The 66,414-nt window shown below is 44.6% G+C and overlaps 3 protein-coding genes across 5 annotated transcripts; 1 reads left to right on the top strand and 2 right to left on the bottom strand.

Annotated features, from left to right (window-relative positions):
* The first annotated feature begins 17,985 nt into the window (after positions 1–17,985).
* LOC124020078 (protein eyes shut homolog) lies at positions 17,986–20,805 on the top strand. The gene is made up of 3 exons (XM_046335488.1): positions 17,986–18,145; positions 18,291–18,412; positions 18,960–20,805. The coding sequence occupies exons 1-3, from the start codon at positions 17,986–17,988 to the stop codon at positions 20,049–20,051; spliced, it is 1,374 nt and encodes a 457-aa protein (XP_046191444.1). The 3' UTR covers positions 20,052–20,805.
* A 2-nt stretch (positions 20,806–20,807) lies between these two features.
* phf3 (PHD finger protein 3) lies at positions 20,808–40,996 on the bottom strand. Of its 3 annotated transcripts, none has more exons than XM_046335485.1 (19): positions 40,795–40,996; positions 40,055–40,139; positions 39,320–39,582; positions 39,029–39,163; positions 37,056–38,433; positions 36,705–36,852; positions 36,365–36,508; positions 35,650–35,704; positions 35,299–35,422; positions 33,831–33,987; positions 33,447–33,563; positions 32,468–32,596; positions 31,814–31,970; positions 31,298–31,583; positions 29,200–29,347; positions 27,396–27,485; positions 26,780–26,975; positions 23,286–23,693; positions 20,808–23,146 (listed from the first exon to the last, which is right to left on the bottom strand). In XM_046335485.1, the coding sequence occupies exons 3-19, from the start codon at positions 39,555–39,557 to the stop codon at positions 21,705–21,707; spliced, it is 5,352 nt and encodes a 1,783-aa protein (XP_046191441.1). In that variant the 5' UTR covers positions 39,558–39,582; positions 40,055–40,139; positions 40,795–40,996; the 3' UTR covers positions 20,808–21,704. The 3 variants fall into 3 exon arrangements, with proteins under 3 accessions (XP_046191441.1, XP_046191443.1, XP_046191442.1); XM_046335487.1 differs by having other exon boundaries at positions 39,029–39,160; XM_046335486.1 differs by lacking the exon at positions 40,795–40,996 and adding an exon at positions 40,621–40,701.
* A 6,622-nt stretch (positions 40,997–47,618) lies between these two features.
* Positions 47,619–65,613, bottom strand: LOC124020082 (neutral amino acid transporter A-like; the record flags this gene model as incomplete). The annotated part of the gene is given in 6 exon segments (XM_046335492.1): positions 47,619–51,032; positions 52,009–52,143; positions 52,640–52,834; positions 64,860–64,964; positions 64,966–65,091; positions 65,447–65,613. Coding segments are annotated over 6 exon segments (975 nt in total), but the record flags the coding sequence as incomplete, so codon positions are not given.
* Positions 65,614–66,414: the final 801 nt, after the last annotated feature.

Raw genomic sequence — 66,414 nt, 5'->3', positions numbered from 1 at the left:
AGATGCAGTGGATGGTATAGAGTACAGTATATACATATGAGATAAGTAATGTAGGGTATGTAAACAAGATGCAGTAGATTGTATAGAGTACAGTATATACATATGATATGAGTAATGTAGGGTATGTAAACAAGATGCAGTGGATGGTATAGAGTACAGTATATACATATGAGATAAGTAATGTAGGGTATGTAAACAAGATGCAGTGGATGGTATAGAGTACAGTATATACATATGAGATAAGTAATGTAGGGTATGTAAACAAGATGCAGTAGATTGTATAGAGTACAGTATATACATATGAGATAAGTAATGTAGGGTATGTAAACAAGATGCAGTAGATGGTATAGAGTACAGTATATACATATGAGATAAGTAATGTAGGGTATGTAAACAAGATGCAGTAGATTGTATAGAGTACAGTATATACATATGAGATAAGTAATGTAGGGTATGTAAACAAGATGCAGTAGATTGTATAGAGTACAGTATATACATATGATATGAGTAATGTAGGGTATGTAAACAAGATGCAGTGGATGGTATAGAGTACAGTATATACATATGAGATGAGTAATGTAGGGTATGTAAACAAGATGCAGTAGATGGTATAGAGTACAGTATATACATATGAGGTGAGTAATGTAGGGTATGTAAACAAGATGCAGTAGATTGTATAGAGTACAGTATATACATATGAGATGAATAATGTAGGGTATGTAAACAAGATGCAGTAGATGGTATAGAGTACAGTATATACATATGAGGTGAGTAATGTAGGGTATGTAAACAAGATGCAGTAGATTGTATAGAGTACAGTATATACATATGAGATGAGTAATGTAGGGTATGTAAACATATAGAAGTGCGTTGTTTAAAGTGACTAGTGATACATTTATTATATAGATTTTTCCATTATTAATGTGGCTGGAGTTGAGTCAGTATGTTGGCAGCAGCCACTCAATGTTAGTGATGGCTGTTTAACAGTCTGATGGCCTTGAGATAGAAGCTGTTTTTCAGTCTCTCGGTCCCAGCTTTGATGCACCTGTACTGACGTACGCCTTCTGGATGATACGGGGTGAACAGGCAGTGGCTCGGGTGGTTGTTGTCCCTGATGATCTTTTTGGCCATCCTGTGACATTGGGTGGTGCAGATGTCCTGGAGGGCAGGTAGTTTGCCTCCGGTGATGCATTGTGCAGACCTCACTACCCTCTAGAGAGCCTTACGGTTATGGGCGGGGCAGTTGCCGTGGATGGTGGTGATACAGCCCGACAGGATGCTCTCGAATGTGCATCTGTAAAAGTTTGTGAGTGATTTTGGTGACAAGCCGAATTTCTTCAGCCTCCTGAGGTTGAAGAGGCGCTGTTATGCCTTCTTCACCACGCTGTCTGTGTGGTTGGACCATTTCAGTTTGTCCGTGATGTAATGCCGAGGAACTTAAACTTTCTACCCTCTCCATGTGTCGATGTGGATAGGGGGTGCTCCCTCTGCTGTTTCCTGAAGTCCACGATCATCTCCTTTGTTTTGTTGACATTGAGTGTGAGGTTATCTTCCTGACAGGGCCCTCACCTCCTCCCTGTAGGCCGTCTGTAGTTGTTGGTAATCAAGCCTACCACTGTAGTGTTGTCTGCAAACTTGATGATTGAGTTGGAGGCGTGTATGGTCAACAAGATCGTGGGTGAACCGGGAGTACAGGAGAGGGCTGAGAACACACCCTTGTGGGGCTCCAGTGTTGAGGATCAGCAGGGTGGAGATGTTGTTACCTTCCCTCACCACCTTAGAGCGGCCCGTCAGGAAGTCCAGTACCCAGTTGCACAGGGCGGAGTCGAGACCCATAGGTCTCGAGCTTGATGACGAGTTTGGAAGGTACTATGGTGTTAAATGCTGAGCTGTAGTCGATGAACAGCAATCTCACATAGGTATTCCTCTTGTCCAGATGGGTTAGGGCAGTGTGCAGTGGGATTGTGTAGAGTGTTTAAAGTGACGATTGCGCCATCTGTGGACCTATTGGGGCGGTAAGCAAATTGGAGTGGTTCTAGGGTGTCAGGTAGGGTGGAGGTGATATGGTCCTTGACTAGTCTCTCATAACCTCACATGGTCTCTCTTATCATTGCTATGCAGACGACACACAATTAATCTTCTCCTTTCCCCCTTCTGATGACCAGGTGGCGAATCGCATCTCTGCATGTCTGGCAGACATATCAGTGTGGATGACGGATCACCACCTCAAGCTGAACCTCGGCAAGACGGAGCTGCTCTTCCTCCCGGGGTGGACTGCCCGTTCCATGATCTCTGCCATCACGGATTGACAACTCCATTGTGTCCTCCTCCCAGAGCGCCAAGAACCTTGGCGTGATCCTGGACAACACCCTGTCGTTCTCAACTAACATCAAGGCGGTGGCCCGTTCCTGTAGGTTCATGCTCTACAACATCCGCAGAGTACGACCCTGCCTCACACAGGAAGCGGCGCAGGTCCTAATCCAACGCTGTCTGTGTGGTTGGACCATTTCACTTGTCATCTCCCGTCTGGATTACTGCAACTCGCTGTTGGCTGGGCTCCCTGCCTGTGCCATTAAACCCCTTCAACTCATCCAGAACGCCGCAGCCCGTCTGGTGTTCAACCTTCCCAAGTTCTCTCACGTCACCCCGCTCCTCCGTTCTCTCCACTGGCTTCCAGTTGAAGCGTCGCATCCGCTACAAGACCATGGTGCTTGCCTACGGAGCTGTGAGGGGAACGAGCACCAGTACCTCCAGGCTCCCAGGCCCTACACCCAAACAAGGGCACTGCGTTCATCCACCTCTGGCCTGCTCGCCTCCCTACCACTGAGGAAGTCAGGAGCTCCAGTCAGCCCAGTCAAAACTGTTCGCTGCCCTGGCCCCCAATGGTGGAACAAACTCCCTCACGACGCCAGGACAGCGGAGTCAATCACCACCTTCCGGAGACACCTGAAACCCCACCTCTTTAAGGAATACCTAGGATAGGTTAAGTAATCCCTCTCACCCCACCCCCCTAAGTTTTAGATGCACTATTGTTAAGTGACTGTCCCACTGGATGTCATAAGGTGAATGCACCAATTTGTAAGTCGCTCTGGATAAGAGCGTCTGCTAAATGACTTAAATGTAATGTAAATGTAAAGCACTTCATGATGACGGAAGTGAGTGCTATGGGGCGGTAGTCATATTACCTTAGCTTTCTTGGGAACAGGAACAATGGTGGCCCTCTTGAAGCATGTGGGAACAGCAGACTGGAATAAGGATTGATTGAATATGTCCTTAACCTTTACGCCCCCTCATCCCGGATCCGGGATCGTGACTACAGCCTCAAGCTCATTACCATAACGCAACGTTAGCGATTTCTAAAAATCGCAAATGAAATGAAATAAATATGCCTGCTCTCAAGCTTATCCTTTTCTTAACAATCCTGTCGTCTCAGATTTTCAAAATATGCTTTAGAACCAGAGAAAATCAATAATTTGTGTAAGAGTGGTGATAGCTAGCTTAGCATTTAGCGTTAGCATTTAGCACGCAACATATTCACAAAAACCAGCAAAGGGATCAAATAAAATAATTTACCTTTGAAGAACTTCAGATGTTTCAATGAGGAGACTCTCAGTTACATAGCAGATGTCCAGTTTTTCCTGAAAGATTCTTGTGTAGGACACAACGTTCCGTTTTGTTACTATGCATTTGGCTACCGAAACTAACCGAAAATTCAGTCACCTACACGTCAAACTTTTTTCTGAATTAACTCCATAATATCAACTGAAACATGGAAAACGTTGTTTGAATCAATCCTCAAGGTGTTTTGTCATATATCTCTTCATTGAAATGCCGTCCCTGGAAGCCTGCATTCTTCTCTGATTCGGATGGAAAAATACTGGTAGCTGACTTTTGTGCACCAATTTCCACACAGACACCGTGCGGGACCCCTGGTAAATGTAGTCTCTTATGGTCAATCTTCCAATGATATGCCTACAAATACGTCACAATGCTGCAGACACCTTGGGGAAACGCTAGAAAGTGTCCGTTCATTCCTGTCGCATTCACAGCCATATAAGGCGATCATGGAAAACGTACCTTCAGAAATCCTGTTCATTTCCTGGTCGCTCAAACATCTTGGTTTTGCCTGTAGCTTTTGTTCTAAGGCACTCACAGTGAAAATCTTTGCAGTTCTGGAAACGTCAGAGTGTCTTCTTTCCAAAACTATCAATTCCAAGCATAGTCGAGCATCTTTTCGTGACAAAATATTGCGCTTAAAAAGGGCACGTCTTTTTATCCAAAAATGAAATACTGCCCCTAGAGTCTTAAGAGGTTTTAACACACCAGCCAGCTGGTCTGCGCATGCTCTGAGAACGAGGCTGGTGATGCCATCTGGGCTGGCAGCCTTGCGAGGGTTGACACGTTTAAATGTTTTGCTCATGTCGGCTGCAGTGAAGGAGAGCCCGCAGGTTTTGGTAGCGGGCCGTGTCAGTGGCACTGTATTGCCCTCAAAGCGATGAAAGAAGTTGTTTAGTCTGTCTGGGAGTATGACATCCTGGTCCGCGACGGGGCTGGTTTTCCTTTTATCGTCCGTGATTGACTGTAGACCCTGCCACATACCTCTCATGTCTGAGCCGTTGAATTGCAACTCTACTTTGTCTCTATACTGACGCTTAATTTGTTTGATTGCCTTGCGGAGGGAATAGCTACACTGTTTGTATTCGGTCATGTTTCCGGTCACATTGCCCCGAATAAAAGCAGTGCTTTCAGTTTTGTGCGAATGCTGCCATCATTCCACGGTTTCTGGTTTGGGAACGTTTTAATAGACGCTGTGGGTACGACATTGCCGATGCACTTGATAATAAACCCGCTCGCCGAATTAGCGTATTCATCAATGTTGTTGTTTGATGCAATGTGGAACACATCCCAATCCACGTGATCGAAGCAATCTTGAAGCTTGGAATCAGATTGGTCGGACCGGCGTTGGACAGACCTGAGCATAGGAGCTTCCTGTTTTAGTTTCTGTCTATAGGCTGGGAGCAACAAAATGGAGTCGTGGTCAGCTTTTCCAAAAGGAGGGCGGGGGAGGGCCTTATATGCATCGTGTAAGTTAGAATTGCAATGATCTAGTGTTTTTCCAGCCCTGGTTGCGCAATCGATATGCTGATAGAATTTAGGGAGCCTTGTTTTCAGATTAGCCTTTTTAAAATCCCCAGCTACAATAAATGCATCCTCAGGATATGTGGTTTCCAGTTTACATAGAGTCAACTGAAGTTCGTTCAGGGCCATCGATGTGTCTGCTTGGGGGGATATATGCTGCTGTGATTATAATCAAAGAGAATTCTCTTGGTAGATAATGCTGTTGGCATTTGATTGTGAAGAATTCTAAGTCAGGTGAACAGAAGGACTTGAGTTCCTGTATGTTGTTATGAATGCACCACGTCTCGTTAATCATTAATAAGGCATACACCCCCGCCCTTCTTCTTACCAGAAAGATGCTTGTTTCTGTTGGCGCAATGCGTGAAGAAACCAGCTCGAGTGAGCCATGTTTCCGTGAAACAAAGAACGTTACAGTCTATGATGTCTCTCTGGAAGGCTTCCCTTGCACGGATTTAGTCTACCTTGTAGTCAAGAGACTGGACATTGGCGAGTAGTATGCTCGAGAGCGGTGTGCGATGTGCCTGTCTATGGAGCCTGACCAGAAGACCGCTCCGTCTGCCCCTTCTTCGGTGTCGTTGTTTTGGGTCGCCGGCTGGGATCCGATCCATTGTCCTGGGTGGTGGGCAAAACAGAGAATCAGCTTCGGGAAATCGTATTCCTGGTCGTAATGTTGGTGAGTTGACGTTGCTCTTATATCCCAAAATTCCTCGCAACTGTATGTAATAAAACCTAAGATTACCTTGGGTAACAATGTAAGAAATAACACATTAAAAAATCTAAATACTGCATAGTTTTCTAGGAACGCGAAGCCAGGCGGCCATCTCTGTCGGCGCCGGAAGTAGATGTGACCGTGCCAATGTTTGTGTTGCTTCACAGTCCCCTCTGTTGTATTTATATCTGTTTTTTATCTAATTTTACTGCTTGCTTCAGTTTCTTGATGTGGAATAGAGTTCCATGTAGTCATGGCTCTATGTAGTACTGTGTGCCTCCCATAGTCTGTTCTGAACTTGGGGACTGTGAAGAAACCTCTTGTGGCATGTCCTGTGGGGTATGCATGGGTGTCCGGGCTGTCTGCAGTCAGTGGCATGTCGTTAGTAAAACTTTTTAAAAGCAAGGGGCCTAAACAGCTACCCTGGGGAATTCCTGATTCTAGCTGGATTATATTTGAGAGACTTCCATTAAAGAACACCCTCTGTGTTCTGTTAGACAAGTAACTCTTTATCCACATTATAGCAGGGGGTGTAAAGCCATAACACATACGTTTTTCCAGCAGCAGACTATGATCGATAATGTCAAAGCTGCACTGAAGTCTAACAAGACAGCCCCCACAATCATTTTATCATCAATTTATCTCAGCCAATCATCAGTAATTTGTCTAAGTGCTGTGCTTGTTGAGTGTCATTCCATACAACCATGCTGAAATTCTGTTGTCAATGTGTTTCCTGTGAAATAGCATTGTATCTGGTCAAACACCATTTTTTCCTGAAGTTTACTAAGGGTTGGTAATAGGCTGATTGGTTGGCTATTTGAGCCAGTAAAGGGGGCTTGATAGTTAGTTGATAGTGCAGAGTGAGCTGCATAAAATGGTCTTCCAACCACCTCAGTGTAACTCTGGTTTATATGCTCATGACTACTGCTTACAATAGCTGTAGGATAAACAGATGTATTCGGTGCAATTAGGGGTACATAAATTAAATTACTTACATTGTGTTTGCCAATGCCCCTAAAATCATGTACATTTCATGCAGCATTATGACGACTCATTGTCACAATATCAAATCAAATCAAATCAAATTTATTTATATAGCCCTTCGTACATCAGCTGATATCTCAAAGTGCTGTACAGAAACCCAGCCTAAAACCCCACCCAATGCAGGTGTAAAAGCACAATAGCAGGGATTAACTGAGCTGGTCTTGGATCATTGACCAGTCATTGTTTCAACGCAGTCTTGAAATGCGTGGACAGAGGAGCCAAGAAGATTTGGATGGACTCCGTCATTCCTGTAGAGTATCTTCTGTTTCCAGAAGGTGTCAAAGTTATCTATAAAAGTGACTCCAGTAGAGCTACAGTAGTATTTTAGCCAGATGTGGGATGCCAGCAGTCTGCTGAATCTTTCACACCCACGGCCCAACGATGGTACTGGACCTGAAATTATTGGCCCTTTTTTGGAGTCTCTTAATGCTAAAATCACTTTTTTTAAATCAATTTTCAAATGTTCCGAGCTAGCCCTCCTGATGTCGTTTGACCCCACATGGACTACAACAGTGTCAGCTCCCGGCATCGGTGGTAGAACAGTCGAAGCACCCTTGTTATGTTCTTTTGCCTTTGGGACCGATATGTTTCTCACCATAGAGCTGCCTATGATGACAGCTGGTGATGTTGAATGGGCCAGTCTCTCAGGCAGCCTCACAGTTTGGTGAAGCCACCGGAGAGGGAGACAGATCCGAGGACGAAGATGCAAGTACCTCCGGATCCGATCTTGATTGGGAAGCCACGGAGGACGAAGGCTCCGGAACCTCTGGATCCAGGGCGGCAAAGCTGTTTTTGGTCTGTGTCAGTTCCGGGCTCAACATCTCCATGAAGACCCCTGTTGCCAGAGGACGCCTTCTTCGACTTCCATGGCAAGTGACGTACCTCCATGGCTGGTTGGTTGGGTCGAGAACAGCTCCGTACTCCAAGGAAGAAGAGACCACTTCGGGGATGGAACCCTGCCTAGCACCGGACAGTCGGCTGTGGAGAGCCGACACGGCGGCGAAACATCCACCAGACCAGAGCGGCGTCCGGCTACTAGAGTGGAAGAAAAATAAAAAGTAGGTGGGTGTGGGTTCCCCAGTAGCTTATGTAGGTTTGCTACTTGCTTGCTAAGAGTAGCTACTTCGCTCCTTTAGTCCTCCACAAGCAAGCAGTTGCTACATTGAAAGTCAGCGCGGTCCACATTGGCCCGGAACAAAGCAAACACAGCTCCTGCAACACTGGAAACGTTTAATAGCGGCCTCCGTTTGAGAACTTTTTTTGAGGCCGCAGAGTGTGGGGGTGCTTTGCTGCTGACGCTGTCTGTGGTTTATTTAGAATTCAAGGCACACTTTACCATCATGGCTGCCACAGCATTCTGCAGCAATACACCATCCCATCTGGTTTGCACTTTGGAACTACGATTAGTTTTTCCACAGAACAATGACCCAACACCCCTCCACGCTATGTAAGGGCTATTTGACCAAGTCGGAGAGTGATGGAGTGCTGCATCAGATGATCTGGTCTCCACAATCACCCAACCTCAACCCAATTGAGATGATTTGGGATGAGTTGGACCACAGAGTGAAGGAAAAGCAGCCAACAAGTGCTCAGCATATGTGGGAACTCCTTCAAGACTGTTGAAAAAGCATTCCTCATGAAGCTGGTTGAAAATGCCAAGAGTGTGCAAAGCTATCATTAAGGCAAAGGGTGGCTACTTTGAATATATTTTTAACACTTTTTTGGTTACTACATGATTCCATATGTGTTATTTCAAAGTGTTGATGTCTTCACTATTATTCCACAATGTAGAAAATAGTACAAAAAAAGAAAAACCCATAATTGGGTAGGTGTGTCCAAACTTTTGACAGGTACTGTATATTTTTTACATGAATCCACCAGATACTATAGCTGCAGTCCTGCTCCCAGACTGGAAGTCAGAGTAGCGCTTCAGTGGTTATATCCCAGACTGGCAGTCAGAGCAGCGCATCAGTGGTTATATTAATGAGATTTCAATCAAATCCAGTCAGTCAGTATAGCTCTCTGGTACAAATTGCCAAGGAACATTGGGCTCTGGCGTGAGCTCATTTAAATGAATCCATATTCAGTACACTGTGACCTGTGACCTGTTAGAACTGGCTGGGCCAATAGGTTCAATTAGAGAATGACATTGCATAATAGCCTACTGTGGCTATAGCCCTCTGTCTCTTACAGCCGGTACTAATTCCCTCCCTACTCCTTCCCCTTGGCCCTACTCCTTCCCCTTGGCCCTAACCCTTCCCCTTAGCTCTTCTCCTTCCCCATGGCCCTACTCCTTCCCCATGGCCCTACTCCTTCCCCATGGCCCTACTCCTTCCCCATGGCCCTACTCCTTCCCCTTTCCCCTTGGCCCTACTCCTTCCCCATGGCCCTACTCCTTCCCCATGGCCCTAACCCTTCCCCTTGGCCCTACTCCTTCCCCATGGCCCTACTCCTTCCCCATGGCCCTACTCCTTCCCCATGGCCCTAACCCTTCCCCTTGGCCTTACTCCTTCCCCATGGCCCTACTCCTTCCCCTTGGCCCTACTCCTTCCCCTTGGCCCTAACCCTTCCCCTTGGCCCTAACACTTCCCCATGGCCCTAACCCTTCCCCATGGCCCTACTTCCTTCCCCCCCATGGCCCTAACTCCTTCCCCATGGCCCTAACCCTTCCCCATGGCCCTAACCCTTCCCCATGGCCCTACTCCTTCCCCATGGCCCTACTCCTTCCCCATGGCCCTAACCCTTCCCCATGGCCCTAACCCTTCCCCATGGCCCTAGTCCTTCCCCATGGCCCTACTCCTTCCCCATGGCTCTAACCCTTCCCCATGGCCCTAACCCTTCCCCATGGCCCTACTCCTTCCCCATGGCCCTACTCCTTCCCCATGGCCCTAACCCTTCCCCATGGCCCTACTCCTTCCCCATGGCCCTACTCCTTCCCCATGGCCCTCCTCCTTCCCCATGGCCCTAACCCTTCCCCATGGCCCTACTCCTTCCCCATGGCCCTAACCCTTCCCCATGGCCCTAACCCTTCCCCATGGCCCTAACCCTTCCCCTTGGCCCTTCTCCTTCCCCTTGGCCCTTCTCCTTCCCCATGGCCCTTCTCCTTCCCCTTGGCCCTTCTCCTTCCCCTTGGCCCTTCTCCTTCCCCATGGCCCTTCTCCTTCCCCATAGCCCTTCTCCTTCCCCATGGCCCTAACCATTCCCCTTGGCCCTACTCCTTCAATGTTTCCAGATCTGAAGGGTCTCATGAAGCTTCTTTATGGTGCATACGTTCTTTTGACTCATCACATACGCTGCCGTTTATTATCTATCCTGTTGCCTAGTCACTTTATCCTATTGTCTTGTCGCCGGTTACCGATCTACCCCTGCACATGGACTTGGTACTGGTACCCCATGTTTATAGCCAAGTTATCATGACTTAGTACTGGTACCCCATGTATATAATCAAGTTATCGTTACTCAGTACTGGTACCCCTTGTATATAACCAAGTTATCATGACTCAGTACTGGTACCCCTTGTATATAACCAAGTTATCATGACTCAGTACTGGTACCCCTTGTATATAGACAACCCCATGTTATAGCCAAGTTACTCAGTACTGGTACCCCTTGTATATAGACAAGTTATCATGACTCAGTACTGGTACCCCTTGTATATAGACAAGTTATCAACTCAGTACTGGTACCCCTTGTATATAGACCAAGTTATCATCAGTACTGGTACCCCTTGTATATATCATTCTCAGTACTGGTACCCCTTGTATATAGACAAGTTATCATGACTCAGTACTGGTACCCCTTGTATATAACCAAGCTTATCATTATCATGACTCAGTACTGGTACCCCTTGTATATAACCAAGTTATCATGACTCAGTATATAGACAAGTTATTGGTACCCCCTTGTATATAGACAAGTTATCATGACTCAGTACTGGTACCCCTTGTATATAGCCAAGTTATCATTACTCAACCCTGGTACCCCATGTTTATATAGACAAGCTTCCTCAGTACTGGTACCCCTTGTATATAGACAAGTTATCATTACTCAGTACTGGTACCCCTTGTATAGCCAAGTTATCATTACTCAGTACTGGTACCCCTTGTATATAGACAAGTTATTGACTCAGTACTGGTACCCCTTGTATATAGACAAGTTATCATGACTCAGTACTGGTACCCCTTGTATATAACCAAGTTATCATGGTACTGGTACCCCTTGTATATAATCATGACTCAGTACTGGTTATCATGACTCAGTACTGGTACCCCTTGTATATAGCCAAGTATCATTACTCAGTACTGGTACCCCATGTATATAGACAAGTTATTGACTCAGTACTGGTACCCCTTGTATATAGAAAAGTTATTGTTACTCAGTTGGTACCCCATGTTTATAGCCAAGTTATCATGACTCAGTACTGGTACCCCTTGTATATAGACAAGTTATTGTTACTCAGTACTGGTACCCCTTGTATATAGACAAGTTATCATGACTCAGTACTGGTACCCCTTGTATATAGACAAGTTATTGTTACTCAGTACTGGTACCCCTTGTATATAGAAAAGTTATTGTTACTCAGTACTGGTACCCCATGTTTATAGTACTGGGTACCCCTTGCATATAGTTATCATGACTCAGTACTGGTACCCCATGTAGTTATAGACATGACATACCCCTTGTATATAGACTCAGTACTGGTACCCCTTGTATATAGACAAGTTATTGTCAGTACTGGTACCCCTTGTAGTACTGGTACTGGTACCCCTTGTATATAGACAAGTTATCATGACTCAGTACTGGTACCCCTTGTATATAGACCAAGTTATCATACTCAGTACTGGTACCCCTTGTATATAACAAGTTATCTTACTCAGTACTGGTACCCCTTGTATATATCATGACTCAGTACTGGTACCCCTTGTATATATTATTGACTCAGTACTGGTACCCCTTGTATAGCCAAGTTATCATTACTCAGTACTGGTACCCCTATATAGACAAGTTATCATGACTCAGTACTGGTACCCCTTGTATATAGAAAAGTATAGACTCAGTACTGGTACCCCTTGTTATAGCCAAGTTATCATGACTCAGTACTGGTACCCTTGTATATAGAAAAGTTATTGTTACTCAGTACTGGTACCCCTTGTATATAGACAAGTTATCATGACTCAGTACTGGTACCCCATGTTTATAGCCAAGTTATCATGACTGGTACCCCTTGTATATAGACAAGTTATTGTTACTCAGTACTGGTACCCCTTGTATATAGCCAAGTTATCATGACTCAGTACTGGTACCCCTTGTATATAGACAAGTTATTGTACTCAGTACTGGTACCCCTTGTAATAGTTATCATACTCAGTACTGGTACCCCTTGTATATAGCCAAGTTATCTCAGTACTGGTACCCCTTGTATATAGACAAGTTATCATGACTCAGTACTGGTACCCCTTGTATATAGACAAGTTATCATGACTCAGTACTGGTACCCCTTGTATATAGACAAGTTATTGTTACTCAGTACTGGTACCCCTTGTATATTATCATGACTCAGTACTGGTACCCCTATATAGACAAGTTATCATGACTCAGTACTGGTACCCCTTGTATATAGACAAGTTATCATGACTCAGTACTGGTACCCCAAGTTATCATACTATACTGGTACCCCTTGTATATAGTTATTGACTCAGTACTGGTACCCCTTGTATATAGACAGTTATCATGACTCAGTGGTACCCCTTGTATATAGACAAGTTATTGCTCAGTACTGGTACCCCTTGTATATAGACAAGTTATTGTTACTCAGTACTGGTACCCCTTGTATATAGACAAGTTATTGACTCAGTACTGGTACCCCTTGTATATAGACAAGTTATCATGACTCAGTACTGGTACCCCTTGTATATAGACAAGTTATCATGACTCAGTACTGGTACCCCTTGTATATAGACAAGTTATCATGACTCAGTACTGGTACCCCTTGTATATAGACAAGTTATTGTTACTCAGTACTGGTACCCCTTGTATATAGACAAGTTATCATGACTCAGTACTGGTACCCCTTGTATATAGACAAGTTATTGTCTCATTATTGTCTTATTTCTCTCTACTGTATTGTTGGGAAGGGCCCGTTAGACATTTCATGACTCAGTACTGGTACCCCTTGTATATAGACAAGTAAACCTGTTGTTTACATACCCTACATTATTCATCTCCCTACATTATTCATCTCATACCCTTGTATATAGACTGTATATGTATATACTGTACTCTATATCATCTACTGCATCTTTATGTAATACATGTATCACTAGCCACTTTAACTATGCCACTTTGTTTACATACTCATCTCATATGTATATACTGCACTCAATACCATCTACTGTATCTTGCCTATGCCGCTCTGTACCATCACTCATTCATATATCTTTATGTACATATTCTTCATCCCCTTACACTTGTGTCTATAAGGTAGTAGTTTTGGAATTGTTAGCTAGATTACTTGTTGGTTATTACTGCATTGTCGTAACTAGAAGCACAAGCATTTCGCTACACTCACACTAACATCTGCTAACCATGTGTATGTGACAAATAACATTTGATTTGATTTGTTTACGAAGCATGTGACAAATCAAATTTGATTTGACTTTAGAGATATATAAGTAATTACATTATTGCTGCGCACCTAGAACAAGAAAACTCAGATGTGAGAGTACTTAAAAAAATTGTAGATCTGAACATATTGAAGGATTAGGGCCAACAGAAGGAATGTTTATTGTCATGAGTCTTGTCCTGGGGCAGAACTGAACAATTTCCACTAGAGGCCAGCTGCAAAGTCAGAATTGGCTATATTGTAAAAATTCATGAAAACTAAAAGTAGCTTTTTGGTCAGGCATTAGAGTTAGCAGTATGATTAAGAAGAAAGAGATGGGGATAGAGGGGGGGGACAGAGAGGGATCTGAGGAGGGAGGAGAGACAGAGAGAGGGATAGAGGAGGGAGGAGACAGAGAGATAGAGGGGAGGAGAGAGAGGGGGAGGAGAGACAGCGAGAAGAGAGACAGAAGGGGGAGTAGATACAGAGCGAGGAATAGAGGGGGAGGAGAGAGAGAGAAGGATAGCCACCGTGCTTCTACACCTGCATTGCTTGCTGTTTGGGGTTTTCGGCTGGGTTTCTGTACAGCACTTTGAGATATCAGCTGATGTGCGAAGGGCTATATAAATAAATTTGATTTGGATAGAGGGGGAGGAGAGACAGAGCGAGGGATAGAGGGGGAGGAGAGACAGAGCGAGGGATAGAGAGGGGAGGAGAGACAGTGATTTAGAGGGGGAGGAGAGACAGAGAGAGGGATAGAGGGGGAGGAGAGACAGAGGAGGGATAGGGGGGGAGAGAGACAGAGAGAGGGATAGAGGGGGGAGAGACAGAGCGAGGGATAGGGGGGAGAGACAGAGCGAGGGATAGAGAGGGGGAGGAGAGACAGAGAGGGGATAGAGGGGGGAGGAGAGACAGAAAGAGAGAGAGAGGGATAGAGGGGGAGGAGAGACAGAGAGAGGGATAGAGGGGGGAGGAGAGACAGAGAGAGGGATAGAGGGGGAGGAGAGACAGAGAGAGGGATAGAAGGGGGAGGAGAGACAGAGAGAGGGATAGAGGGGGAGGAGAGACAGAGAGAGGGATAGAGGGGGAGAGAGACAGAGGGGGATAGAGGGGGAGGAGAGACAGAGAGGGATAGAGGGGGAGGAGAGACAGAGAGAGGGATAGAGGGGGAGGAGAGACAGAGAGAGGGATAGAGGGGGAGGAGAGACAGAGAGAGGGATAGAGGGGGGAGGAGAGACAGAGAGAGGGGGGAGGAGAGACAGAGGGGGAGGAGAGACAGAGAGAGGGATAGGGAGAGACAGAGAGAGGGATAGAGGGGGAGGAGAGACAGAGAGAGGGATAGAGGGGGAGGAGACAGAGAGAGGGATAGAAGGGGAGGAGAGACAGAGAGAGGGATAGAGGGGGGAGGAGAGACAGAGAGAGGGATAGAGGGGGAGGAGAGACAGAGAGGGGATAGAGGGGGGAGGAGAGACAGAGAGAGGGATAGAGGGGGAGGAGAGACAGAGAGAGGATAGAGGGGGAGGAGAGACAGAGAGAGGGGGAGAGAGACAGAGAGAGGGATAGAGGGGGAGGAGAGACAGAGAGAGGGATAGAGGGGGAGGAGAGACAGAGAGAGGGATAGAGGGGGAGGAGAGAGACAGAGAGAGGGATAGGGGGAGGAGAGACAGAGAGAGGGATAGAGGGAGAGGGATAGAGAGGGGGGAGAGAGAGAGGGATAGAGGGGGAGGAGAGACAGAGAGAGGGATAGAGGGGGAGGAGAGACAGAGAGGGGGGGAGAGAGACAGAGAGAGGGATAGAGGGGGAGGAGAGACAGAGAGAGGGATAGAGAGGGAGAGAGACAGAGAGAGGGATGAGAGGAGAGACAGAGAGAGGGATAGAGGGGGAGAGACAGAGAGAGGGATAGAGAGGGAGGAGAGACAGAGAGAGGGGACAGAGAGACAGAGAGAGGGATAGAGGGAGGAGGAGGAGAGAGACAGAGAGAGGGATAGAGGGGGGAGGAGAGACAGAGAGTAGAGAGAGGAAGAGGAGAGACAGAGAGAGGGATAGAGGGGGAGGGGAGAGACAGAGAGACAGAGAGAGGGGGAGAGAGACAGAGAGAGGGATAGAGGGGGGAGGAGAGACAGAGAGGGGATAGAGGGGGAGGAGAGACAGAGAGAGGGATAGAGGGGGAGGAGAGACAGAGAGAGGGGGAAGAGCGACAGACAGAGAGAGGGATAGAGGGGGAGGAGAGACAGAGAGAGGGGGAGAGAGACAGAGAGAGGGATAGAGGGGGAGAGAGACAGAGGAGAGAGGGGGAAGAGAGACAGAGACAGAGGGATAGAGGGGGAGGACAGAGACAGACAGACAGACAGACAGACAGACAGACAGACAGACAGACAGACAGACAGACAGACAGACAGACAGACAGACAGACAGACAGACAGACAGACAGCAAAGTAGGGACAGAAGTAAGGACAGAGGTATAGAGAGAAAAAGAAGCCATTGTGTGAGAGAAAGAGGAGATGGATAAATAAATAAATGTCACAGCTCAGTGTGTCCCACTATCTCCAAGCTTACTACATTTTATTTAACCTTTATTTAACTAGGCAAGTCATTTAAGAGCAAACCCGACGAGGCTGGGCCAATTGTGTGCCGACCTATGGGTCTCCCAATCACGGCCGGTAGTGATACAGCCTGGCTATGTTTTATGATGTTATTACTGTATACAAAACACAGGGCTCTATGTAAACACAGGGCTCTATGTATTACTGTAGTAGACCTACTGTATACAAAACACAGGGCTCTATGTATTACTGTAGTAGACCTACTGTATACAAAACACAGGGCTCTATGTATTACTGTAGTAGACCTACTGTATACAAAACACAGGGCTCTATGTATTACTGTATACAAAACACAGGGCTCTATGTATTACTGTAGTAGACCTACTGTATACAAAACACAGGGCTCTATGTATTACTGTATAGACCTAAACAAAACACAGGGCTCTATGTATTACTGTACTGTATACAAAACACAGGGCTCTATGTATTACTGTATACAAAACACAGGGCTCTATGTATTACTGTATACAAAACACAGGGCTCTATGTATTACTGTATACAAAACACAGGGCTCTATGTATTACTGTATACAAAACACAGGGCTCTATGTATTACTGTATACAAAACACAGGGCTCTATGTATTACTGTATACAAAACACAGGGCTCTATGTATTACTGTATACAAACCTAATACAAAACACAGGGCTCTATGTATTACAGGGCTCTATGTATTACTGTATACAAAACACAGGGCTCTATGTATTACTGTATACAAAACACAGGGCTCTATGTATTACTGTATACACAACACAGGGCTCTATGTATTACTGTATACAAAACACAGGGCTCTATGTATTACTGTATACAAAACACAGGGCTCTATGTATTACTGTAGTAGACCTACTGTATACAAAACACAGGGCTCTATGTATTACTGTATACAAAACACAGGGCTCTATGTATTACTGTATACAAAACACAGGGCTCTATGTATTACTGTAGTAGACCTACTGTATACAAAACACAGGGCTCTATGTATTACTGTATACAAAACACAGGGCTCTATGTATTACTGTATACAAAACACAGGGCTCTATGTATTACTGTAGTAGACAAAAAAACACAGGGCTCTATGATTACTGTATACAAAACACAGGGCTACTGTATACAAAACAATGTATTACTGTACAAAACACAGGGCTCTAGGGCTCTATGTATTATGTATTACTGTATACAAAACACAGGGCTCTATGTATTACTGTAGTAGACCTACTGTATACAAAACACAGGGCTCTATGTATTACTGTATACAAAACACAGGGCTCTATGTATTACTGTATACAAAACACAGGGCTCTATGTATTACTGTAGTAGACCTACTGTATACAAAACACAGGGCTCTATGTATTACTGTATTAGACCTACTGTATACAAAACACAGGGCTCTATGTATTACTGTAGTAGACCTATACAAAACACAGGGCTGTATACAAAAAACACAGGGCTCAAAACACAGGGCTCTATGTATTACTGTACTCTATGTATTACTGTAGTAGACCTACTGTATACAAACACAGGGCTCTATGTATTACTGTAGTAGACATACTGTATACAACATGTTCTCATCTTCAATCTGATAGAACAAAACACAGGAGTTTGAGAATATACAGATAAATCCAATAACATTGTCATATAAGCAATAAGAATTACACTACAACTCTGAACAAACCTTACAGATTTCCCTTTTACTCTGGTTGTTCTTGATGTTATGAAGATACATCTTCATAGTAACATGTATAATGTTTGATACATTAGACATTATTTTGTATTCTGTTCTTGTAACAAAAGTAATTTCAGAACCAAATGAACAAGAAAAAATATTCAAAAATTATTTTATACATTTTTTTTAATGAGGTTTCTATTTCTCCCATTCTTGTTTGTTTCAGCCATGGCCATCAGTGACCCGTTCTTCAGCGGTAACCAGTCATCCTGGATGTCTTTCCCTCCAGTCAGCATCAGACACAGGACAGACCTCAAGCTGCAGTTCCAGACTCTGTCACCAGAGGGCATCGTCTTCTACACAGCACAGCACCTCAGTGCCCGGGCCGGTAGGAACAAACGGAACCATTCTATCCTCTACACTGCTGTTTTCATGTCATTTGTGGTTTATAGAAACGTGCTAATAATATAACTACATTCAGAATGGCAACAACATTAATCACCATCGTATCTCTCTGGTCATGTCATCCACAGGAGACTTCTTCTGTGTGTCCCTGACATCTGGGTTGGTCCAGCTGCGTTACAACCTGGGTTCTGGAACCAACGTGTTACAGTCCACTAACAGAGTGGACACCAGTGGAGGGACCTGGCACACGGTACCATGTCAAATCAAATCACATTTCATTTGTCACATGGGCCAAATACAACAGGTGTAGGATCTTACATTGAAATGCTTACTTTTTAGTTAAAAAAATAAATATATTTTACCTTTATTTAACTAGACAAGTCAGTTAAGAACAAATTCTTATTTTCAATGACGGCCTAGGAACAGTGGGTTAACTGCCTGTTCAGGGGCAGAACGACAGATTTGTACCTTGTCAGCTCGGGGGTTTGATCTTGCAACCTTCCGGTTACTAGTCCAATGCTCTAAACACTGGGCTACCTGCCGCCCCACTTACAAGCCCTTAACCAACAACACAGTTGTAAGCGAAAAAAGACACACAATAGCACGATTGGTTAGGTGGCCATATAACGGCAGCCATCTCCTCCTGCCACATTATGTTCTTACACCTGTACAGAACAGGCAAGAACATTACAGCTGCGTTTGTGCTGAAAACACATCAGATATTTACAGGATCTGGAGAAATAATAAAAACACACGCAAATAATATTTTCTGTAAAGGTTTGATGTTATCATTCCAGGTGAGGGCAGGCAGGACAGGCCACCAGGGGTACCTGGTTCTGGACGGGCAGGAGGTGAAGCAGAACAACACAGAGGGAGGGATGTCCACTCTGGACGTGGCCACGGACCTCTTCGTCGGCGGTGTCTCCGACCTGAGCTCCATCTCTACGTTCTCCGTGGAGAACGAGCCTGTGGGTTTTACCGGAGGCGTGAGAGAGCTCGTCTTAAACGGACACGACTTTGACCTGACGGCGACAGGGGCCCTGGGAGGGGCCAATGTGGGCGACTGGGACGGGACTGCGTGCGGGTACAAGGTGTGCCAGAACGGCGGCCGCTGTACTGCATTGAGCGGCGCCGATTCGGACTCGTTTATGTGCACCTGCCCTCCTCGGTGGACGGGTCCTGTGTGTAACCAGGCGGTGGATTGTGTCAATAACCTGTGTCAACATGAATCATTGTGTTTCGCTGATCTTGTGACCGGCTCATACGACTGTTTCTGTCCTCTCGGGTGGGAGGGGAGGTACTGCGATAAGCAGGTAGGCCTATCCATGACCACTCTGAAGTTCGTTGGGAAATCGTATCTGAAATACAGGGATCCTAAATTCAACACACGGAATCTGAGGTACACGCAGGTTTCGTTTAACTTTACAGCCAGCGGGAACGAAGGGTTGATTCTGTGGATGGGAAGAGCGGCGCACGATGACGACGATTACCTTGCTGTCGGGCTTCAGGCGGGTCACCTCAGAATCGCAGTCAACCTCGGAGAGAGGCTCTCCCTCCCACTCACTTTCAGAAACGTCACGTTGTGTTGCAACACATGGCATTATTTATCTATCTCTCTGAACAGCACCATTATTCAGGTGTTCCTGGGTGACGAGAGGGTCCTTTTCGAAGACGTGGACCCCTTCGAGCGTTACGTTGCCATGAATTACGGGGGTCTGTTGTACTTGGGAGGATTCGAGTTGCACAGGAACATCTCAACAGTGACGTCTGGGCTGTTTACCAAAGGATTTGTGGGAGATCTTAAAGACGTGCGTTTGTATCAGGACCCCAGACAACTGCAGTTCCTCCAAAACAGCGAAGGATTTAATGTTCACAAAAGTAATGAGTAGTTCTGGAACTTGTGAAAATAGGTGATTAATGTGATAAAGAAATTCATAGAATTGGTTTCCAGAATGTAATCATTTTAGTTCTTTATACACTATTTGTATGGCAATCCAAGTTGTATTCATTATGCACCAAATGGAAGAAAACACAAACAGGGAGGACAACTTCCTGGAATTGTTAATAAGCGTTTGTGTTGGTTTTATAAATCCATTTTGTGCCCTGATGAACACAACTCTGTTGAAACTGCCAACTCCTGAGTATTCCAAACATTAAGAACACCTTCCTAATATTGAGTTGCTCCCCTCCCTTTTACCCTCAGAACAGCCTCAATTCTTTGGGGCATGGTGTCAAAAGCGTTCCACAAGGCTACTGGCCCATGTGTACTCCAATGATTCCCACAGTTGTGTCAAGTGGCTGGATGTCCTTTGGCTGGTGGACCATATTTGATACACACAGGAAACTGTTGAGCATGAAAAACCCAGCAGCGTTGCAGTTCTTGACACAAACTGGTGTGCCTGGCACCTACTACACCATTCAAAGGCACAAATCTTTAGTCTTGTCCATTCACCCTCTGAATGGCACACACACAATCCACGTCTCACCTGTCTCCTACACTGATTGGCGAGAAACTCAATGAAGGACCATAGCTTTCACCTGGTCAGTCTGTCATGGAAAGAGCAGGTGTTCTTAATGTTTTGTCTACTCAGTGTAAGTCTGATTAGAATATACATTCCTCTCCTGAAAAGGACATCTTTCTTCTCAACAATAAAACGATCACCTTTATTACCAGCTGTACATGAACACAGTGCAGAAGACACACTTCGAATGTACATGACAAGCCAAAATGTACATAGACAATATTTGTCGATAGAAAAAAAACAAATTTATTTCTGTATAGCAATTTAAAAAAATAAAATGGAAAAAACAGAATAAGAGAAGCTGCTTTAATTAAAATGTTTTGTTGTTTTCTGCTACTCAAAATAGTTAGTAGTTTCTCTCTCCTCTGTATTAAATTCATGTCAAATTGCTGAGGTGACCAGAACTTCCCCTCCATCTCCAACAGTCCATCTGGGTATGCCTGTCATTTTGTGTTTCATGCTATAGAAAACATTCAAAGAATAGTTCAGCGATTTTACATATTAAAAGATTTGTTTCTTTACCCTGAAAACAATCTATGGACAAGAGGAACGACTACAATCCACACTAAGTATTAGCAACATTAGCGTTTTGGGATCATTTCCCTGTCTAAGTCAGTTTAGCATGTGTTAAATATCATGCCCAAATCATTGCTGCCTCCTTATCCATAGACTGCTTTTTAAAAGGTATGGAAACACATGTCAAATCATTGAGCTATCCCTTTAACCACTGGTTGGGATCTATATCAGAGCACAATGCTCAGTGCATCAAGTCACCATGTGACATGCAGAAATATACAGTCAAATTAACACTTTAAAAAACTGGAGATTTTCAAAACTTGAAATATCACCTCAAAGCCTTAACGGTTGGTTTTTAAGAAAGCAGATCTCAGAATGTGTTAATAATCCTACTGAAAGTGTTGACCTCTACTGTATTTTAAAAAGAACATATATATAAAAAGGGACAATGCCACTAAAACTGTTGTAGGGTCGACCATCTCGGGGCGGGTCGTACAAAACAACTCATGAGTGACTGTCTTTGGAACTTCTCCTCGATTTCTCATAATCAGAGTCTCTCCTGCTGTGTTTGTGACGGTTCCCGTGGTCACCGTCGCTATGGTGCCGTTCTTTCCTCCTCTCGCTGTGACCGTGGCGCTCGTCTTTAGAGTGGTGCCGGCTCCCTCTGTGGTGAGAAGAGTCTTTACTCCGGTCTCTCTCTCTGCTCCGGCTTCTATCCCGTTTCCTTCCCCCCTCTTGGCTGTGGTTCCGGCTCTTCTCTCCGTGACGGGACTCACTGTGGTGCCGGTGTCTCCCGTACTGGTCCCGGTCCTCCTTCTTGTGGCCCGACCCGGGCTGCCTGTCCCAGGGGCTGCTGTACAGAATCCTCTCTGCTGCCCCCTTCTGGTCCTCTTTGGCAGCGGCGGATGGGGGCAGGTTCGGGTTGGACGAGTCAGAGGCAAACCTCTGAGGGTCACCACCGTAAGCTAACGGTAGCCCCCCGGGGAAAGAGTTGGGAGATGTGGGACCTGGACCAGGTTGAGCCCATTGTGTTATTCCAGCATGATTATGCATCTGTGGGTCGTGAGGTGGCGGGTACATCATGGGTGGTGGGGGTCCAGTAGGGTAGCTGAAGTTGGTGTGTAGCTGGGGCGGGTGCTGGAAAGGTGGCGGTGCGGTGTTACCGAAGGGGGGGACAGGTGGTGCTGGCTGGTACTGGTAGTCTACAGGAGGTCCTCCAGGCTGGAGGGGGATGGGACCATAGGGACCAACCTGTAGTGGGCCATGGTCTGGAGGTGGGCGTCTGTAGCCAGTCTGGTGGTGGTGGGAGGGGTATCCGTGTTGAGCTGCCATTGGACGATACTTCCTGGTGGTCAGGACAGGAACAGGTTGGGGGTGATCCTGTGATCCTGCTGATTGGACAGCAGTTGGTTCTTCAGTCATATTGGAATACGCAGAGCTTTTCTTCAGGATTCCACTCGGAAGGGGTTTTGGTGTGGGGACGCTTTCCTCGACAGAAGCGTTGGACGTGGCTGTAGGAGACAAGAGAGTAGGTGTCTTCTCTTCTTTGGATTTGTCCTTTTCGCACAACGCCGAATCTCCTTTGTTTAAGGAGCCGTCTGTGTTGGGATCCGTGGAGAGGCTGGCCAGGAACGACTCTGTCGAGACGTCTGGAGGTTTGTCTTTCAGAGAGACCGACGGGCCACGGTAAGCCACACCCTCCTCTTTCGCCAACACGTTGTTGTTAACGGTAGACGTTTCAGCCAAGCTGGAAGACACAGGTTCCTCTGCTTTGACCGTTTTGGGTTCCCTCTTCTTGATGACAAAACCAGTCTGTCTGTGAGCACCAGCGCTGGGACTCTTAGTGGTGGTGGAGCTTCCTGGAGTGGTTGCTGCACCTCCGTTAGCCTTGGAGGTCTGTGGAGCCGAGGGCTCTCGACCATCATCACCCAGCAGTGGAGGGTTACCTGAGGAAGGAAGGAGCAAGCCGAAATGTAAGGTGTGGTTCAAAGACATGTTGCTATTATGAGTTAAAAGTAAAGTAAACAAATCTTCAAATTGCAAATGGTGTTGAAGTGAGCACAGGCCTTTTATGTTTAGGTTTACCTGAGAAGTCTGGCAGGGGCAGAAGCTCCCCGCCCCAACTACGCAACACCCCCGGAAGGAAACGTAGGGGTTGGTACCCCTCTTCAGTATCTTCACCTTCAGCTTTCTCAGAGATGTCTGTACTAGACTGTTCTGCTGTGACCACTTCTTCCTCAGCGGTGTTCAGCAATGGTATCTCTTCTCTGTCCCTTTCTTTAGTACTTGAAGCGCACAGAGAGGAGATGTAAGAGTTCTCCTCCTCCCGGGTAACTTCTTTGTTGTTTACAGTAACCGTAGTCGTCTCTGTCTCGGGTTTGCTCTCCGGTATGAACCTGGCCGTTTCGTTGATGTCGACGGGCAGGAAGTCCCGTTTAGGCCTCTGGCGGATGATCAGACCCAGCAGGAGGTTGGGGCGGTTGTTTTCCAGTCCTGTTAAAGAGCAACACCGATGAAAAGCACAGTTTAAAATTGAAATAAAATCATAAAATACATTAAAACTAATTTCATAAATGGCACATTGGTTGGCCACACCCATATTATTTAGATCGAAAATAAGAATCTATTCTGAATGGACTAAGACAACCTAATAACATAAAAGTAGGCAAAGTAAATGTTTTTAGATAATAAAGCATCATGATTTACATTGAGAATATTGCGCATATTCCTTCAAAAGGTAAATGGGGTCATGAATCATCATGGGTTGGTTTCCCAGACCCAGATTATTAGCTAGAGCAGGGATGGGCAAACTTTTTGGCTCGAGGGCCGCACATTTTTTGGAGGGACCAATTTGTCTAAATCTATTCGCGGGCCAGATAAAGGGCAGTTATTTAAAAATAGATAAGTCCATTATAATTTCTACATACTGGCCACATCTAAAACTAGATAAAGGAGTGTTTATTTTACCAAAATATATATATATTTGAAAGAATTTACTCAAAACTCTCTCAGACGGTGTTAGCATTGTCAGAAATGCTACAAAAAAAAGGTAGCACATCGTTAGTTCTTAAATAGACAGACATAAAAAAACAGCTGCACCTACAGGGCCTTCAAAAAGTATTCACATGACTTTTCCCCACATGTTGTTGTGTCACTGGCCTATACACAACACCCCGTGATGTCAAAGTGGAATTATGATTTTCAAAAGGCTTAGAAATTAATCAATGTAAAGCTGAAATGTCTTGAGTCAACAAGTATTCAACCCCTTGTTATAAGCAAGTCTAAAAAAGTTCAAAAGTAAAAATGTCCTTTACTAGTCCCATAATAAGTTGGCTGGACTCACTGTGTGCAATAGTGTTTAACATGATTTTTGAATGACTACCTCATCTCTATACCCCACACATACAATGATCTGTAACGTCCCTGAGTCAAGCAGTGAATTTCAAAGAAGAACACCTGTTGGTAGATGGTTTAAGCTTGGTAAAGTTATTATACACTTTGGATGGTGTATGAATAAACCCAGTCACTGGAAAAATACAGGCGTCCTTCCTAACTCAGTTGCCAGAGGGAAGGAAACCGCTCAGGGATTTCACCATGGTGACTTTAATGTGAACAGAGAGAAACTTGGCCAAAACTTTAACAAATTGGATAATGAAAATATTTCTGTAATCCAAACATTTGGAATGGTCCGTGGGTATTTAAACAATAATCATGTCCAATCAGTTGTTGTTTTGTGATATCATTAAGGACCGTATAAACAAATAACGTTGACTCTAAAAATGTATGTCCCAGTTATCAGATTTACATCGGAATGTTGTGGAACTTACGTGATTTCAGCCTTCTAAATGAGAATTGTTTTCTCATGTAAAGTTTTACCCAGTCAGTAATTGTGAGCTGACATGCTCACGACATTATGTCGGCGTCACATTGGGCAAGTTGGAACCGGTGTTTTTCAAATGCGCCAAATAAAATGGACATTTTGGATATCGATGGAATTAAATCGAACAAAAAGGACCAGCTCGTCAAAGGTAAGGCATGAATTATATTTTTATTTCTGCATTTTGTGTCGCGCCTGCAGGGTTGAAATATGCTTTTCTCTTTGTTTACTGGGGTGCTATCCTCAAATAATAGCATCGTTTGCTTTCACCGTAAAGCATTTTTTAAATCTGACATGTTGGCTGGATTCACAACAACTGTAGCTTTAATTTGGTATATTGAATGTGTGATTTCAAAGTTTATATATATATATTTGAATTTGGCGCTCTGCATTTTCACTGGATGTTGGCCAGGTGGGACGCTAACGTCCCACATATCCCAGAGAGGTTAAAACAACCAGAGATTCTGTCGACTGACTTCCCAGAAAATGGACTGGGTGATTTAAGAGACGACAAAGACATACAAGCGTAAATGTGTGTTGCATTTCTAAATCCGAATGAACGGTTGTTAGGGTGCTAAATATCCATATTTATGATGAGCGTATTATTCAACTGTATGTACGGTAGTTGAATTCCTTTGTCTCTTTCCCCATCCCTTTTATTGTGTAACAAGTAGTCATATCGGGTTAATCCACTAGGGACTTTTCATTGCATCATGTTAATAATCAGTATTCAATACTATACTGTGTGCGTGTGTACTTCTGTGTGATTATTTCATTAGTTAGTAAATAATTAAGCTGATTCATCATCATGGAGACTAGGGTTTGTGCAGATTTATAGGATATTACTACGTTCAGAATGAGACTGAAATAGGAGCAAATGATTAATGGATGACGGGTACGATATCGGGATTCTGATATTCTTGGGTTAAATCGGGAAACGGTAACTCGTTAAATAAACTTTTCCTGTGGTGCCCCAGATTAAATTAATCGCCTAATAATTTAGCGTGGTATGTAGTTATTTGAAGACTAGCCGTCATCCCATTAAAGGTAGTCACGTCAGAATGGATCAACATTGTAATTACTCCACAATACTAAATTAAATTGACAGAGTGAAAAGGAAGCCTGTACAGAATACTGCAAAAAAATGTAAATTAACTTTTTGTCCTGAATACTAAGTGTTATTTTGGGGCAAATCCAATACATTACACCACTCTCCGTATTTTCAAGCTGTGCCTTGTTATGGGTGTGCTTGTAATCGTTAAGGACGGGGGAGTTTTTCAGGATAAAAAAAGAAACGTTAATGAGCTAAGCACAGGTAAAATCCTAGACGAAAACATGGTTCACTCTGCTTTCCACAAGACAATGGGAGATCAATTCACATTTCAGCAGGACAATAATCTAAAACACAAGGCCAAATCTACACTAGAGTTGCTTACCAAGAAGACAGTGAAAGTTCCTAAGAGGCAGAGTTAGTTTTAACTTAAATCTACCCATGAAAGTCAACTAATTATACTATTGTGTGAGCCATCAGACTAGAAAGAGCTTTGAACAGAGACAATTTAGCATGCTTTTCAGTCTAAGAGTAGGCTAGATCTGGGAAACCAGTACCAGATTAATCCAACATATTCTTTTTTTATTAGGATCTCTTTTAGCCAATGAAAGTCTATTCGCCCAATATACGTAGAGAGTAGTTGGTTGTTACCTGGGCCATCAAAGGGAACCAATTGGTGTGGGACTTTCTCAATAGCACCCAAGGGGATGAGATACATGTCTTTGACTTGTTTCAAGTTGTTGGCGACCACGCCGAAGCGTTTACGGCTACTGAAGTAGGCATAGAGCAGAGTGTAGTGGATCTCATCCTCGTCGGTCTCAGGGGAAAAACGAATCAAACACACTTCCTGAAAAGATAACAAAATAAAGGAGGAAAGAAATTCTATTTAACTCCTCAGTTCCTTTAATTTTATTCATTTATTTAACCAGGTGGGCAAGTTAATAAATTCCTATTTACAATCATTGACTTAAGTGTCAGGGAACATGTACAAGAAAAACAAATCTCAGACTACAGTTTCTGCATTGTACCCCAAAACATAGCTACTATTCATCTCCAGTTCAGGCACAGATTATCTTGGAAAGATTAATATACTTTTACTGCCCGGGCCACCAGTATGTGCACACTGCTAAATGGCATAATATTGGTATATCCTACTGGCACATCTTGAGTCTTGGCCAGGTCATTGTAAAAGCTCTTTATGACAACTGCTGATGTTTACATTCATTTATCATATTTCAAGCAGGTCGGCCTACACTTTGAAGGGTACCTTTGTTCCAGTGGCTCGGATTTTGTCCAGGTAGTCCCATACGATCTGTGGGGAGATCCTCCCACCCATCTGGAAACTCTCCGGCAGATCCTGATAACAGGGATTATCACCATCAGCATTTCATCCCATTAATTGATTTTATATAAAAATATTTTTTTAAACTTGTCATATTCCTTTGAGCATGGTGAAGTTATTAATTACACTTTAGATGGTGTATCAATACAAAGATAGAGACATCGTTCCTAACTCAGTTGCTGGAGAGGAAGGAAACCTCAGGGATTTCACGAGGCCAATGGTGACTTAAACAGTTACACGGAACCCAAACCATCGTGCATGTATTTATTTTGCCCCCCCCACGATCACGACACGCAGGTTAAAATATCAATGACATTAATTTGGGGACAGGTCAAAAATCATTAAACATGTATGGCAATTTAGCTAGTTAGCTTGCTATTGCTAGCTAACGTTAATTTGTCCTATTTAGCTAGCTTTTGTCCTGGGATATAAACGTTAAGTTATTATTTTACCTGAAATGCACAAGGACCTCTACTCCAACAATTAATCCAGACATAAAACGGCCAACCGAATCATACTAGCCTAATTGACAGAGTAAAAAATGAGGACGCCTGTACAGAATAAAAATGATTCCAAAACATGAATCCTGTTTGCAATAAGGCACTAAAGTAAACCCGCAAAAAATAAATTAGGTAAATAAATGTACTTTAGGTCCTGTATACAAAGCGTTATGTTTGGGGCAAATCCAACACGTCACCGAGTACCACTATTCATATATTCAAGCATGGTGGTGGCTGCATCATGTTATGGATATGCATCATGTTATGGGTATGCTTGTCATGGGCAAGGACTAGGGAGATTTGTTTTAAATAAAAAGAAACGGAAGAGAGCTGCTTTACAACAGATACTGGGAGACATTCACCTTTCAGTAGGACAACCTAAAACAATGCCAAATGTACACTGGAGTTGATGTAAACCACATTGATTGTTCTTGGGTGGCCTAGTTACAGTTCACTTGAAAATCTTTGGTAAGACTTGAAAATGGCTGTCTAGCAATGATCAACAACAAGCTTGAAGGATTGTGAAAAAAAAAATAGTACAATACAGGTGTGAAAAGCTCTTATAGTAACCCAGTTTATGTTAGAATTTTTCTTCAACTTTGGCAGAGTATTGTGTTGTTCGTTGACAAAAAAAAATCTCATGAAATCAATTTTAATCCCACCTTGTTTCAACTAAATTTGGAAAACTTTGAAGGCCCTGTATTTCCAAAACGTTGGTTTACTTTAATGTAGCTGTGAGCTAGATGTTGATAGCAACTGGCTGACTCATTTAGTGCTAATGTAACATCAGCAGGCCGGTAGGGCTAATGTTAGCAGGCCGGTAGGGCTAATGTTAGCAGGCCGGTAGGGCTAATGTTAGCAGGCCGGTAGGGCTAATGTTAGCAGGCCGGTAGGGCTAATGTTAGCAGCCTACTTGGCTAGCAACCTTGGAAATGGATTTGTAACAATAAATTCATCAAGTATTTGCTCGTGGTTACGTTTACGCCATCTACCCTTCAACGTGATAGTTTGTTGAGTTGTTAATATAAAATGGCATTTAGATAAAGGCATTCCATAACATCTAAATGTTGTTGTAACACGATCACTTTCATGAATAAGCATTGGAGGATTTAAACACATTTACACTATTTAAAGCATTACATTACATTAAAGCAAAACAAATATATGATGCATTTATATTAATTAATAAACATTTATAGGCACTTATACATATCTGTGTGCAGTTTTACCTCTGTCAGGTGGTCCAGGACACCTGATACAGGGAAGGCTTTAGTGAGGAGCTTGGCCACAGCAGGCATGTTGACAAGCCCTCTCCATAGAGGCTGCAGGTTGGACAGGAAGGAAGCCTCGCCATCTCTGCCACTCATAGACACTGACCTGGAGGCCAGGAATACAAACAACTTGAGAATAACCCTGCACTTAATTCTGCTTTATTGGTCATTTAATAATAAACAGTACCAGTCAAAAGTTAGGACACACCTACTCATTCAAGGATTTCTTTATTTGTGCCATTTTCTACATTGTAGAATAATAGTAAAGACATCAAAACTATGAAATAACACATGGAATCATGTAGTCACCAAAAAAAAAGTATTAAACAAATCAAAATATATTCTAAGCAGCCACCCTCTTCCTTGACGACAGCTTTGCACCCTCTTGGCATTCTCTCAACCAGCTTCATCAAGTAGTCAGTCACCTGGAATGCATTTCAATTAACAGGTGTGCCTTGTTAAAAGTGAATTGCTCTCATTTCTTTCCATCTTACTGCAATTGAGCCAATCAGTTGTATTGTGACAAGGTACAGAAGATAGCCCTATTTGGTAAAAGACCAAGTCCATATTATGGCAAGAAAAGCTCAAATATGCAAAGAGAAACGACAGTCCATCATGACTTTAAGACATGAAGGTCAATCAATCCAAAACATTTCAAGAACTTTTCTTCAAGTGCAGTTACAAAAAACATCAAGCGCTATGATGAAACTGGCTCTCACGAGGACCGCCACAGGAAAGGAAGACCCCGAGTTACCTCTGCTACAGAGGATAAGCTCATTAGTTACCAGCCTCAGATTGCAGCCCAAATAAATGCTTCACAGAGTTCAAGTAACAGACACATCGACTGTGTGAATCAAGCCTTCATGGTCGAATTGCTGCAAAGAAACCACTACTAAATGGACACTAGTCCTTTGGTCTGATGAGTCCAAATTTGAGATGTTTGGTTTCAACCACCATGTCTTTGTGAGACGCAGAGTCGGTGAACGGATTATCTCCGCATGGGTGGTTCCTACTGTGAAGCATGGAGGAGGTGGTGTTATGGTGTGGGGGTGCTTTGCTGGTGACACAGTCAGTGACTTATTTAGAATTCAAGGCACACTTAACCAGCATGGCTACCACAGCATTCTGCAGTGACACGCCATCCCATCTGGTTTGTGCTTAGTGGGACTATCATTTGTTTTTCAACAGGACAATGACCCAACATCTCCAGGCTATGTAAGGGCTATTTGACCAAGAAGGAGAGTGATGGAGTGCTGCATCAGATGATCTGGCCTCCACAATCTCCCGACCTCAACCCAATTGAGATTGGTTGGAATTTTTTTATTTAACTAGGCAAGTCAGTTAAGATCAAAGTCTTATTTACAATGACGGGACAGTGGGTTAACTGCCTTGTTCAGGGGCAGAACGACAGATTTTTAACCTTGTCAGCTCGGTGATTCGATCCAGAAACCTTTTGGTTCCTGGCCCAACTCTCTACCTGTCGCACCACAGGGTCGCACCACAGGATGAGTTGGACCGCAGAGTTAAGGAAAAGTAGCCAACAAGTGCTCAGCATATGTGGGAACTCCTCCAAGACTGCTGGAAAAGCATTCAAAAGGTGAAGCTGGTTGAGAGAATGCCAAGAGTGTGCAGAGCTGTCGTCAATGCAAAGGGTGGCTACTTTGAAGAATCTAAAATCTATTTTGATTAAACACCTTTTTTGGTTATAACATCATTCCATGTGTTATTACATAGTTTGAGGTCTTCACTATTATTATACAATGTAGAAAATAAAAGCGAAACCCTGGAATGAGTAGGTTTGTCCAAACCTGACTGGTACAGTATATTTTCTAAATACATTTAGAATGGCCGTGTAACTAACTCAACAACACTTTACATTGTATGACAATTACATTGATAGCCTTTGTGATTCTAATGATGAAGTAGAATATGGCCACTGTGCGTTGCCTTCTCTTTGGGTTGTAGGCCGTGTTCCTGGAAAATGACTAACATTTGCGGATGTAAACAGGGGTGACTGACCAACTGTTCTGGGTAATTGACTGATTGATCCACATACCTCCCCTTGTAGTTGGAGAAGGTTTTGGCGCTGAGGAGGCTCTCCTCTAGGACTTTGAGGTGAAGGTCGTCGTCCTTAGCAGATGAGGAGGGTGTCTCTCCCTCTGTAGAGGTAGTGGTGGCAGACGGTGTGTTCGTGGTCTGTCCCTCTGTAGTGCTGGAGGTAGTAGACTGTGTGTTCTTGTTCACGGTCTCTGTAGTGCTGGTAGCAGACCGTCTCCTCACTACACTAGTGGCCACTTTCACCACTTTGGTAGGAGCCTCCTCCACAGGTGGAGCCATACGACCTTCACCAATTACAATTCCATTTAGTCCAATACAAAACCACTGGTAAGACTTGACTTAAAGCCACAATCCTGAGTTTGTGGGGCTCATTTGGCATGTTCACCTTCTCTCCTCCTAATCCATCTCCCTCCTACTTCCATTCTATCTGATCAAGCATAAAACACATATCTATAGTACTTCCACTATCCTTCAAAATAAAAGCAGAAACTGAAAGAACAGAATCAGGGCCTACCTGTGCAGATCTTACAGTTGAGGTCAAACAGGTGATTCTTATGCAGACTGGTTGTATCTTGGAAAATATTGACGCTCTCGGTTGTTGTCGACAACGTCTTCTCTTGGGGAACTTCCACTGGCTCCTCTGTCACTTTGGAAGCAGCCACAGGCTCTGGCTGGAAGAGTTCAAACAACAACAGTGAGAGTTCATAAGAAATGTAAGGACACAGGATCAATTGTATTTCCTTGATTCCTCATTGTGCTCTCCGATGCATGTTGAGGAGGAGGCAAGGATAGACCAGGGTGTGTTAATTTGAGTAAATACAATTTAAATTCACCCAGAATTTAATTTAAAAAGGTCTGAACTATTTCTTAGGAAGAGGACATGCTCAACTCTAAATCCTGTAGAACCAATAATCCAGGAGGTCCATAAAGGTGTTAACAGAACATCTGCAGTGTGTGGGCCTGTCTGGTCATGTCCCTTATTAACCCAGCTTCTACGTTTATAAGGACTATGACTAGAGCTGTGGCGGTAACACGGTCACAGTAACAGCATTACCTATGACCACCAACTATTCTACAACCCAAAATAAAATCACAGACATTTTTTAAAAAGGACCAGAACTCACTTGAACAAGAAGCGTGGTGTTTCTTTACATGAGCTGTGTCTTACCTCGGGCTCTATGGCTTCTGGTGCCTTCCCAGACTCCTGGCTCTCAATCTCTATCTCTCCTTTGTGTGTGATCTTGGTGATGGGTCGCCTCTCCGCCTCTCTCTGCTCCTTCTCAATCATCTCAATCGCCTGGGGAGGGGGGGGGGGGGGACAAGAACATATTGGTGAATGAATCTCACACAGAAAGAGCAATGATCACAGTCCATTTTGGTAAAATGTGTTTTAGTGTTGGAGGAGGACAGGCAGGCAGTGCGTTTTAGTGTTGGAGGACAGGCAGGCGGTGCGTTTTAGTGTTGGAGGAGGACAGGCAGGCAGTGCGTTTTAGTGTTGGAGGAGGACAGGCAGGCAGTGCGTTTTAGTGTTGGAGGAGGACAGGCAGGCAGTGCGTTTTAGTGTTGGAGGAGGACAGGCAGGCAGTGCGTTTTAGTGTTGGAGGAGGACAGGCAGGCGGTGCGTTTTAGTGTTGGAGGAGGACAGGCAGGCGGTGCGTTTTAGTGTTGGAGGAGGACAGGCAGGCGGTGCGTTTTAGTGTTGGAGGAGGACAGGCAGGCGGTGTGTTTTAGTGTTGGAGGAATGCAGGCAGGCGGTGTGTTTTAGTGTTGGAGGAATGCAGGCAGGCGGTGTGTTTTAGTGTTGGAGGAATGCAGGCAGGCGGTGTGTTTTAGTGTTGGAGGAGGACAGGCAGGCGGTGTGTTTTAGTGTTGGAGGAGGACAGGCAGGCGGTGTGTTTTAGTGTTGGAGGAGGACAGGCAGGCGGTGTGTTTTAGTGTTGGAGGAATGCAGGCAGGCGGTGTGTTTTAGTGTTGGAGGAATGCAGGCAGGCGGTGTGTTTTAGTGTTGGAGGAATGCAGGCAGGCGGTGTGTTTTAGTGTTGGAGGAATGCAGGCAGGCGGTGTGTTTTAGTGTTGGAGGAGGACATGCAGGCGGTGTTTTAGTGTTGGAGGAATGCAGGCAGGCGGTGTGTTTTAGTGTTGCTTACGTGTCGATTCTCCCTCTGTCTCCATGCAGCCAGCTCCTTTGAGGCCAGTTCCTCAGGACTCATCCTTATCAAAGTGCCAGGAGAAATCTCCCCTTTCAGAACCCTCTTGAATAACACCTGAAATACACAAGTTATAGTCATTTATACACAAGTGATAAAGTCACATAGCTAGATGAACTGATATCAAAATGTATTTTAGATCATGTTTGCGTTGTATATACGTTTCATGTAGTTAACGTTCAAAACACATATCATTTCGAGACCAAGTACCTACTACAAGCTGGGACAAAATCCAGTATAATGTCCATAACATGTCAGCATCAAAGAGTCAGTATTGTCTAAAAGAGAATTCATTGCCTCAAATTTGTTAACATAACGACTTACATTGTTTTTGGTGTCTTTGAGGTTGAACATCAAGCTCCGGTACTTGCTCTTGTATTTGCAGTCTGTGTCTCTGTAGAAGGCAAACAGCTCTCTCTCAGTCTTCTTGGCCACCTCAGCAGCCTTCTCTGGTGACGCCTGGAAATCAGACTCCTTCAGCCTGAGACAATGTAGGGCACAATAGAGGATTACACAGGAGGAAAATAGAGGGTCACCACCCTTCTCTTACAGGCAGATACACTACATGGCTAAAAGTATGTAGACACCCCTTCAAATGAACAGATTCTGCCATTTCAACCAAACCTGTTGCTGACAGCCATGCAATCTCCACAGGAAAACACTGGCAGCAGAATGGCCTTAATGAAGAGCACAGTGACCATCAACATGGGACCGTCAGAGGATGCCACCTTTTCAACAAGTCAGTCAAAGATCTGCCCAGCTAGAGCTACCCCGGTCAACTGTCCGTGCAGTTATTGTGAAGTGGAAACGTCTAGGAGCAACAACGGCTCAGCTGCAAAGTCATAGACCACACAAGCTCACAGAATTGGACCGCCGAGGGCTGAAGCGCGTAGCGTGTAACAATCGTGTCCTCGGTTGCAACAATCACTACCAAGTTACAAACTGCCTTTGGAAGCAACGTCAGCACAAGAACTGTTTGTCGGGAGCTTCATGAAATGAGTTTCCATGGCCGAGCACTACAGCATACAATGACATTCTAGACGATTCTGTGCTTCCAAATTTGTGGCAACAGTTTGGGGAAGGCCCTTTCCTGTTTCAGCATGACAATGCCCCCGTGCACAAAGTGAGGTCCATACAGAAATGGTTTGTCAAGATCAGTGTGGTAGAACATGACTAGCCTGCACAGAGCCCTGACCTCAAATCCATCGAACAACTTTGGGATGAATTGGAACGCTGACAGCGAGCCAGGCCTAATCGCCCAACATCAGTCCCCACAGCAATGTTCCAACATCTAGTGGAAAGCCTTCCCAGAAGAGTAGAGGCTGTTACAGCAGCAAAGGGGGGGGGGGGCAACTCCATATTAATGACCATGAGAAGTTCGACAAGCATGTGTCCACATACATTTGGCCATGCAGTGCATCATCAGACTGTTCTAATGGTTATTAGACTAAACAGATTGTTGTTAAGTTATTGTTATAACATGCTTAATGACCTCTTCAGGAGGATGTCCTTCAGGGCATCATCAGACTGTTATAATGGTTATTAGACTAAACAGATTGTTGTTAAGTTACTGTTATAACATGCTTAATGACCTCTTCAGGAGGATGTCCTTCAGGGCATCATCAGACTGTTCTAATGGTTATTAGACTAAACAGATTGTTGTTAAGTTACTGTTATAACATGCTTAACGACCTCTTCAGGAGGATGTCCTTCAGGGCATCATCAGACTGTTATAATGGTTATTAGACTAAACAGATTGTTGTTAAGTTACTGTTATAACATGCTTAATGACCTCTTCAGGAGGATGTCCTTCAGGGCGTCACGGACGCTCCGTCTGATCTGGTCAACAGACACCGGTTTCTTAGAGGAGGGAGACGACACCTTGGGCCTCTTGGTCTCCTGTTTGACTGACACTCCTAACGGGACACAACCACAGAGAGTAGGAGACGTCGCAGAGTAGGGCATGTTCATTAAGGGCACCTTGTAGTACAACATTTTAAAATGTGTTTTTTTTTTTCAATTGAAAACAAGCGTTTCTTATTGGACAAATTCATATATTCCCTCCCCTTTTACAGTTTCATGCCTACTGAGCACAACTCCTGTGTGGGACATGGACAGCAGAATGTAGAAGCACACAACACACCTGATTTCGGCGTAGAATCTTTGACCTCAGTCGACTGTCTTCTTTCCACAGAGTCCTGTTACAGAGAGATACAGCATATCGCCTCAGTGAGATTCTAAATTATCTTACAAATTCAATTGTATATAAAATGTTTGTTTTTCTCGTTGGGCAGGGGGTTGTGCATCGTGGTGCTGAAAACATAACCACCATTTTAAAATGTCCTTAAGACAGACGTTGAATAGAATCACCATGGTAACCTAACACTCTTCCATCCATGTGTACACATGCAGGGAATAAAGAGGAAGTGAAAAGAGGTCAACCAACCCTTGAGTAGTGCCAACACTGGCTTTCATACATATCAGCTGAATAAACTGAGGACAACATCTGCACCACTACATTTAGTCAATGGTAGGGCTTGTTGAAGATTATACATCTAAAACATTTGGCTGTTGAATTTAAGATTTTGACAACAGATAATATGCATATAAAGGTTTATCATCCAAACTCTTCTCATAGGCTTTAATATCATAAATATGCACTGACCCGACGGTAATCTGATGCAAGTCGCTCTGGATAAGAGCGTCTGCTAAATGACTTAAATGTAAATGTAAAATGCTACAGCTCCATTTAAGATTATTATATATTCTAATCCGGTATTCAGGCCTACATTAAATGTACTAATAAATGAATGATAATTAAAGCATGCATTGCAGGCTACTAGCAGAGTGAACCTTACCTTTCTGAAGGGCCTGACTCCCCCGAAGGTGACAGGATGTGGGGACGGCTGTTTCTGCTTGGCGGCCATCTTGTTGTCCTGGGTCTCAGAGGGCTTCTGCTGTCCCTCTGCCCTGGCCTCCCCCTGCACAGCACCGCCTGGCTCCTAATGAGGAGAAGAAGATGAATAACATGAAATATTATTATATTTAACCACAAGTTCAAATAAACTTTGAGATAGTGCAACTTAAAAATCAATCCATTGACCTTGCAGCACTTCAGAGAAACACACTCCCTTCTCCATTAAAAAGTCCATTAAGATCTAAACCTATTCCTAGTGCAGTAGAAATCGATGAACAGACCTTGGTGGTGGTGTACTGGTCCTTGGTACAGCACTGCAGACAGACATACTCCTGGTCCCCACCTTCCATCTGCTTCACCTTGGCCAGGTCCAGACCAACACAGTCCCCATGGAACCAGTCATCACAGTGCCCACAGCCCACCATGAACCTGATCAGAACAAGCACAGACACGGATGCACAAAACAAACCTGTTTAGAAGAACAAGCTCACTTCCCAGGGAATATTCTACTTGTTCATTGTGGTAATTTAGCCTAAGATGTAGCAACTTAGTAATAGCAGGTTTACAATGTTGCTTAAGTACTACATTGTATATTCAACTAATCACTTTGGTGCAAAGAACACAATTCTTACTTGTTACTATGTGGTTTATTGCACAATCCACAGTTCTTGTTTGGATCCCACACAACGGTCTCACTATTTGCAGGTTCCTTTTCTGGTCCCTTCCCAGATTCTTTAGCCTGTTCTTCTTCACTGGTTTCCTTCTTCACGACGGCAGGAGCATTGTCGGGGATGAAGAGCTGTGGTTCCTCCACGGAGATGCTTCTGCTGACGTTCCTGCTTCTCTGTTTCTGAAGACACTTGTCTGGCTTCTTCACTTTAGGCTCGTCTTGCTCCTCCTCCTTCTCCTCCTCCGATGTCTCCTTCTGAGGATTGGCACGTTTACATGGTGTCCAGCCAAACTGGGGTTGTGGTTGCGTGTCGGCCACGTGAGAGTTAGACGGTTTGGATGTAATCGTCGTCCCGGGCGACATACCAGGAGGACGCTTTCCAGACGGCAGTGTTTTTTTGACCGGACCGCCGCGGCCCACGTCAGGTAATCTCTGCTTTAGTTTCACAGGACGTCCGTCTTGCGTCCTCTGAATCTTAGGGCCGGGTTGAGCTGGGTTGAATTCACCTCGCCTTTTCAAGGACACGATGACTTGTTTGGCTTTCATTTCGTCCATCTTGTGCATGTTGCCTCTCTGGTGGAGCTTCTTCCCCAGGGCGTGTTGTTGCGTTCCTTTGGGCCCCTTACCAGCTAACAGGTGCTTGTTCTTAGCGGAGGACAGTGCTGACAGCTTCAGCTTAGGCTGCTGCTTTTTGGCTGGATTATTAGTGGTAGGAACTTTGCTGTTTGGCAGGTGCTGCTGCGCTGCTTTCTTGATGCCGGCATCTTTCCTCACCTCCGCTGGATCATGCTTCTGAGAATCACTTTGGTCGTCGAGTTTGGTCTCGACCAAGCAAGGACTACCTGGAAGCGCCCCGTTGGAGGCCTGAACGTCATTGGGGTTGACGTAAGGTCCGAGCCCTAGGGGCAAGTCGTCAGCACAGTACTTCACGAAGAGCTGAGCAGCACCCACGCCCCCTCCACTCCCTGCAGTGGGATTCTGTATGTGTAACGGTTCCTCTTGTACCATAGTGTATTCCATCCCTTCACCGTACAGCGAGCCATCCTCATAACATTCGTCAGTGTTTTCAGCTGATGTGAAAGCGGTAAAGGAGGGTCCCGGGAGAAGCTCGATTTTGAAACCCCCGAAAGTGACCGTCAGCCTCTGTAACACAACGACGGGGTTCATCGACGAGCCCAAGTCAAGGTCGTTTATATTCACCCTGCCGCCACCCAGGTGAAGCTCTCTCCTTAATTCATCAGCAGTAGTGATCTTCTCACTCAGAATGGACTTCTTTCTAGGTCTCCCAGGTTTTCCCGGGGGCTTTTTGTTGTTTGAAGACCCTCTGCCTGCACTTCGCTCTGGAATTTAAAGTCACACTGACATTTCTCATTTGACAATATAAAACGAAGCAATAAGGCAACCAAAGTGAATTCTAAACTAGGCACAACATCAACTTTTCATACTAGGAAAATGAAAGCGTGGGGGGGGGACCTTGAATTTGCATGGCTTTGTATTTAGTGTCCTATCTTGTCAATGATAATAGCTGTATTTAGTGTCAATCCCCTCTCCAACCCTGCCTGTCTCCCCGTTCCAACCCTTCAAACTGTTTCTCCCACCTGCCTGTCTCCCCGTTCCAACCCTTCAAACTGTTTCTCCCACTTGCCTGTCTCCCCAATCCAACCCTTCAAACGGTTTCTCCCACCTGCCTGTCTCCCCAATCCAACCCTTCAAACTGTTTCTCCCACCTGCCTGTCTCCCCGCTCCAACCCTTCAAACTGTTTCTCCCACTTGCCTGTCTCCCCAATCCAACCCTTCAAACTGTTTCTCCCACCTCCCTGTGTCCCTAATCCAACCCTTCAAACTGTTTCAACCACTTGCCTGTCACTACATAACAGCACAAAAATAATATATACATAAAATACACTCCATTGTAAAAACGGAATTGTTGCTAACCTGGGGTAACTCCTAATGCGTATTTCCTGGGTCTGCCAACAGACCGTTTGACTGGCGGAGTCTCTGTACCAGCCAACCCACCACCAGCGGTACCGAGGATGCCCTCTGTTGCACCAACATCAACATCTGCAACTACTGGGGGAGAGAAGATTAGAGATGAAATAATAACTTAGATTTATTTTAGAAGCATGAACAAACATCAGTAGTTAAATAGTGGTTTCTATAAACACCCGTCGACATAGCTTGTACTGTCAGTTGAAGTCGTACAAAAGTAATTCTCACTACAAATACCTGTTGCTTCGGCGATCTGGAAGTTGGCGTCTTCATTATCTAAGATATTGAAGTGTGAACTTGCAGATCCAAACATGGGATCTTTATCACTAAGCATGTTCCTCAGTGAGTCTCCCAGCTGGTCGACACCTGTTCCAAAGTCATTACTTGCTTCACATTCCAAGTTCTGCCCTATCAGCATGGAGTCATCCAACTGGTCACTGGGAATCAAATGGTTGAAAGTATCCACTACATCCATGAATGCTGTTCCCTTCCTGTCAGCTCTGCAGGAATAAGAGGGTAGGGTATTAATAACATAGGCTACAGTACAGACAACAGAGATGGCTCAGATTCAGAACAATCTATTTCAATCTTCAGACACTCCATATCAAATAGGTCCCCTATACAGAAGGAGTCAACAGCCATGTAGACAAGACAGATAGTACATTAACTTTCATGACATTTCTAAAAACAGTTCCCGTGCAGCAAATGCAACATTGACAAGCTAAAGTTAACTACCCTTATTCAATAACAATCAATGGTGGATGACACTGGACTTGTGTTGGACATTTGGGGCAGACAAGAATGGCTGAAATAGTAGATAGCTATTGCTCATTCAGCAGCTAATGAGGATCCTAACAAACGAAAAATATTTCAGAAGAACATCAGTTAGCTAGCCAGGCTACCTTGCTATATTATATGACGTTGCTAGCTAGGTAACGTTAGCTAGCAAATTAATGATAAATTAATACTTACTGTCAGGACTGACAGCTCCAGATAACTTCATTACAGGACTGCAAACACAATGTGTTTAGCTCCGTTTATGATATCTAGAAAGAGTCTAAAACCAAAAACTTTCATCAGAGTGGCAGGAATCAGATGCAGACTGGTGCACTAGCTCGGGGTCGTTAGCAGCTAGCTACTTCCAGTTAGCATAACAATCCAGCTAGCTAGCGTACCTTAACGTAATTTACTGAGGGCAAAGATATGCATTTGCGCCAAAACTACTTCATCTTTATGATTAGCTAATTGATGCTACCAATGGATGCATGTGTGCCATATGAATGGCAGCCTTCGTTGTAAAGTTAGCTAGGCTAGTCCTGTAACTGCAGCTAACCAGTTACTGTAGCTAACTTAGCTAGCTGGCAAACAAACTAGTGCAGGCCTGACAGTGACATGATAAGCTTTCCACCATTCCCATAACAAAATATTTAACTACTTGGTCGTACAACCACAGAATACACGTAGTTAGTTAAGCATGCACAACAAATCCTAGCTTATAAAAAAATAGTCTCGTTTTAAAAACAAAATAGGGAAGCTACCAATTGTACATGTTATTTAGTTATCCAGCAGCGAGGAACATGATAGGCCGCGAGTTTGTTTGTAGCCTGCAGCTACCTAGCACCACTGACCACGCCCCCTTATTCGTCTCATTGGACGCCTCCACTGAGGACGTTTCAATATTCACAGCGACATTCGTGTATAATGGCACTTACATTCCTCTACTGTGTCTACTGCCACTGCATTCCGGAGCGATTCTAATAGCTTTACACAGTGTTTTAGCTAAATCCCCGCCACTTCCTCGCTGCGCACCGCCACCATTCGCTCCTGCCTCCTTGCAAGCTACTCCGAAGATTTTAATAACTAACCCAAGATAGACCACCGCGTGTCGTTTCCAATGGTAGCTCATGAGTCATAGTGGACAGAACAGGCAAGGAGGAGGGGCAGAGCCAAGAACGAGGAAGATCCCATTTGCTCGTTCCTGCATGCAATTTACATATTTCCGTTGGGGAACGCCTACTTTGTGAAGTGCGCGTGTACAAAAACTAAATTCGCCCGAGCACTCCATCTGAACAACGCGATTAAAAACAAAGAGGGTAAAGTTTACGAATTCTAGTTTTGGGAACAGAAAAATGTATTTGAATGTTTAATCGAAGAGAACATTTCTAGAATATCGGTCAAAATCTATCTACTCCACTGCCGGCCACTGGGCTTCCTTTCTCCACCATAGTTGGTAGTGATTGGACATGCCAAGCGGATGCTTCACATTTACACATCTGGTGAAATATCTGTTATTTTTGTGGCTACTCGGGCAAGAGACGTTGGTGTCACATGCCTCGTGTTTACAATGCCCCACGCAACAGGCGTCAACATTGCGTTGAGTACAGCGTACAGTGTTGATCATTATTCAAGCAACAAAGGCCTTTTTACATCAGCAGGAATTACTTTTACAGTAGCCTAATCCCAGTACTCCAAATAGCAAGCAGAAGCACTGTAGCCAGGAACAATTCAGTTAGTACATTGAAACTAAGAGACGAACCAGTGTCAGTGGGGAGGCCCTCCGGTGGTCAACGCATATAGCAGACAATGAAAGCCCTTGCAATATTCGAAGATTACATTTCTCTAAAACAAGCAATAGGCTACATGTGCACCACCAATTCAAATCAAATTGTATTTGTCACAGTCGCCGAATACAACTGGTGTAGGTAGACCTTACAGTGAAATGCGTAAGTACAAGACCGTAACCAACAATGCAGTTTGAAGAAAAATAAGTATTAAGTATTTACGAAATACAAAAAATAAGAAAATATCTATATCTGTTCTATATCTCTATCTGTTTTATATCTGTTCTATATCTCTTTCTGTTCTATATCTCTATCTGTTTTATATCTGTTCTATATCTCTTTCTGTTCTATATCTCTATCTGTTTTATATCTGTTCTATATCTTTTTCTGTTCTATATCTCTTTCTGTCCTATATCTCTATCTGTTCTATATCTCTATCTGTTCTATATCTCTATTTGTTCCTTATCTTTATCTGTTCTATATCTGTTCTATATCTCTATCTGTTCTATATCTCTATCTGTTCTATATCTCTATCTGTTCTATATCTCTATTTGTTCCTTATCTTTATCTGTTCTATATCTGTTCTATATCTCTCTGTTTTATATCTGTTATATATCTGTTCTATATCTCTCTGTTTTATATCTATTCTATATCTATATCTGTTCTTTATCTCTATCTGTTTTATTTTTAAAAGTCCACAGACCCACTCCAAAAGGCTTTTGGACCATCATCGACTCAGTGGGTTTTGTCCAACATGTCTCCTGACCTACTCACAAACACAGTCATACTCTGGACCTAGTTTTGTCCCGTGGAATAAATGTTGCAGATCTTGATGTTTTTCCTCATAATCCTGAACTATCGGACCACTATTTTATTATGTTTGCAATCGCAACAAATAATCTGCTCAGACCCCCAACCAAGGATCATCAAAAGTCGTGCTATAAATACTCGGACAACCCAAAGATTCCCAGATGCTCCTCCAGACTCCCTCCGCCTACCCGAGGATGTCAGAGTACAAAAATCAGTTAACCACCTAACTGAGGAACTACATTTAACCTTGTGCAATACTCTAGATGCAGTCACACCCCTAAAAACAAAAAACATTTGTCATAAGAAACTAGCTCTCTGGTATACAGAAAATACCTGAGCTCTGAAGGAAGCTTCCAGAAAATTTAAACAGAAATGGCGCCACACCAAACTGGAATTCTTCCGACTAGCTTGGAAAGACAGTACCGTGCAGTATCGAAGAACCCTCACTGCTGCTGAATCATCCTATTTTTCCAATTTAATTGAGGAAAATAAGAACAATCCAAAATGTATTTGTGATACTGTCTCAAAGATAACTAAAAAGCAGCATTCCCCAAGAGAGAATGGCTTTCACTTCAGCAGTGATAAGTTCACAAACTTCTTTGAGGAAAAGATCATGATCATTAGAAAGCAAATTACGGACTCCTCTTTAAACCTGCATATTCCTCCAACACTCAGGTGTCCTGAGTCTGCACAACTCTGCCAGGACCGAGGATCAAGGGAGACACTCAAGTTTTTTAGTACTATATCTCTTGACACAATGATGAAAATAATCATGGCCTCTAAACCTTCAAGCTGCATACTGGATGGACCCTATTCCAACTAAACTACTGAAAGGGCTGCTTCCTGTGCTTGGCCCTCCTATGTTGAACATAATAAACGGCTCTCTATCCACCGGATGTGTACCAAACTCACTAAAAGTGGCAGTAATAAAGCTTCTCTTGAAAAAGCCAAACCTTGACCCAGAAAATATAAAAAACTGTCGGCCTATATCGAATCTCCCATTCCTCTCCTAAAAAATGGAAAAAGCTGTTCCGCAGCAACTCACTGGCTTCCTGAAGACAAACAATGTATGCTAAACGTATGCTATGATGTCAGTTCGGTTGTCATCTGAGACATTCTCATCAATGATAAGATGACATAAACTCTACAGTGGAAAGTCAACACATCAGAGTTATCGGATTCACATGGAATTGTGGTTCAATTTAAATGTTTGAATATGAAATTATTTGTGACGGGATGAAATGTGATTTTAGCTTCTAAAATGTGAGATTTGGGTTTTCATAAGGTAGGGCTCTGCTCAATCAGTGGCCCGCCCCTGTGAAGGGACATGGGCTATAAAACTTTTCAAACACGCCCTCCTCTCCCTTCCTATAAAAAACCTTGACGACAATGTAATCTCCTGTTCCGAGGATGTGAGGACGACTGTCCGATGTCTGAATGGTTCAGATAATAACTACAGAACGAAGCAAACATCAGTGTGAGCTTTGGTTGCGAACTCTTATTCACTACAGAAGTGATACCTCCTAGCTGTTGGGTTAGCAACAGCAGCTGCAAACGCAAGTTGGGAAGGAACTGACAGAGTATCCCATCTACCCCACAATGACGTTACTACAATGTATACAATTTACCAGCAGAGATATTCTTCAAAGGACTTGGTTGGGCAACACGGCCTTCCATCTACCACCAACCTACCTAAGCACAGCTCAGAGTAAATATTTATTGCATTTTCCTTTTACAAATGGGCAGTAATTTAGAATGCATAAGATACTGTATTTACGATAGCACAGCTTCGCCCTTTGTCCCTCAGTCTTCCCTCTCTTTCACTCAAACCCAGCCCCTTTTCTTTTGTGTAACAAGCTGTCATATCTGTTCCGCCCGCTAGGGACGTTTTCCTTTATGACATAATTTGTAATCAAGTTATGATTAATTATGTGTATGTATAATTAGTTAGGTATTTAGTAAATAAATAATTAAATCCAATTTTATATTTCTGATTCAACTTGTTAGCCAGGGTTCGTGCAGATAACCAAGAATTTACAACTTTCAGATGAGACTGAATTAAGATGACGATTAATATTGACTGCTATTGATGTCAAATATTACTAGGTCTTTAAGAGTTTGTTCTAAATCTATCTGTACTATATCTGTTTTTTTATCTGTCTGTTCTTTATCTCTATCTGTTTTATATCTGTTCTATATCTCTATCTGTTCTATATCTATTCTATATCTGTTTTTTTATCTGTCTGTTCTTTATCTCTATCTGTTTTATATCTGTTCAATGTCTATATCTGTTCTATATCTCTATCAGTTCTATATCTGTTCTAAATCTATTTGTTCTATATCTGTTTTTTTTTATCTCTGTCTGTTCTTTAACTCTATCTGTTTTGTATCTGTTCTAAATCTATATCTGTTCTATATTTATATCTGTTCATTATCTGTTTTTTTTTATCTCTGTCTGTTCTTTAACTCTATCTGTTTTGTATCTGTTCTAAATCTATATCTGTTCTATATTTATATCTGTTCTATATTTATATCTGTTCTATATCTGTTTTGTTTTATTTATCTCTGTCTGTTCTTTAACTCTATCTGTTTTGTATCTGTTCTAAATCTATATCTGTTCTATATTTATATCTGTTCTATATCTGTTTTATTTTATTTATCTCTGTCTGTTCTTTATCTATCTGTTTTACATCTGTTCTATATCGGTCTGTTCTATATCTGTTCAATATCTCTATCAGCTATATATCTCTATTTGTTTTATATCTCTCTGTTCTATATCTCTATCTATTCTATATCAGTATCTGTTCTATATCTCTATCTGTTCTATATCTATCTGTTCTATATCTCTATCTGTTCTATATCTCTATCTGTTCTATATCGTTATCTGTTCTATATCTCTATCTGTTCTATATCTATATCAGTCCTATATCTCTATATGGTCTATATCTATCTGTTCTATATATATCTGTTCTATATCTTTGTCTGTTCTATATCTATCTATTCTCTACCTTACCTGTGTATATCTCTATCTGTTCTAAATCAATATTTGTTCTATATCTAATCTATATCCCACCTGTGTATATCTCTATCTGTTCTATATCTCTATCTAATCTATATCCTACCTGTGTCTTTCTCCATCTGTTCTATATCTCTATCTAATCTATCAGATCTATATCTGTTCGATATATCTATTTTCTCTGTCCTAGCTGTGTATATCTCTATCAGTGCTATATCTATATCTGTTCTATAGCTCTATCTAATCTATATCCTACCTGTTTATATCTATCAGTCCTATATCTATATCTGTTCTATATCTCTTATCTCTGTCCTACCTGTGTATATCTCAATTTGTTCTATATCTCTATCTGTTCTATATCCTACCTGTGTAAATCTATCTGTTCTATGTGGTTGATGTTCTATGTGGTTCTATGTGTTGATGGTTTTATGTCTTTGACATAGTGCTCTTGAATGCTGGACACATTTCCTGTAAAAGGCCTAATAAATGAACTGAACTGATTATGGGGCTTATCACTGAGCCAACCATCTGTAGTAGGCTTTGCAACATTAAACAAGGTACAAAGAGACTTGTAGCTGTTGTGGTCCATTTGAGCTAAATTGGAAGAGCATAGCGTTTGTACCACCAGGGTAGTGGGTTTGATTCCCGGGACCACCCATATATAATATGTATGCAGCAGGACAGTTAGTCTCTTTGGATAAAAGTGTCTGCTAAATGTCATATATTATTATATTATACAGTGCCTTCAGGACATATTCACACCACCTGACATTTTCTAAATGTTGTGTTACATGGTGGGATTAAAATGGATTGAATGTCATTTTTTGTTAACGATCTACACAAAACACTCTGTAATGTCATAGTGGAAGAACAATTAACATTTGTTAAAAATGTATAAAAACCCCCACTAATATTCAGTTTTTCTGGGTAAGTCTCTAAAAGATTTGCACATCCGGTGTACAATATTTGCACATTATTCTTTAGCTTTTCAAGCTGATTTAAGTCAAAACTGTAACTAGACCACTCATTCAATGTCGTGTAGATTTGGCCTTGTGTTTTAGGTTATTGTCCTTCTGAAAGGTGAATTTGTATCCCAGTGTTTGTAGGAAAGCAAACTGAACCAGATTTTTCTCTGGGATTTTGTCTGTGCTTAGCTCTATTCCTTTTCTTTTTATCCTAAAAAACTTCCCAGTCCTTGCCGATGACAAGCATACCCATAACATGATGCAGCTACCACAATGCTTGAAAATATGAAGAGTGGTACTCAGTGATGTGTTGGATTTGTCCCAAACATAACACTTTGTATTCAGGACATAAAGTACATTTCTTTGCCACATTTTTTAAATTTATTATTACTTTATTGCAAACTGGAAGCATGTTTTGGAATATTTTTATTCTGTACAGGCTTCCTTCTTTTCACTCTTGTCGTTTAGGTTAATATTGTGGAGTAACTACAATGTTGTTGGTCCATCCTCAGTTTTCTCCTATCACAGCCATTAAACTCTGTAACTGTTTTAAAGTCACCATTGGCCTCATGGTGAAATCCCTGAGTGGTTTCTTTCCTCTCCAGCAAGTGAATTAGCAAGGATGTCTGTATTCTTGTAGTGACTGGGTGTATTGATACACCATCCAAAGTGTAATTAATATATTCACCATGCTAATATTCAATGTCTGCTTTTAAAAATGTTTACCCATCTACCAATAGGTGCTTTTCTTTGCGAGTCATTAGAAAACCTCCCTGGTCTTGTGGTTGAATCTGTGTTTGAAATTCACTGCTCGACTGAGGTACCTTACAGATAATTGTATGTGTGGGGTACAGAGATGAGGTAGGTATTCAAAAATCATGTTAAACCCTATTACTGTACATGGAGTGAGTCCATGCAACTTACACTACATATTTTCATCCAAGCCTCATTGGGGCACATAACGCCACCTATACTCTAGTCTAGAGAGACAGGTTGCCTTCCGCAATGTACCAATGTTCCAGCATAGGTCTGGGATTTCCAAGACTTACCTATATGCCCACGTAAACATGTATTTATTACATATTTGACATGGGTACACCTCTAACCTCATCTCCAGTCTTATTCTGGTAAACCAACAGACCAGGCTACTATTCAGACAATCAGCAAAACACCAGCAAATCATCTCTGTTGCGTGAAACACATTTATATTTAACGTTAAAAGACAGAGACAAGTAAAAGAGACAGCTGTGTTACAAAGATAGACATCATCATTGCACATGAAACAAAGTAGTTATTCCTGTTGGTCAAAATACCACAAAACAAAATGGAGGACATACTTTATAGCCTGTGTGCCAGATCTGTTTGTGCTACCATGTCATGCCACTCATTGTCATGCCAACAGATTGTCTTGACAACGACAGCAATGGAGTTGGCAAGAGCACAACCAGAGCTGGACCAGGCTACATACTTTAGGCTGTAAGAAAAGTAGTTCCACATCAGAGAAAGGCGTTAGGAACAGATTTGGCAACTAGAAATTGAGAGAAAATACCTCAATCGTATTTCAAAAAAAGAAATTATGCAAAATGTTAACACAATTAGAATAAATAAAAAAATCCTTCATATAGTTTATTCAAGTACATATCTGCGATTGTTCCAGATTATTTCAACATATTCTCACGAATACTTTCAATTCAGTCAGCTTCAGGGTAAAAGATTTAAAAGTCATTATAAAAGTAAAGGGTTGTTCGATTGAAAGATGATCGTGTTAATTAGAGAAAGAATATGCAAACTTAATAAGCTCCTTCTCACAACCAGTTTCTGGTTTCCAAAAAATACATAATTCACTGTCAAACTATGTAGAGCCTCAGTATTCCAATGACAGATTGGCAACCTTTTCACATTTTTAAGGACATGTTTATAGTTTAGAGACAATATATTCCCAAAGATCCTGACAAATCAGGGTGCATACAATTTTGTATAAAACAGTTAATAACATATAATTGTCCTTTCTAGAGGGACAACCTTCCATTTCCAACATCTAAAAACTGCTTCAACAAACAATTAGTCTGAGTAGAAGTGGAATTGTGGAACAGAATTGATACATTAGTGAGTTAGTACAACATCATTTCCCCCCATACATCAGAGTAAATCATTTCCAGCAAACAGCAATAGTGATTCATTACAAAGAAAAAAAGAAATACATTTGACCAGATAGATAAACGAGGCCACATTGGCCCATATAGGATCAAATTAAATTAAAACGCTGTACTATCAAATGCCTGCTCCATTCTCATGTCAGAACGCAAAACATTGAGCCTCGCCACCACTAGGTGGCAGCAGAAGCACTACACCACGCCACCACTAGGTGGGAGCAGAACCACTACACCACGCCACCAATAGGTTGTAGCAGAACAACTACACAACGCCACCACTAGGTGGAAGCAGAACCACTATACCACGCCACCAATAGGTTGCAGCAGAACCACTACACCACGCCACCACGAGGTGGCAGCAGAACCACTATACCACGCCACCAATAGGTGGCAGCAGAACTACACAACGCCACCACTAGGTGGCAGCAGAACCACTACGCCACACCACCACTAGGTGGCAGCAGAACCACTACGCCACACATTTACATTTAAGTCATTTAGCAGACGCTCTTATCCAGAGCGACTTACAAATTGGTGCATTCACCTTATGACATCCAGTGGAACAGCCACTTTACAATAGTGCATCTAAATCTTAAAGGGAGGGGGGGGGTGAGAAGGATTACTTATCCTATCCTAGGTATGGGTTTCAGCTGTCTCCGGAAGGTGGTGATTGACTCCGCTGTCCTGGCACACCACCACTAGGTGACAGCAGAACAACTACACAACATCACCACTAGGTGGCAGCAGAACCACTGCAGTAATATGATAATTCTTTTGTCAATTTGAACATTTTAGTCATTTGGAAAACATACACGTATCCCATAGACTGTATAAGATGTATCTAGCAACAGGAAAAGGCTGCTCTAACAACTTTGGCAGTTTCCTACATGTCCAAGGATTTCGATAAATACTATTCGGAGTCAATAATGAGAGCATGCCTTTATCAATGCCATGTGTCGTCCCAAATGGCTATCTATTCCTTACATAATGTAATGCTTTTAACCAGAGCCCTATGGGGCAAAATGTAGTGCACTATATAGGGAACCGGGTGCTGGGCTCAGGTTAAAAGAAGTGCACTATGTAGGGAACAGGCTGCCATTTGTAACATAGCCTGTCTGACCATGCTTCCTCTCAATTCAAAAAGAAAAAGTTCCAAAGAACGTATGGTTTGGTTTCTTCAGTAAATGAAACCCATAGTAGCAAGGGTCTGGGACATCACTGATGGAGGCAACATCTATTCTCACAACAATAGAAGGATAGTTGGCCTCGGTCTGCACTTTAACAGTTTAGTAAATGGACTGTGCTCACCACCATATTTCTAAGTCCATTTAAGGCAGATGTCCACGTAGTCCTGCACTGATGTCAATCTGAGACAAAGTGAAAATCTAATTTAAGTAGAAGTTAGGATTTGCTCTAATTGAACCTGCACTATATCGACACAGATCCTTATGGTCCTAAATCCAATATTAGATACAGGCCCCATAGTAGGCCATTGGGTCAGTAGGTTCCCAGTACATAAACAGAAAGTCAACTGTGGCTCTTCCTCAATATTTACCCCAAATATTTGAGAGACTTTTGTCATTCCAGGGGTTAATGTTTCACGTTCTGTGTTGACTATCGAAAGAAAACAAACAAAAAACTCCAGGTCAGTTAGTAAATGATTCTCCTTCCCATCTGCCTTGTGAGGTCACAGCCATGTCATGGTTAGGAGAGATTCCCCTTTTTAGATTCAGACCACTCTCACCAAAAACCAGAAAGCAGCCTGGATTCATTCTAAAGGGCGAGGCTAACCTTCCTGTGGCTTTTAAAAACACTTTTAGAATACTCCAAATAGGAAGTACCACAATATAAAACTAACTTTATCTTGGGCACTTTTTTCCTAGAAGTGAAATGACTCATGAACTGTTTTAAGAGGTATGGTAAAGGTGATCAGAGTTGATCCAGAGACGAGTCGGTTGACTCGGTCGTGTCACGAGTAGCAGCAGCAGCATCGTAACCTTAGACACCAGAGGGGGCTGGTGAGGGGAGGACGGCTAATAATAATGTCTGGAATGGAAAGAAAACCATATATTTGTGTTTTGATACGATTCAATTCATTTCGTTCCAGCCCTTGCTATGAGCCCGTCCTCCGAATTTAAGTGTCACCAGCCACCACTGATTGTAACCATAGAGACAGAATTCACAGTTGTTTTACGAGTTCACAGGACAGACTCAATGGCTTCCGCGGTCTCCCTGGGGGATTGGTCGCCTGCTGAACCCAGGGTTTGGTGCGTGACGAGCGGGGAGGTCTCCTCGTCAGCCTGGGTGTTGGCCACCGCTTCCACCAGGACCTCCGCTAGCTCCTCCCCCAGGTGTTGTTTCTTCATCTCCTGTTGGTTGATGTGGTGGAGGATCCCTGCCCCGAGGGCGTCTCCCTCCACGTTCACTACGGTGGTGGTGCGGTCCCTGAAAACACACACGCACATAAGTACACGCACATGTACATACGCACACGTACACACCCAAACACACACACAATTTATTAGGATTTATTACTGTCTACTGTACAGGTCTACTGTATCTTACTGGAAATAACACCTGATATTTTGATATAGCAGCTGGCCAAAATGAGTGAGTACATTAAGAGTGTGTCTATGCGTGTGTGTTTGTACATATGTCCATGCAAATGTACATAAATGTGTCTGTCCATGTGTGTATGCTTGTCTGTGTGTGTGTGTGTGTGCTTGTCTGTGTGTGTGTGTGTGTGTGTGCTTGTCTGTCTATGCGTGTGTGTTTGTACATATGTCCATGCAAATGTACATAAATGTGTCTGTCCATGTGTGTATGCTTGTCTGTGTGTGTGTGTGTGTGCTTGTCTGTGTGTGTGTGTGTGTGTGCTTGTCTGTCTATGCGTGTGTGTTTGTACATATGTCCATGCAAATGTACATAAATGTGTCTGTCCATGTGTGTATGCTTGTCTGTGTGTGTGTGTGTGTGCTTGTCTGTGTGTGTGTGTGTGTGTGCTTGTCTGTCTATGCGTGTGTGTTTGTACATATGTCCATGCAAATGTACATAAATGTGTCTGTCCATGTGTGTATGCTTGTCTGTGTGTGTGTGTGTGTGCTTGTCTGTGTGTGTGTGTGTGCTTGTCTGTCTATGCGTGTGTGTTTGTACATATGTCCATGCAAATGTACATAAATGTGTCTGTCCATGTGTGTATGCTTGTCTGTGTGTGTGTGTGTGCTTGTCTGTGTGTGTGTGTGTGCTTGTCTGTCTATGCGTGTGTGTTTGTACATATGTCCATGCAAATGTACATAAATGTGTCTGTCCATGTGTGTATGCTTGTCTGTGTGTGTGTGTGCTTGTCTGTTTATGTGTGTGTGTGTATGTGCGTGCGTGTGTTTGCTGTATTGGTTCTCTATACTGTACATGTGTTACTCACACGATCCAGTCGACGGCCAGCATGAGTGACAGGTCGTTGGTGGGCAGGCCGATAGCCTCCAGGATGATGGCGATGGTGATGATGCCCCCGGCTGGGATGCCCGCTGCGCCCACACTGGATGCTGTGGCTGTCACACTGTGGGGACAGAGCCACTGCATGTGATACATTGTCAAAGCATCAGACACAGGGTTGCAAAATTCCAACCCACCATTCCTTCTGTCCCCACCCACCATTCCTTCTGTCCCCACCCACCATTCCTTCTGTCCCCACCCACCATTCCTTCTGTCCCCAACCACCCTTCCTTCTGACCCCACCCACCATTCCTTCTGTCCCCACCCACCATTCCTTCTGTCCCCACCCACCATTCCTTCTGTCCCCACCCACCATTCCTTCTGACCCCACCCACCATTCCTTCTGTCCCCACCCACCATTCCTTCTGACCCCACCCACCATTCCTTCTGTCCCCACTCACCATTCCTTCTGTCCCCACCCACCATTCCTTCTGTCCCCACCCACCATTCCTTCTGTCCCCACCCACCATTCCTTCTGTCCCCACCCACCATTCCTTCTGTCCCCACCCACCATTCCTTCTGTCCCCACCCACCATTCCTCCTGACCCCACCTCACTCACAGGATGGTGAAGATCTGACCGGCGTTGAGCTCTATGTTGTTGAGCTGAGCGATGAAGACAGCCGCGACGCACTGGAAGATGGCCGCCCCGTCCATGTTGACGGTGGCTCCGATGGGAAGGATGAAACGACTGATCCGCTTGTCCACGCCGTTGTTCTCCTCTACACACTTCATCATGGAGGGCAGGGTCGCCGAGCTGAGGAGAGAGATACAGGACACAGTGGTTCAATTACAGCATATTCATCTAGAACATTTTACTGTACTTTACTAGCAACTTCAGTTCCTCGGCTTTGACAATATTTACATGAGTATTCTGCAAGTAAAGATGTATTGAATAGCAAGAGAAGGAAGGGGAGAGAAATAGAGGGAGAGAGAGACACCTGAAAAACGTATTGTAGTGTAACTTGAACCAAAACCTTTCCATACAGAGAGAGGGCAAATAACACAGAACTAAAATGAATAGAAGTCATGTTACAAGCCATTCTACTCATTCTATTTCTATGGTAAAGACCCTCCAAATAAAATAAAATAGTATTTATATAGCCCTTCGTACATCAGCTGATATCTCTGCTGTACAGAAACCCAGCCTAAAACCCCAAACAGCAAGCAATGCAGGTGTAGAAGCACGGAAAGTCCTGGCTCCCCATGGATTAGATAGAGAGGTGGTGGGGTCCAGAGTCTGAAGATTGAGGTTGGAACAACTCAGCCAAAGGTTTAGGTCACTTACAGCAGGTTACTTACAGCAGGTTACTTACAGCAGGTCACTTACAGCAGGTTACTTACAGCAGGTTACTTACAGCAGGTCACTTACAGCAGGTTACTTACAGCAGGTTACTTATAGCAGGTTACTTACAGCAGGTTACTTACAGCAGGTTACTTATAGCAGGTCACTTACAGCAGGTTACTTACAGCAGGTCACTTACAGCAGGTTACTTACAGCAGGTTACTTATAGCAGGTTACTTACAGCAGGTTACTTACAGCAGGTTACTTATAGCAGGTCACTTACAGCAGGTCACTTACAGCAGGTTACTTACAGCAGGTTACTTACAGCAGGTCACTTATAGCAGGTCACTTACAGCAGGTTACTTACAGCAGGTTACTTACAGCAGGTCACTTACAGCAGGTCACTTACAGCAGGTTACTTACAGCAGGTCACTTACAGCAGGTTACTTACAGCAGGTTACTTACAGCAGAGGATACTTGGAGACGATGAGTGTGTCCCAAATGGCACTACTTTTGACCAGAGCCCAGGTGTATGTTCAGGCTCTAGTCAAAAGTAGTGCACTATAGAGGGAATAGGGTGGGGTGTAGCCTTGGAGATAAAGCCTGCTAGCAATGCACTGCTAATGGACTGTGTTCATAGAGGTGGAGGGATTTACTGGGTAACCAGGTCACACTGGGTTCATAGAGGTGGAGGGATTTACTGGGTAACCAGGTCACACTGGGTTCATAGAGGTGGAGGGATTTTCTGGGTAATCAGGTCACACTGGGTTCATAGAGGTGGAGGGATTTACTGGGTAATCAGGTCACACTGGGTTCACATAAGTGGAGGGATTTACTGGGTAATCAGGTCACACTGGGTTCATAGAGGTGGAGGGATTTACTGGGTAATCAGGTCACACTGGGTTCATAGAGGTGGAGGGATTTACTGGGTAATCAGGTCACACTGGGTTCAAGAGGTGGAGGGATTTAAATCAGGTCACACTGGGTTCAGGTCACACTGGGTTCATAGAGGTGGAGGGATTTACTGGGTAATCAGGTCACACTGGGTTCATAGAGGTGGAGGGAATCAGGTCACACTGGGTTCATAGGGTAATTTACTGGGTAATCAGGTCACACTGGGTTCATAGAGGTGGAGGGATTTACTGGGTAATCAGGTCACACTGGGTTCATAGAGGTGGAGGGATTTACTGGGTAATCAGGTCACACTGGGTTCATAGAGGTGGAGGGATTTACTGGGTAATCAGGTTCACACTGGGTAATCAGGTCAGGGTTAACAGAGTGGAGGGATTTACTGGGTAATCAGGTCACACTGGGTTCATAGAGGTGGAGGGAGGGATTTACTGGGTAAATCAGGTCACACTGGGTTCATAGAGGTGGAGGGATTTACTGGGTAACTGGGTTCAGGTCACACTGGGTTCATAGAGGTGGAGGGATGGAATCAGGTCACACTGGGTTCATTTACTGGGTAATCAGGTCACACTGGGTTCATAGAGGTGGAGGGATTTACTGGGTAACCAGGTCACACTGGGTTCATAGAGGTGGAGGGATTTACTGGGTAATCAGGTCACACTGGGTTCATAGAGGTGGAGGGATTTACTGGGTAATCAGGTCACACTGGGTTCATAGAGGTGGAGGGATTTACTGGGAATTCACACTGGGTTCATAGAGGTGGAGGGATTTACTGGGTAATCAGGTCACACTGGGTTCATAGAGGTGGAGGGATTTACTGGGTAATCAGGTCACACTGGGTTCATAGAGGTGGAGGGATTTACTGGGTAATCTCACACTGGGTTCATAGAGGTGGAGGGATTTACTGGGTAATCAGGTCACACTGGGTTCATAGAGGTGGAGGGATTTACTGGGTAATCAGGTCACACTGGGTTCATAGAGGTGGAGGGATTTACTGGGTAATCAGGTCACACTGGGTTCATAGAGGTGGAGGGATTTACTGGGTAATCAGGTCACACTGGGTTCATAGAGGTGGAGATCATAGGGTAATCAGGTCACACTGGGTTCATAGAGGTGGAGGGATTTACTGGGTAATCAGGTCACACTGGGTTCATAGAGGTGGAGGGATTTACTGGGTAATCAGGTCACACTGGGTTCATAGAGGTGGAGGGATTTACTGGGTAATCAGGTCACACTGGGTTCATAGAGGTGGAGGGATTTACTGGGTAATCAGGTCACACTGGGTTCATAGAGGTGGAGGGATTTACTGGGTAATCAGGTCACACTGGGTTCATAGAGGTGGAGGGATTTACTGGGTAATCAGGTCATACTGGTTTGTTCATGTTTATTACTGTCTGTACGCTGATTGGCTGCTTTGTGTGTTTGAGCCGATTTGAATCCTATGCAAAAAAGCTCTTAAACGATGTGGAATGATAATTCTTTTCCTGACACTGGTCAAAGACCCAAACAAGATCACTTTGAATACAGCCAAAGGGAGCATGATAAGATAATTGTTGAGCAGTTGAAAAAACATTTGATTGAAATGGATAACACGATTGAAGAGAAACGCACAGCTCTGCAAGGAGCCGTTAATGATGATGGTATATTCAATGAACTGATGCCAACTAACCGAGCGCTCCAGGACAAGTTGTCTACAGAAATAAAGGAACTTAAAATCAAGATATTCAACCACGACAAAAAAGACAAGGCCGAGGATAAAGTCTACTTCTGGAGAAACCCTGACGAGGTCCTGCTCCTCCTCTCCATGACAGACGCAGGAGGGATGCCGCTTCCTTCTATCCAGCCCGTCTGACCAACACTACAACCAGCGCCTCATCTGCTTCCAGTGGCGGAAGGGCGGAGGTGGCCGTGGACACGCGCACCGACGAGATGCCGCTCCCGACGGGGTAAGAAGAAACGACTACCAGAGGCAGGGGAGACCGTTCACCCGGTCCCAGAACCCTGAGACTGAGTGTCTTCAATTTATCAAGCAAGATATTGAGCCCTGCCCATGTCTCCTTGCTTTGTAAAGGACACCAGCAGTATGACCTCAGAACAGCCCCCCTCTTTTGTAAAGGACACCAGCAATATGATCTCAGAACAGCTCCCCTCCTTTGTAAAGGACACCAGCAGTATGATCTCAGAACAGCTCCCCTACTTTATAAAGGACACCAGCAATATGATCTCAGAACAGCTCCCCTCTTTTGTAAAGGACACCAGCAATATGATCTCAGAACAGCCCCCTTCCTTTGTAAAGGACACCAGCAGTATGGTCTCAATTATTAAATCTCTTGATCCTCTCCCTGGTAATACTTTGTTAGCTACTTTTGATGTTCAGTTATACACGAATATTCCACACGAGGGCGGTATTGAAGCTATGGAACATTTTCTTCCTCAACGTGACCCTAACTACCTTCCAGTGCATGCATTATAATATAACATTGGTTGAAATAGTACTCACACACAACTACTTCATGTTTCTAAATCATATTTTTATTCAGACAAAGGGTACTGCTATGGAATTCTCCATGGCTCCTAACTATGCTAATTTGTATGTGGGTTACATGGAGAAACAGTCCATTTTTAATCCACTCCAAAAAAAAATATTGCCTAACATCATTATTTGGAAACGGTATATTGCTGATATTTTTGTTCTATAGAGGGGTGATGCAAAAGAGCTCCAGGCATTCCATGCTTTTCTTAACTCTTGTTCTGAGCATCTGAGATGTACTATGTAATCTGATACACGTCAGATCAGTTTCTTTGATCTTCTGATCCTGTGTGAGGATAATGTTCTATACACTGATCTTTACAGGAAACCCACTGATCTTTACAGGAACCCACTGATCTTTACAGGAACCCACTGATCTTTACAGGAACCCGCTGATCTTTACAGGAACCCACTGATCTTTACAGGACACCTACTGATCTTTACAGGAACCCACTGATCTTTACAGGAACCCACTGATCTTTACAGGAACCCACTGATCTTTACAGGACACCTACTGATCTTTACAGGACACCTACTGATCTTTACAGGAACCCACTGATCTTTACAGGAACCCACTGATCTTTACAGGAACCCACTGATCTTTACAGGAACCCGCTGATCTTTACAGGAAACCCACCTACTGATCTTTACAGGAACCCACTGATCTTTACAGGACACCTACTGATCTTTACAGGAACCCACTGATCTTTACAGGAACCCACTGAACCCACTGATCTTTACAGGAACCCACTGATCTTTACAGGAACCCGCTGAACCCACTGATCTTTACAGGACACCTTTACAGGAACCCGCTGATCTTTACAGGACACCTACTGATCTTTACAGGAACCCACTGATCTTTACAGGAACCCACTGATCTTTACAGGACACCTACTGATCTTTACAGGACACCTACTGATCTTTACAGGAACCCACTGATCTTTACAGGAACCCACTGATCTTTACAGGAACCCGCTGATCTTTACAGGAACCCGCTGATCTTTACAGGACACCTACTGATCGTAACAGTTTGTTGAGGGCAGATAGTTGTCACCCACTTCCCTTGAAAAACAGTTTGCCCTACAGCCAATTCTGTCGATTCAAAAGAATTTGCAAAAAACAATCCGATTTCGTGTCACGACATCCGCCAAAGTCAGTCCCTCTCCTTGTTGGGGCGGCATTCGGCGGTCGACGTCACCGGCTTTCTAGCCACCGCCGATCCACTTTTCATTTTCCATTTGTTCTGTCTTTGTCTTATCACACCTGGCTTCACTCAATCAATTACTTGTTTATTATTTAACCCTCTGTTCCCCGTGTTGTATTTGTGAGTTATTGTTTATTGTATTTTCGGTCCGTCGTGGTGTGCTCGTGATGTACTTTTACTCAAAATGACAAATGTACAAAGTAATGTTGATTACTCATATTTGCTGTCCTGCGCCTAATTCTCCACACCAGCAACACACTGGACCCTTACAGAGTCACTCACCCGAAGAAGGGAGTCAGCAGGAGCAGACGCCCTACCATTTGCAGTGGATGAGCGAGTTCAGCAGCATGCGACCATGTTGCAACGTCTGGGCACAGCCATGGATCGCTTGCTGTAGACGATGGATCGTTGGGAGAGAGAAGGAGGTTTTCCAGGACCTTCAACACCGCCCCCCACTACAACAGGTGCCACTGTCCACCCCTCTTCCACCTGGTGCCAGCGGGATTCGACTCTCGGTCCCGAGGGAGTATGATGGGACTGCTGCCGGATGCCAGGGGTTTCTACTACAGCTGGAGCTCCACCTGGCGACCGTCTACCCGGCTCCTTCGGGGCGTGAGAGTGTGTCCACCGTCGTCTCCCGCCCCTCAGGCAAAGCCCTGGAGTGAGCCAACTCCGTATGGAGTGAGGGAGACGCGGCGTTGGACCATTATGCAGAGCGTTTGTCCCACCTGAGGCAGGGGACGAGGAGCGAGCAGGATTTCGCCTTGGTCTTCCGGACCCTGGCCGCCAGCGCGGGATGGAGCGACAAGGCCCTGATCAATCACTACAGGTGCAGTCTGCGCAAGGACGTCTGCCGGGAGTTGGCCTGCCGAGACACCACCCCCACATTGGACCAGCTGGTGGACAGGTCCATCCGGCTGGAAAACCTGCTGACTGCCCGCGGACGTCTGGATCGGGACCTGTCAGTTCCATCCCCCAGCACCCCAGCACCTCCGCTCCGATGCCCGTGGAGCTGGGAGGTGCTGCACTTGGGGTGACCAGAGGAGGGGCCATTCCCTGTACCATCTGTGGCCGAAGAGAGGGCACACTGCTGGTCGGTGCTGGGGGGGGGGGGTTCCTCAGGGAGTTGGCACCAGGCTCTCCCAGAGCCCCCTGTTGCTCACATGTATGTGTTTATTTCATTTCCTGAGTTTTCCCCGCATTCCCAGCATAAGGCCCTAGTAGATTCAGGCGCAGCTGGGAATTTTATTGATTATTCATTTGCTCCTAGTTTAGGGATTCCCCTTGTTCCTGTGGATATGCCCTTCACTGTGCATGCCGAAGATAGTCGACCACTAGGGTCAGGGCTGATTAGGGAGGCCACCGCTCCACTGGACATGGTTATGCAGGAGGGTCATGAAGAGAGAATCAGCCTCTTCCTTATTGATTCTCCTGCGTTTCCCGTGGTGCTGGGCCTACCCTGGTTGGCCTGTCATGACCCCACTATTTCGGGGCAACAGAGGGCTCTCACGGGGTGGTCACATGAGTGCTCAGGGAGGTGTGTGGGTGGTTTCCATCGGTGCGACTACGTTGGAAAGCACAGACCAGGTCTCCACCATGCACATCCCCTCAGAATATGCCGATTTGGCTCTCGCCTTCTATAAGAAGAGGGCGACTAAATTACGATCTCATCGACGGGGGGATTGTGCGATAAATCTCCTGGTAGACGCAGTACTTCCCAGGAGTTGTGGGATCCTGTGTTTTACATTATAGCCATTACCATATATATATATGATTAAATATTATCTGATGTTGGCTGTGTGTATCTGCATTTGTGCACTTGAGCATCATCATGAGAGTAAACAACTGCTTGCTACATCTACTTGCCTGTTTGTGTGTGACAAGAACTGAGTAACATGGTGTGACCTGCATGTTGCAAAACCGTAGATAACAGCCCAGCAGATGCTTTGTCCTTGTGTTTGTATGTAACAATATTGAGCACATCGCATGACTTGCTGTATCTTACAAAGTTGTGATAGGGAAGGGTGGTTTAACTGAGATGGAAAAATACTGAACAACACAATAGCAGGAACTGAGCAACTGTTATAACTAGGCTGCGATACCAGAACAGTAAGAATCTATACATCGATGGAGGGAGGACTCCAAGAAGCGCCAAGAGGCGGGGACCCGCCTGAGCGCCTGCGATAGGCTGAGCAAGTTTAAACCACGCCCAGCCTCTATTGTGATAGGCCAACAGACGGGTTGGAACTATGTCCATCACAGTATAAGAACAACTGTTTACGTACATCCTGTCAGCTCCCTGTTCTGCCCTGTGTGGTATTACTGTGAGCCCGTACATACGAAAGTTGCATTTGCCATTTATTACTTAGCTAATAAAAAATACATAGTATACAATCGGTGACTCATTGTTATATTTATCCTGATACCAGAATCGAATTTACGCAACTCTAACAGAGTCACATGTATCCTCTGTCACAGGAAGATACGGTGACTATGTAAACATATGTCTCCGAATCCGTGGAGCAGGGATACATTTAGCCCTCCACTTCACCCGCCTCCTCGAGTTTCTTTTTTGTGAAGAAGAAGGATGGAGGTCTGCGCCCAGAAGAAGGATGGGGGTCTGCGCCCAGAAGAAGGATGGAGGTCTGCGCCCAGAAGAAGGATGGAGGTCTGCGCCCAGAAGAAGAATGGAGGTCTGCGCCCAGAAGAAGGATGGAGGTCTGCGCCCAGAAGAAGGATGGAGGTCTGCGCCCAGAAGAAGGATGGAGGTCTGCGCCCAGAAGAAGGATGGAGGTCTGCGCCCAGAAGAAGGATGGAGGTCTGTGCCCAGAAGAAGGATGGGGGTCTGCGCCTAGAAGAAGGATGGAGGTCTGCGCCCAGAAGAAGGATGGAGGTCTGCGCCCAGAAGAAGGATGGGGGTCTGCGCCCAGAAGAAGGATGGGGGTCTGCGCCCAGAAGAAGGATGGAGGTCTGCGCCCAGAAGAAGGATGGGGGTCTGCGCCCAGAAGAAGGATGGAGGTCTGCGCCCAGAAGAAGGATGGAGGTCTGTGCCCAGAAGAAGGATGGAGGTCTGCGCCCAGAAGAAGGATGGGGGTCTGCGCCCAGAAGAAGGATGGGGGTCTGCGCCCAGAAGAAGGATGGGAGTCTGCGCCCAGAAGAAGGATGGGGTCTGCGCCCAGAAGAAGGATGGAGGTCTGCGCCCAGAAGAAGGATGGAGGTCTGCGCCCAGAAGAAGGATGGAGGTCTGCGCCCAGAAGAAGGATGGGGGTCTGCGCCTAGAAGAAGGATGGGGGTCTGCGCCCGTGTATTGACTATCGAGGGATCAATCAGATCACAGTGAGGTACAGCTACCCGCTGCCTCTCATCACCACTGCGATAGAGTCATTGCACAGGGCGCTTCTTCACACAATTGGATCTCAGGAGCGCTTACAACCTGATGCGTATCCGGGAGGGAGACAAGTGGAAGACGGCATTTTGTACCACCTCAGGGCACTATGAGTAGCTCGTCATGCCGTGGGGGTTGATGAATGCTCAATCAGTCTTCCTGGCCTTTGTTGACGAGATTTTTCCGGGACCTGCACGGGCAGGGTGTAGTGGTGTATATCGACGACATCCTGATATACTCCACTACACGCACCGAGCATGTGTCCCTGGTGCGCAGGGTGCTTGGTCGACTGTTGGAACATGACCTGTACGTCAAGGCTGAGAAATGTCTGTTCTTCAAACAGTCTGTCTCCTTCATAGGGTACCGCATTTCCACATCAGGGGTGGAGATGGGGAGTGACCACATTTCAGCCGTGTGTAATTGGCCGACTCCCACAACGGTAAAGGAAGTGCAGTGGTTTCTGGGGTTTGCCAAATACTACCGGAGGTTTATCTGGGGTTTAGGTCAGGTAGCGGCTCCCATTACCTCACTGCTGAAGGGGGGACCGGTGTGGCTGTAGTGGTCGGCTGAGGCAGACAGGGCTTTGGTCGCCTGAAGGCTCTGTTTACCTCGGCTCCCGTGCTGGCTCATCCGGATCCCTCTTTGGTGTTTATAGTGGAGGTGGACGTGTCCGAGGCTGGGATAGGAGCTGTGCTCCCTCAGCGCTCGGGTACGCCACCAAAGCTCCGCCCCTGTGCTTACTTTTCAAAGAAGCTCAACCCGGCAGAGCGAAACTATGATGTGGGGGACCGGGAGTTGTTGGCTATAGTCAAGGCTCTGAAGGCGTGGAGACATTGGCTTGAGGGGGCTAAAACACCCTTTTCTCATCTGGACTGACCACCGCAATCTGGAGTACATCCGGGCGGCGAGGAGACTGAACCCTCGCCAGGCAAGGTGGGCTATATTCTTTACCTGTTTTGTTTTCACTCTGTCCTACAGACCAGAACGCTAAAGACAGATGCACTGTCCCGGATGTATGACAAAGAGCAGCGCTCCATGGATCACACTCCCATACTTCCGGCCTCTTGCCTGGTGGCACCGGTGGTGTGGGAGCTGGACGCGACATCGAGCGGGCGTTACGCACAGAGTCCCACTCCCCATAGTGTCCAGCTGGGCGCCTGTACGTTCCATCTGCTGTCCGCGACCGTTTGATCTATTGGGCCCATACGTCACCCTCCTCTGGTCATCCTGCCATCGGTCGGACGGTGCGTTGCCTTAGTGGGAAGTACTGGTGGCCTACCTTGGCCAAGGACGTGAGGGTTTATGTTTTCTCCTGCTCAGTGTGCGCCCAGTGCAAGGCTCCCAGGCACCTGCCCAGAAGGAAATTACAACCCTTACCGGTTCCACAACGGCAGTGGTCGCACCTGTCGGCGGACTTCCTGATGCATCTGCCTCCCTCACAGGGCAACACCACGATCCTGGTCGTTGTGCATCGGTTTTCTAAGTTCTGCTGTCTCCTTCCTCTGCCCGGTCTCCCTACGGCCCTACAGACTGTGAAGGCCCTGTTCACTCACGTCTTCCGGCACTACGGGGTGCCTGAGGACATCTCTGATCGGGGTCCCCAGTTCACGTCCCGGGTCTGGAGAGCGTTCATAGAATGTCTGGGGGTCCCAGTCAGCCTTACCTCAGGTTTTCACCCTGAGAGTAACGGGTAGGTTTGAGAGAGTAAATCATTACGTGGGTAGGTTTCTGCGGTCATATTGCCAGGACCGGCCGGGGGAGTGGGCCACGTTCATCCCCTGGGCAGATGGCCCAAAACTCACTCCGCCACTCCTCCACTAACCACTCTCCTTTCCAGTGCGTACTGGGTTATCAGCCGGTTCTGGCACCATGGCATCAGAGCCAGATCAATGCTCCTGAGGTGTACGAATGGTTCAAGTGCTCGGAGGAGACCTGGGACGCCGCCCATGTGCACCTACAACAGGCCATGAGGCGGCAAAAAGCGAGCGCCGAACGCCACCACAGCGAGGCCCCGGTGTTCGACCCGAAACCTGCCCCTCCACCAGCCCTGCCGGAGGCTGGGTCCGCGGTTTGTGGGGCCATTTAAAGTCCTGAGGAGACTGAACGAGGTATGTTATGGGTTACAGCTTCCCCCAGATTATCGCATTAATCCCTCGTTCCATGCGTCTCTCCTCAGGCCGGTGGTGGCTGGTCCACTCCTGGAAGCTGAGGTGCGGGAGTTTCCTCCGCCCCCTCTGGACATCGAGGGGGCCCGGCGTATGCTGTTCGAGCCATCCTGGACTCGAGGCATCGGGAGAGGGGCCTTCAGTACCTCGTGGAGTGGGATGGATACGGTCCGTAGGAGAGATGTTGGGTGCCAGTGGAGGACGTCTTGGACGCTTCGCTGCTGCGGAATTTCCACTGTCTCCATCCGGATCGCCCTGCGCCTCGTCCTCCGGTCGGTGTCGGCGCGCTGCTGGAGACGCGTGTCAAGGGGGTACTGTCACGACTTCCGCCAAAGTCGGTCCCTCTCCTTGTTCGGGCGGCGTCACCGGCTTTCTAGCCACCGCCGATCCACTTTTCATTTTCCATTTGTTCTGTCTTTGTCTTATCACACCTGGCTTCAATGTCTATTTGTCTATTTGCACAATGTCTATTTGCACCCCTACTGGATGGAAACTACAAGTGTAATGGCTGTGCTCAATGGAATGGCACTTACAAATGTAGATCCTTCTAACAGGGAAACAGATCCCGATCAAAGGTGTTATCACGTGCTCCACTAAGACAGTATTTATCGTATAGCTTGTCCTTGTGGTAAAAATTATGTGGGTAAAACAAAACACGAATTAAAATAACGAATCTCGGAGCATTGTATACCCAGTTGCGGCCCACTTTTTGGAAGAAAACTACTAGATTTCGTCACTACGTTATATCGGTATCGAAAAGGTCACCCTCCCAGGAGAGGGGGTGACCTCGACAATTTATTGTTAAAATAAGAGGCTGCCTGGATCTTTAATTTAAAGAGTCTTGCTTCCTTCGGTCTCAACGTAGACTTTGATATGAAGCCATTCTTGTGATTAACCAATGATATCAGGTGGAAGGATAGTACCTGGACTGGTGGAGGGATAGTACCTGGACTGGTGGAGGGATAGTACCTGGACTGGTGGAGGGATAGTACCTGGACTGGTGGAGGGATAGTACATGGACTGGTGGAGGGATAGTACCTGGACTAGTGGAGGGATAGTACCAGGACTAGTGGAGGGATAGTACCTGGACTGGTGGAGGGATAGTACCTGGACTGGTGGAGGGATAGTACCTGGACTGGTGGAGGGATAGTACCTGGACTGGTGGAGGGATAGTACCTGGACTGGTGGAGGGATAGTACCTGGACTGGTGGAGGGATAGTACTTGGACTAGTGGAGGGATAGTACCTGGACTGGTGGAGGGATAGTACCTGGACTGGTGGAGGGATACAGTAACAGAGGCCTACCTGGAGCAGGTGGCGAAGGCGGTGGTGAAGGGCGTGATGAGGCCGGACAGGAAGCTGAAGGGGTTCTTGTGTGTGAACCCAAAGTAGATGAGAGGCAGGATGACCCCCGTGGATGATATGACCCAGGACGGAGGCAAATATGTATTTCCCCAGACTGGTCACCAACAGAACCACATCCTCCATCTCCACTATCTTACTACCCACCAGGAACATGATGCCGAACGGGACGTACCTGAGGTAGGAGAAATATAGAATGTATACCATTTGGTGAGGTGATGACTAACAGAATATCTATTTTTGCTGCAGATTTATTTGAAAGTAAAAGCTAAAACATTTATCAGAAATGTAATTAAATATTTAATTTGATTCTACATAAGTAGGCAGCTTCCCAGTCAAAAAGTAGCTTCTCATTTCAGTGTCAAATGCATAGCGTCAGCAGCCTACAACACCTCCTGCAGTTCTTAAGGAATAAACAGTACAGACTTTATCTAGTGAGCCATCAGAAGCTCCTCTTGTTTTCCCTTGGGAATAGTCTTGGGGACCAGGAGAGGCTAATCACATGATCTGGGTTGTTTAAGGTCACTCACCACATGATCCAGGACACCAGCACCATGGTGGCTTCATTGAAAGCGTTGAAGAAGCGTATGAGCTCCTCCCCCTCCTCTCCCAGCTTCCTCAGTGCCACACCGAACACCATGGCAAAGAGAACCAGGCCCAAGATGTTCATACCATCTGGTTCTGTGCCCACAGGAACCTACATAGAACACAACACAGTTTTGTTTATGTATGGTTGTTAGTTTAAAAATATATATTTAAAAAACACAGATCATAACATTTGAACACAGAAAATTACAACACATAAAATAGAACATTAGAACATAGAACATCAGAGCATCATAACATCTGAACATCTGAACACAGAATATCAGAACACATAAAATAGAACATTAGAACATCAGAACATGATAACATCAGAACATAGATCAGAACACAGAACATCATAACATCATAACATCTGAACACAGAATATCAGAACATAAAACATCAGAACATAAAACACAGGACATCAGAACATAAAACATAGGACATCAGAACATAAAACATAGGACATCAGAACATAAAACAGAACATAAAACATCAGAACATAAAACATAGGACATCAGAACATAAAACATAGGACATCAGAACATAAAACATAGGACATCAGAACATAAAACATAGGACATCAGAACATAAAACATAGGACATCAGAACATAAAACATAGGACATCAGAACATAAAACATAGGACATCAGAACATAAAACATCAGAACATAAAACATAGGACATCAGAACATAAAACATAGGACATCAGAACATAAAACATAGGACATCAGAACATAAAACATAGGACATCAGAACATAAAACATAGGACATCAGAACATAAAACATAGGACATCAGAACATAAAACATAGGACATCAGAACATAAAACATAGAACATAAAACATAGGACATCAGAACATAAAACATAGGACATCAGAACATAAAACATAGGACATCAGGACATAAAACA

Source organism: Oncorhynchus gorbuscha, unplaced genomic scaffold, assembly GCF_021184085.1.
Source record: "Oncorhynchus gorbuscha isolate QuinsamMale2020 ecotype Even-year unplaced genomic scaffold, OgorEven_v1.0 Un_scaffold_761, whole genome shotgun sequence".
Classification (NCBI taxonomy): domain Eukaryota; kingdom Metazoa; phylum Chordata; class Actinopteri; order Salmoniformes; family Salmonidae; genus Oncorhynchus; species Oncorhynchus gorbuscha.
Note: the sequence above shows the minus strand (reverse complement) of the source record. Positions and strands in the feature narration are given on the sequence as shown.

Bases quoted from the DNA above. Each gene is read 5' to 3' on its own strand.
- LOC124020078 (XM_046335488.1), top strand. From the start codon at position 17,986: ATGGCCATCAGTGACCCGTTCTTCAGCGGTAACCAGTCATCCTGGATG. The intron at 18,146-18,290 runs GTAGGAACAAAC...TGTCATCCACAG, and splicing joins GCACCTCAGTGCCCGGGCCG to GAGACTTCTTCTGTGTGTCC. The intron at 18,413-18,959 runs GTACCATGTCAA...TTATCATTCCAG, and splicing joins GTGGAGGGACCTGGCACACG to GTGAGGGCAGGCAGGACAGG.
- phf3 (XM_046335485.1), bottom strand. From the start codon at position 39,557: ATGGATGTAGTGGATACTTTCAACCATTTGATTCCCAGTGACCAGTTG. The intron at 26,976-27,395 runs GTACCCTTCAAA...TTATCTTTTCAG, and splicing joins TCCGAGCCACTGGAACAAAG to GAAGTGTGTTTGATTCGTTT. The intron at 23,147-23,285 runs GTAAACCTAAAC...TTCCTTCCTCAG, and splicing joins GCCCCTGCCAGACTTCTCAG to GTAACCCTCCACTGCTGGGT.